Source organism: Pelodiscus sinensis, chromosome 1 (assembly GCF_052426305.1).
Source record: "Pelodiscus sinensis isolate ZL-2025 chromosome 1, ASM5242630v1, whole genome shotgun sequence".
NCBI lineage: Eukaryota > Metazoa > Chordata > Testudines > Trionychidae > Pelodiscus > Pelodiscus sinensis.
In genome coordinates this window covers 357,108,083-357,178,984 of record NC_143052.1, presented here as the reverse complement: position 1 = coordinate 357,178,984, position 70,902 = coordinate 357,108,083, and the positions used below count along the sequence as shown (strand labels likewise).

General features: G+C 48.4%; 4 protein-coding genes and 1 pseudogene across 4 annotated transcripts; 2 read left to right on the top strand and 3 right to left on the bottom strand.

Annotated features, from left to right (window-relative positions):
• Positions 1–2,681: 2,681 nt before the first annotated feature.
• Positions 2,682–3,689, bottom strand: LOC102457932 (olfactory receptor 52M1-like). Its single transcript, XM_006116202.4, has one exon. The coding sequence runs from the start codon at positions 3,687–3,689 to the stop codon at positions 2,682–2,684; it is 1,008 nt and encodes a 335-aa protein (XP_006116264.4).
• Positions 3,690–17,840: 14,151 nt separating this feature from the next.
• On the top strand, positions 17,841–18,775 carry LOC102454694 (olfactory receptor 52E2-like; annotated as a pseudogene).
• Positions 18,776–24,257: 5,482 nt separating this feature from the next.
• On the bottom strand, positions 24,258–25,205 carry LOC102457673 (olfactory receptor 52R1-like). The gene has a single exon (XM_014570061.3). The coding sequence runs from the start codon at positions 25,203–25,205 to the stop codon at positions 24,258–24,260; it is 948 nt and encodes a 315-aa protein (XP_014425547.3).
• A 20,448-nt stretch (positions 25,206–45,653) lies between these two features.
• LOC102457426 (olfactory receptor 52L1-like) lies at positions 45,654–46,601 on the bottom strand. Its single transcript, XM_006116200.3, has one exon. The coding sequence runs from the start codon at positions 46,599–46,601 to the stop codon at positions 45,654–45,656; it is 948 nt and encodes a 315-aa protein (XP_006116262.3).
• A 14,633-nt stretch (positions 46,602–61,234) lies between these two features.
• LOC149526113 (olfactory receptor 52E4-like) lies at positions 61,235–66,784 on the top strand. The gene is made up of 2 exons (XM_089773473.1): positions 61,235–62,179; positions 66,695–66,784. The coding sequence occupies exons 1-2, from the start codon at positions 61,235–61,237 to the stop codon at positions 66,782–66,784; spliced, it is 1,035 nt and encodes a 344-aa protein (XP_089629599.1).
• The last annotated feature ends 4,118 nt before the right edge of the window (positions 66,785–70,902 follow it).

Below are 70,902 nucleotides of genomic sequence, written 5' to 3'. Positions count from 1 at the left end.
TAAGTGAGGTGACAGCCCCCAGGCACCAGCAAACAGCCAGCGCCCTTTGATGTCAGAGGAGATGGCGATGGTCTCTGTGAATTCCCACATAGCCAGTCCCCAAGTCTTCATTCAGATCCTACTCCAAGGGTAGTGAGAACTCGGCAGGGCCCGAGGAACCTAAGGGCCGAGTCTTCAGAACGTGGCCTTGTGTGCTACATGGGCAAAAAACTTCCCCCTGAAGGGCCTACTCCGGCCCTGGGATGTAGGCCAATAGCCGAGGGGGGATGCAGAGACAATGGGAGACTTTGGCTAGTGACATTGGACAAACTTATCGTCTGTGGCGAGGGACATGGGATGTTGAACGGCCGTGTAGGGGAGAAGGGGCCCTGGACTTACCCGCTATCCCATCACGCCCATGGTTCCCTGGTTCCTCTCGAGCAGGAGAGCTCCTAGCAAATGAGAGGCAGCTGAAATGGACGTGTCTCCCGCCCATGGAGCCGTGTCCCACGTCGGTCTCACCCCGGCATCCGCAGCAGCACCTCACACTTAGAGCCGACACAGCGGTGTGCCCTGTATCTAATACAGCTCTGTGCAATCCCTGCGGCATCTGGACATAAACTGGCTGGAGAACAGCCTGTTCTGGGCTATTTATCCAGCCTTAGGAGTAAACAGCAATTAAAGGCCCTTCCCAAGGGGGAGGAGAACTCCTGGGCTTTGGGCTGAGTCCGACAAATTGACTGCTCTGGTCATTTGTTTAGAGCTTAAAATTTGATTAATTAGTGAGAAAACTTGGGCTAATGCCTGGGACTCTATGGGGCCTGGTCCCCTGGAAATGCCCAGGAGGGCTGGGTAGAGAGGAGACAGGCAGATCGAGAGACGGATGACTGAGGGGAGATCCGAACACTTTCTGCCTGCTCCTGCAGCTCTTGCTCAGCTTACACAGTGGAAAACTGCAGGGTGGGGTGGTGGGCAACCGTAATGTGGGGATTTGGCTCCCACCTCTGCCGTAGAATCCTAGAATCGGTAGGACCTCAAGGGGTCATCAGGGCCAGTCCCCTGCCCTGGCCTCTGTCATTTATTCTGTGCTGCCAACTCCGGAGAAGCTGTGTGCATGGTTACCAGCTCCAATGAGGGCCCCATTGGGCATGCAACCAGGAGCGCTTTCCCTACACTGGGCTGTGTCGTTAGTGGGACTGAGCGCAGCATCACCAGCTGCCTGTGGCCCATCTTGGACACTGTCATGATCATGAGAGATGGCCAGCAGCCTGGGGACTAAGGGGTTAACTGTACCCAACCCAGGTGGAGTGGGCCAGTAGGAATGTAGGTAGGAATTTCAAACTGGGACAAAGGAATGTTTGGTGTTTCCCTCCTTTGTCCTGGGCAGTTTCTCTCCAGCTGGTGAGGGGGGCAGACAGAATGTCTCCCTCCAAGAACAGACTCCTCACTCTCCTGTAAGTAGGGCAAAGTTTAGATAAATCCGTTTGGTTTTATTGTTTTCTGGGTTGGGAAATGGGATCTGATGTCTGTGCACTTAAAATGGGGTTTTCTCTCTTTTGCAACTAAGTTTGGGCCCATGGTGGAATTCCCCATCGGTATGTTACTTTGTGACTTTACCATCCAGTCTTATGCTTACAATAAGCATATTGTGGTGATAATAAAAGTTCTTTCTCTTTTCTGTTTATTAAGCTGATATTGGTTAATTTTGGTATCTTGGTTTGTACTTTAGGGGTGAGATTTCCCAAGTGATCTCCCCCCTGATGTTCTTATCCTGACTTGGGTGGTGGCAGTGGATTTTATCCCCAAAATCTAGGTTTTTCAGATTTTGGAGGGAAGTTTTATACCAAAGCCTGGAGAGATAAGGTTTTGGGGTACTCTTGCTGGCCCCCACTTCTGCATTCATCATGCCAGAGTGAGGAAGGAGACACATGACATGACAGACACATCTGAGCCCATTATCAAGCCTGGTCACCTGCTCCATGTAAACCTCTCGATGCTTCTCCGACAGAGCCTTAGAATTATTGGATCCTAGAATCCCAGGGCTGGAAGAGACCTCAGGAGTCAACGAGTCCAGCCCCCTGCCCAAAGTAGGACCCACCCCAACTCAATCACCCCAGCTAGGACTTTGTCAAGATGGCTCATTTTGTCATATACTCTGTATTACTGTGTAGCATGAGTGGAGGTGGTGTGTGCATGTGACAGCCAGCACAGATGCCCAGACGGTCAAGAAGAAGTGGACAGCTTAAAGAAACAGCTATCGTGGCTGAGGCTGAATTCGGTCCTGCAAGCCAAGCCTCAGAGGGACCCTTACTCAGTCAGCCGGGCCAATAAGATTGATTTGAGGCATGACGGACTGGTAACTATGCATCATCTGCAGAACGTGTGTGAATGCATATGCTCTCTTTCCAGTTTGTATTCCCAAAAGACATAGGGTGCTGCCTTTTCTTCAGAGAAAGATCCCATGTGCTTCTTACACCTGGTGGAAGACGTGGAGGCCTGGCCGAAGACCTGGGTCCAAGTCTGGAGGTTTTGGGGTCCAGTGCAAAGCATTGACCAGTTCCCTACTTGGTCATGCTAACGTGGAAGAGAGAAGTCAGAAAAGGGTTCTAAGCCACTGAACCTATCCAACCAGTATCTCAGCACCATGTCAGTAGCCAAATTTGTGCCGCTCAGTCTCACAGCCAGGACAGTATCAGAAAACTTCAGCCCCCTTTAGAAGGAAAGAATCTGAGCAGCGTCTCCCAGATCTGTTTGGTCCTCACTCCGTAGATGATGGGGTTCAGCATGGGGGGCAGCAAGAGATACACGGTGGCAACGAGAATGTGGAAATACAGGGGAACATTCTGGCCAAACCGGTGTGTGAGGAAGGAGAAAAGAGAAGGGATGTAAGAGCATGAAATGACACAGAGATGGGAGCCGCAGGTCCCAAAAGTCTTGAGCCGGGCTTCCTTTGTGGGGAGGCTGAAGATGACCCTGAGGATCTGGGTGTAGGACACAACAATAAAAGCCAAATCCACACTTGCAACAAACAGTGCCACAAAGAGGCCATAGTAATTGCTGAGGTGAGTATCAGAACAGGCCAGCTTCACCACAGCCATGTGCTCACAGTATGTGTGGGCGATAATATTGGTGAAGCAATATGGCCGCCACCTCACCAGGAAAGGAAGAGGCAGAATGAGAATGATGCCACGCAGCACCACAACCAGGCCAATCTTGGCCACCACTGCTTTTGTCAGGATTGTGGAATGTCTGAGAAGATGGCAAATGGCCATGTAGCGATCCAACGCCATGGCCACGAAGATCCCAGACTCCATTGCAGTGAAGCAGTGAATGAAGTACATCTGGACGAGGCAGGCATCGAAGTCGATCTCCCTGGAATTGAACCAGAAGATCACCAGCATTTTGGGCAGGATGGATGTGGACAGGACCAGGTCAGTGGCAGCCAGCATGCAGAGGAAATAGTACATGGGCTCATGGAGGCTCGGCTCCATCTTCACAATGAACAGGATGGTGAAGTTGCTCAAGATGGCCATGGCATATACGATGGAGTACGGAATGGAGAGCCAGGCATGGGCCGCCTCCAGTCCAGGGATGCCCAGTAGGATGAAGGTGGAGGGGTTGGTGAAGTCGGTGGTGTTGGAATCTGACATGGAGTGGGGGAGAAGGTTTCCAACTCTGAGGCAGAAACGTGTCCTGTGAATGTGCCCCATGTTCCATATGTGCCCAGGTTCTGGGTTGATCTTTGCAGTAGACACACCCTGGGGGGGAAGAAAAAGTTAATATGAGATACTCCGTGCACTGAAGGAGGCTGTTCTCATGTGTGAATAGAACTGATTGCCCACCACTTACCGAAAATGACATTTTTATTCTTTGGATAAACCAATGAGGAACAACTGCCAATTCCATATTTCATGGTCTCTATGAATCAGTAACTCCTCCACACTGAAGCATGGAAAATGAATGTCAGCCCTCATTGTTCTTTAAAGCAATGATACTCACAGTTCATGCCAAGTGCTGTATCTTAAGTGTAGTTGTATATACATGCAAATACTTATGCAAATATAGGCAAATGTCTTCTTTCACACTGACGGGCATGAATACAAAGATTAAGGCAAGACTACATAACATGCAGGCCCTATATAAGTCAGTTCTGCTGATACTGATAAAATGCAACATTTATCTAACTACCAGCCATATGACAGCACTTTGAATGAGCAATGACAGTCCATGAATTGATGTACTAAAATGCATATCAACAGAAGACCGTTATATTGGCTATTTTTTTGTGTTGGCTCCCACCCTCGGGCTGTGTGTTGAGTAGCCCTGAACTAGAGAGTCTGTGCTTTACGATGTTCCCCATCAACTCCACTGCTGAAAGCCTGAGAGTAGAGAAAAATCCCAAGTCTTTGCCAAGGAGGAAACATCTCGGCTACAGCACACATCTGGGGGAAGACCTCTGTGTCATTGAGAGCTGCTCCATGGAACCACCTGCTCATTTGCAGTAGTGGGGGAAATGAAGACAATGTTCAGAATCTTAAATAGGACAGAGAGAAACCAGCTCTGGGCCTGTTGAGAGTCTGTGGGTTAAGTTTAAAGGAGCAAACAACAGCAGTGATGTTGTGGTTGGTGTCTGCTACAGGCCACCAAATCAGGTAGATGAGGTAGATGAGGCTTTCTTCGGACAACTGAGAGAAGCTTCCAGATCGCAGGCCCTGGTTCTCGTGAGCTACTTTAATCACCCTGACATCTGTTGGGAAACGAATATTGCAGTACACTGGCAATCCAGGAAGTTTTTGGAGAATGTTGGGGATAACTTCTTGGTACAAGTGCTGAAGGATCCGACCAGGGGCCGTGCGCAACTTGTCCTTCTGCTCACAAACAGGGAGGAACTAATAGGGAAAGTAGAGGTGGGTGACAACCATGGGAAGCAGTGATCATGAGATGGTAGATTTCAGGATCCTGAGCAAAGGAAGAAAAGAGAGTAGTAAAATACACACCTTGGACTTCAGAAAGCAGATTTTGACTCCCTCAGAGACCTGATGGGCAGAATCCCTTGGATGCTAACATGAAGAGGAAAGGAGTCCAGGACAGCCGGCAGTATTTTAAAGAAGTCTCATTGAAGGCACAGAAAGAAACCATCCCGACACGTAGCAAGAGAGGCAAACATGGTAGGAGACCGGATTATCTTACAGGGGGAATCCTTGGTGAACTTAAGCACAAAACGGAAGCTTACAAAGAGTGGAAACTTGGACAAATGACCAGGGAGGAGTTTAAATGTATAGCTCGAGAATGCTGGGGAAGGCGAAAGCGCAAATGGAATTGCAACTGACTAAGGATGTGAAGGATAAGAAGAAAGGTTTCTACAGGTATGTTAACAAGAAGAAGGTGATCAGAGAGGGTGTGCGGCCCCTACTGGATGAAGGAGGTAACCTAGTGACAGATGATGTGGGGAAAGCTGAAGTACTCAATGCTTTCTTTGCCTCTGTATTCACGGAGAAGGTGGGCTCCCAGACTAATGCGCTAAGTGATGCAAGATGGGATGAAGATGGACAGTCCTCGGTGGGTAAAGAACAGGTTAGGAACCATTTAGAAAAGCTAAACGTACACAGATCCATGCATCTGGACTTAATGAATCCAAGGGCACTGAGAGAGTTGGCAAATGTCATTGAGGAGCCTTTGTCCATTATCCTCGAAAAGTTGGGGAGGTCGGGAGAAATCCCGGATGATTGGAAAAAGGCAAATGTAGTGCCCATCTTCAAATAAGAGAAGAAGAATGATCCAGGGAACTATAGGCCAGTCAGTCTTACCTCGGTTCCTGGAAAAATCATGGAAGGGATCCTTAAGGAATCCATTTTGAGGCACTTGGAAGATAGGAAAGTGATTAGGAATAGTCAGCATGGATTCACAAAGGGAAAGTCGTGCGTGACCATTCTGATTAGCTTCTATGATAAGGTAACTGCTTCTGTGGACGTGGGAAAGTCAGTGGATGTGATAGACCTTGACTTTAGCAAGGCTTTTGATCTGGTCTCCTATAATATTCTTTCCAGCAAGTTAAGGGAATTTGGATTGGATAAATGGACAGTAAGATGGCTAGAAAGATGGCTAGAAGGCCGGGCCCAGTGCATAGTGATCAATGGCTCGATGTCAGGATGGCGGTTGGTTTCTAGCAGAGTGCCCCAAGGTTCGGTTCTAGGTCCGGTTTTGTTCAATAACTTTATTCATGACCTGGATGAGGGGATGGATTGCACCCGCAGCAAGTTTGCGGATGACACTAAGCTAGGGGGAGAGGTAGATACACTTGAGGGCAGAGATAGGATCCAGAGTGACTTAGGCAAATTGGAGGATTGGGCCTCAAGAAATCTGATGAGGTTCAACAAGGACAAGTGCAGAGTCCTGCACTTGGGACAGAAGAATCCGAAGCATTGTTACAGGTTGGGGACCAACAAGCTAAGTAGTAGTTCTGCAGAAAAGGACCTGGGAGTTACAGTGGATGAGAAGCTGGATATGAGTCAACAGTGTGCTCTTGTAGCCAAGGAGGCTAATGGCATATTAGGTTGCATTAAGAGGAGCATTGCCAGCAGATCGAGAGATGTCATTATTCCCCTTTATTCGGCTCTGGTGAGGCCACATCTGGAGTATTGTGTCCAGTTCTGGGCCCCCCACTACAAAAAGGATGTGGACTCATTGGAGAGGGTCCAGCAGAGGGCAACCAAAACAAGGAGCAATGGTCTCAAGTTGTGGTGGGAGAGGTCTAGGTTGGATATTAGGAAAAACTATTTCACTAGGAAAGTGGTGAAGCACTGGAATGGGTTACCTAGGGAGGTAGTGGAGTCTCCATCCCTAGAGGTGTTTAAGTCTCGACTTGACAAAGCCCTGGCCGGGTTGATTGAGTTGGGATTGGTCCTGCCTAGAGCAGGGGGCTGGACTTCATGACCTTCTGAGGTCTCTTCCCGTTCTATGGTTCTATGATTCTATGATTCAACGTGCTCTGTCACAATCACCCAACGTGTATAACTGATAGAGCAGATAGAAAGTGGACTTGTGAGACAGGGTGTGGGCGCACTCAGGTGCATGAGCCCATTCCGTTTAGAGAATCAGAAAATCGTAAAACTGGACGGCACCTTGACAGGTCACCAAGTCCAGTGTTGAGCATCTCTCAGATGGGTTTGTCCAACCAGCTCTTACATATCTCCAGTGATGGAGATTCCACAGCATCCTTGGCAATTTATTCTGGTGTTTAACCACCCTGACATTGAGGCAGCTTCTCCTAAGGTCCAACCCTTGCTGCAAATTAAGCCCCTTTGCTTCTTGCCCTATCCTCAGATGTTAAGGAGAATACTTTTTCTCCCCCCGCCTTTGAACAGAATTTTAGATAGTTGAAAACAGTTATGTCCCCTCTCAGTCTTTTCTTTTCCATACTAAATAAACTCCGTTCTTCCAATCATCCCGCATAGGTCATTTGTTTTTCTAGACATGAAATCATTTCTGTTGCTCCCTGCTTGATCTTCTCCAATTTCTCTACCTCCCTCCTAGAATCATAGAATCATAGGACTGGAAGGGACCTGGAGAGGTCATCGAGTCCAGCCCCCTGCCCTCAAGGCAGGACCAAGCTCTGTCTACACCATGAAAGTGGTTCCCACACCTGGACACAATACCCAATACCCCATCTGAGGCTTCAGCAGTGTGGAGTAGAGTGGAAAAAGATCTACAGAAGAGGGCATATGACAGAAGAGAGGCAATCAATGAATGGAAATGAGTGAATTCAAATGGAGAATCACAGATCAATTCCCCACAGCTGTGTCTAGACTGGCAAGCTTTTCCGCAAAAGCAACTTGCCAGCTGTCTACACTGGCCGCTTGAATTTCCGCAAGAACACTGACAATCTCATGTAAGAAATCAGAGCTTCTTGCAGAAATACTATGTTGCTCCCGTTCGGGCAAAAGTCCTTTTGCGCAAAAGGGCCAGTGTAGTCAGCTCAGATTAGTTTTGCGCAAAAAAGCCCCGATCGCGAAAATGGTGATCGGGTCTTTTTGGCGCAAAAGCGCATCTAGATTTGCACGGACGCTTTTCCGCAAAAAGTAGTTTTGTGGAAAAGCATCCCTGCCACTCTAGACACTCTTTTCCACAAATGTTTTTAATGGGAAACTTCTCCGCTAAAAGCATTTGTGGAAAATCCTGCCTGTCTAGACATAGCCCACCAGTAATATCCGTACACTTAGAGCAGTCAAAGGGCAAATTCTCTAAAGCTGAGACAAATTATTATTAAAATGGGTGGAAGGAAAAATTTAGACTGAAGAAAGGAATTAAAATTGGTAGGTAATCAAAAAGACTTTATTTGATAGCTGGAAAGCTACATTACCTGAGTGAAGAAGATGTACAACTTTGGCTAAACACCCAGGTCAGTTGCAAAGTGAAACCAGCTCTTAGGTGGGGAAAACATCCATAAAAAAAAGAGAAAAAAAAAGGAAAAAAACTATAAGTAATATAAATCAGAAATTATGAATAACTGACAAAAACAATGAAGTCATCTGTGAAAAATATATGTTTTGCAGGAATTATGATAAAAATATATGATCAGAATTCTATTAAGTGCAAACAAAACATCCAAAAAAGTTTTACACCGGTTGAAATAAAGTGAAAGGAAAATTCTTCAAGTTGCAGGAGAGGCTGGTTTGTTCAAGAAATAGATTTTTTACATTATCTGTCAAGAAGAATATTAAAGAGCATCTATAGTCGAACCTTAGAGGTTGGAATAGCAGAATTAGTAAGTCAGCGATGACTCACACATCTCATTTGGAATCAGAAATATGCAATCAGGCAGAGCCAAAACAAACATGAGTATGGACCAGAAAATGGGTCAGACAGAAGGAGGCTTTAAAAGTTTCATTCATTTAATTTATGAAAAAGATGATGAAGGAAAAGTTTGGAAAATGTGAATAATTATTCAGGTGAGATAAGTGAGGTGACAGCTCCCAAGCACTGGTAACACCCATCGCCCTGAGATGCCAACGGAGGGGGTGAGGATCTCTGATGAAGGGCAATTATTTACATAATCCCTAGTTAGCCTGTGGAACTCCTTGCCACAGTCATTGGAGCAAAAAGCTCAGATGAAGGGGATTGACAATCGACTGGCCAATTTAGGTGGTGATGGCACCTTTAGTTACTGACCTCTCAAATCTTCCATTACAAGACTTCATCTTCAGATGCTAATAACTTTGCCAGACCAGAGGTGTACGGACTGGAGTTTCCCACAGATGGTGTCTGCTGGTGGCTGAATTGATGTTATTGAGAACATAAGAACATAAGAACGGCCGTACTGGGTCAGACCAAAGGTCCATCTAGCTCAGGACCCTGTCTGCCAAAAGTGGCTGGTGCCAAGTGTCCCAGAGGGAGTGAATCAAACAGGTAATGATCAAGAGATCTCTGTCCTGCCATCCATCTCCACCCTCTGACAAACAGAGGCTGGGGACACCATTCCTTACCCACACTAGCTAATAGCCATTTATGGACTTTACCTCCATGAATTTACCTAGTTCTGTTTTAAACCCTGTTATAGTCCTAGCCTTCACAGCCTCCTCAGGCAAGGAGTTCCACAGATTGACTATGGCAGTATATATTTTTTGAGATGAGGAGGCCACATCTGTACGCAGTATTCAAGATGTGGGTGTACCAGGGATTTATATAAGGGCAATGAGATGACATTTCAGGAAAAACAGTTCAGCCAGCTTTTCGCAGTCTGCCCATGTGGAAAAATGTGCATAATTATTCAGGTGAGGAACCCTGGCACCTCCCTACTTTTCAACAAAGATAAGTGAGGTCACAGCCCCCAGACACAGGTTAACAGCCAACACCCTGAGAACCCAGAGGAGGGAGTGACAATCTCTGTGCATTCCCACACAGCTGGCCCCTCAGTCTTCATTCAGATACCACTCCAAAGGCAGTGGGAACCCAGTGGGGTGTGAGGAACCTAAGGGCCGTGTACTCAGAACGTGGCCTTGTGCACTACAGAGACAAATTCCTTCCTCCTGAGGGGTCTGCTCTGGCCCTGGGCGGGAGTCCAATAGCCGAGGGGGGATGCAGAGAAAATGGGAGACTTTGGCTAGTGACACTGGACAAACTTATTGTCTGTGGTGAGGGACCCGGGATGTTTAATGTCCGTGCAGGGGAGAAAGGGCCCCAGACTTACCCGCTATCCCGTCACGCCCACCGAGCCCTAGTTCTTCTAAAGCAGGGGAGCTCCTCAGCAAACGAGGAGGCCCTGGGAGTTCTGGAATGGACGTGTCTCCCGCCCATGGAGCCGTGTCCCACGTTGGTCTCACCCCGGCATCCGCAGCAGCGCCCCACACTGAGAGCCGACACAGCGGTGTGCCCTGTATCTAATACAGCTCTGTGCAATCCCTGCGGCATCTGGACATAAACTGGCTGGAGAACAGCCTGTTCTGGGCTATTTATCCCCTGTTAGGAGTAAACAGCAATTAAAGCCCTTCCCAAGGGCGAGGAGAACTCCTGGGCTCTGGGCTGAGTCAGAAGAATTGGCTGTTCTGGGCATTTGTTTATAGTTTTAAGTTTGATTAATTCATCAGGAAATTTGGGATCATTCCGGGAACTCCATTGGGTCTGTTACCCTGGAAATGCCCAAAAGGGCTGAGTAGGGAGGAGACAGGCAGATCTGGGGACAGGTGACTGAGGGGAGATGTGAATACTCTGCAGGCACCTGGAGCTGTTGCTCAGCTTACACAGTGTAAATCTGCAACATGGGGTGGTGCAACCATAACGTGGGGATTCGGCTCCCACCTCTGCCGTAGAATCAGAGAATCCTAGAACCGGAAGGACCTCGAGGGGTTATCAGGGCCAGTCCCCTGCCCTATCCCCTGTCATTTATTCTGTCCTGATGTCTCCGGGGAAGCTGTGTGCACGGTTACCAGCTCCCATGAGAGCCCCGTTGGATGTGCAACCGTGAGCCCCTACCCTATATTGGGCTGTGTGCTGAGGGGGACTGAGCGCAACATCACCAGCTGCCTGTGGCCCATCTTGGACACATTTAAGCCAGTTATTGAATCTGGTCACCTGCTCCATGTCGTCTTGGTGTTGCTCTGCAAGAACCTTAGAATCAAGGATCCTAGATTCCCAGGGCTGGAAGAGCCCTCAGGAGTCAACGAGTCCAGCCTCCTGCCCAGAGCAAGGCCTTACCGCAGGGGCAAACTGCCGTCTGACATGGCCACTCATAGAATCATAGACTCCAGGATTGGAAGAGACTTCAGGAGTCATCAAGTCCAGCCCCCTGCCCAAAGCAGGACCAACCCAACTCCATCATCCCAGCCGGGGCTTGGTCAAGCCGGGACTTAAAAACCTCTAGGGATGGAGAATCCACCCCTTCCCTAGGGAACCCATTCCAGCGCTTCCCCACCCGCCTAGGGAAATAGTTTTTCCTAATATCCAACCGAGACCTCCCTCACAGCAACGTGAGACCATTGCTCCTTGTTCTGCCATCTGCCACCACTGAGAACAGCTTTTCTCCATCCTGTTTGGAACCTCCCTTCCAGAAGTTGCAGGCTGCTCTCAAATCCCCCCTCACTCTTCTCTTCTGCAGACTAAACAAGCCCAAATCCCTCAGCCTCTCCTCATAGGTCATGTGTTCCCGCCCCCTCATCATTCTGGTTGCCCTCCGCTGGACCCTCTCCAATGCATCCACATCCTTTCTGCAGTGGTGCCCAGAACTACACACAATACTCCTCATTAATGCTGGATAAAGGGGGATAATCACTTCCCTAGATCTCCTGACAATGCTCCTCCTAATGTTCCCCAATATGCCATTAGCCTTCTTGGCTACAAGAACACCCTGTTGACTCATTTCCAGCTTCTCATGCACTGTCATCCCTAGGGCTATATCTAAACTGACAGCTTTTTGTGCAAGAACTCTTTTGCGGAAGAGTTCTTGTGCAAAAACTCTTCCACAAGAGTGCGTCTACACTGGCATGTGCTTTTGCACAAGAGCATCCATGCCAGTGTAGACGCTCTCTTCTGCAAGAAAGCTCTGATGGCCATTTTAACCATAGGGGCTTCTTGCACAAGAAATTCATGTTGCCTATCTACACTGGCTTCTTCTGGAAAAGCTCTTGCACAAGAGGGATTTTTCCTTGTGAGGAGAGGAATAACTCTTTTGGAAGAGTGATAGAAATGTAGCCGTCTTGGTCTGGGTTAGCTGAAGCAAAATGCAGGACAATGGAGCACTTTAAAGACTAACAAGATGGTTTATTAGATGATGAGCTTTCGTGGGCCAGACCCACTTCCTCAGATCAAATAGTGGAAGAAAATAGTCACAACCATATATACCAAAGGATACAATTTAAAAAAATGAACAAATATGAAAAGGACAAATCACATTTCAGAACAGGAGGGGCATGCGGGGGGGGGGGGAAGGAAGGTAAGTGTCTGTGAATTGATGATATTAGAGGTGGGGAGAGTGGGATGTTTGTGAGTTAATGGTATTAGAGGTGATAATTGGGGAAACTGTCTTGGTAATGGGTAAGATAGTTTGAGTGTTTGTTCATTCCTTCTCGGAGAGTGTCGAATTTTAACATGAATGACAGTTCAGAGGATTCCCTTTCAAGTGCAGATGTAAAAGGTCTTTGTAGCAGAATGCAGGTGGTTAAGTCATTGAGAGAGTGTCCTTTCTGGTTAAAATGGGAAGAAACTGTTTTTTCTTTGTGATCTTGTCTGATATCTGTTTTGTGGGCATTAATCTTTTGGCGAAGTGTCTGAGATGTTTGTCCAATGTACATAGCAGACGGACACTTTCGGCACATGATAGCATAAATTATATTTCTGGATGCGCAGGAATATGTGTTCTTGATCTTATAACTCTCTTGGTTAGGTCCAATAATGATAGCAGCAGAATGAATATGTGGACAAAGCTGGCAACGGGGTTTGTTGCAAGGGAAGGTACCAGGGTTGGTATTAGTGTGGTATGTCCTGTGGTTGTTGGTAAGAATCATCTTGGGGTTAGGTGGTTGTCTATAGGAAGCCTAGTTCGAACTACCTAGTTCGTGCCCCGTGTAGCCGCGCTGCACGGGGTTCGAACGAGCGGGGTTTTAAAAATGGCGGCGCCCCGCTTATGCAAATGAAGCCCGGGAAATTCAAATCCCGGGCTTCATTTGCAAGTGCGGTATGTCTACATTACCCCGCTAGTTTGAACATGCGGGGTAGTGTAGACATACCCTAGGAGACTATGGGTCTGTCTCCCAGAGCCTCTTGGAGTATGGTATCCTGTTCCAGTATAGGTTGTAGTTTATTGATGATGTGTTGGACAGGTTTAAGTTGGGGGTTGTAGGTGATGACGAGTGGTGTTCTATTGTTGGTTTTCTTGGGTCTGTCTTGAAGTAGATGGTTTCTAGGTATTCGTCTGGCTCTTTCAATTTGCTTTTTTATTTCTCTGGGTGGGTAGTTGAGGTTTATAAATGCTTGGTAGAGATCCTGAAGCTTCTGGTCTCTGTCAGTGGGATTAGAGCAGATGGTTTGCTTTTTCACAAGTACTGCTTGTAGTCTAGATGCTCTTTTTCAAAAGAGGCTTTTTCAAAAATATCTTTCGAAAAAGCGTCTTTCGAAAGAGGCTTGCAGTATAGACATAGCCTGAATGAATGCTCTCTTGCATGCAAGCTGTGATTGCTATAGATGGAATAGACACGAAGGCACGGGTGCTTTTTCCTCTTTCCTCTTTCGCAAAAAGGCTTCTTCCTCATAGAAAGAGGTTATTTTTTCCTAACTGGTATAATTGTTAAAAACACACAAATGCACAGAGCCACTAATCACTCCATGAGACAGCCCAGAGCCCAAGAGATCTCCTCTCCCTTGGGAAGGTCCCTTAATTACTCGTTATCCCTACAGCTGGGTAAATAGCCCAGGGGCACAGACAGGCTGGTCTCCAGCCGGTTTACAATCGGGTCCCACTTCTCCCCAGCATCTGAGCAAACCCCACAGGGCTGCCCAGAGCCGTGTTATAACCAGCGCCCATCCTGCCTCGGCTCTCAGCAGAGGAAGCTCTTGCAGATGCCGGGCTGAGGGGTGGGGCACACGCCTGCCTGAGGAAGACGCGTCCATCTCAGGACTCCCAGGTAAGAAACTCGTGCTGAGGAGCTCCCCTCTCTCCTCTGCAGCCCGGCCCACCCCCGGTGACACCTCCAACCCTGAGGTGGCTGCATGTCAGGGACACCGGGGACCCTTTGGTGTGACAGGTGTTCCTGGATGAGCCGTACAAGGTGCCATTCTGAGCCCCCAACCCATAGTTAGCTCAGGTCACCCTGAGAGAGAACAGCCCTGGAGCATGAGGCAGCCTGAACTCCCGGGGGTGCGACCAGCCCTTGGAGTGAGATGTGAGCACAGAGCGGAGGAGCCGGCTGTGTGAATGCTCAGAGACTGCCCCTCCCCCTCCGGCATGTCAGGGCTCTGGTGTTAGGTAGCAGAGGATGGGTGGCTGTTTCCTGACTTGTAGAAACTAACAGTTTTATCTTTCATGGGTAAAAGCCTCTTCATGAGAAGAAACAGAGTGGAAATTACCGAGGCAGTGAGCTATAGAATCACACGTCTTCCATTTCTCCCCACCCACAAGACTTGTTACCCTGTCAAATAAAATCTTTTAGGCTGGTTTGACAACATTCGCTCTTGATCAATCTGTGCTGACCGCAACTTCTACACTTAGTAATTTCTCAGTGTTTGCAAATGGATTCCTTAGATATTTCCTCCATTATCTTTCCTGGTGCTGAAGTTCAGCTAATTCGTCTGCAAATCCCTGAGTTGTCTTTAATCCCCTTTTTATAGATGGGCACTTCAACAGGACCTGTTCCAGTTTTCTGGAATCTCTAACATCTGCCATAATTTTCAACGATAATACCTAGCGACTTAGATATCTCCTCAGTCAGTTCCTTGAATGTTCTCAGATGCATTTCATCAGGCTCCAGTGACTTGAAGACATCCAAGTTGTCTACATAGTGTTAACTTTGTTAAGAATATAAGAACAGCCAACAGTCCATGTAGCTCAGTGTCCTGTCTGCTCACAGTGGGTTTCTGTCAAGGGCACTCCTCGGCAGCCTCTTGGCCAACAATTGACATATCTCTGTTTACAGCCATTCACGGTCACAGCAGCAGCTCGGGCCTTCTATTCAAGGCTTACTGCTCTGTGTGCCCTGTATGCTCCAGGCAAGCAAAGATGGATGTTACAGGGGCGTTCCTATCTGGCTACAGAACCCAAAATCCTATTCAGGGTCCCTGCGTTCCATAACAAAGTGCCCTAATCTGCGGGTTTGTCCTTCATTCCCTGTTCAGCACCTCAATCACTGTACTTGTTCTAGTGTCCTCATTACACCACTCAGCCATGCTTTGGGTTGCCCACAAGAAAAAAAGAAAGATTTTAAATTGTTGAAGGAGTCAATTGTATTAATCAGTTTCAAAGATCTTGGTGCAGGCTTGTAACAGGGATGGAGTAAACTGCTGGCTTAAGTCCTGTTCCCGGAGCAGCTTGGATGGGTGAACAGTCCTTTGTTAAGAGCTTCAGTGCAGATCCTCCAGAGGTGAGAAGCAGGATAGAGACAAAATGGAGGGATTTCCACAGCTCAGTATACATCCTCGGGAACGTGGAAGGAACCTCACTGTTCTCACGGTGTGAAAGTTTGTCCCAAGATGTAGTTTGCAGTCACATAGCTAAGTCACTTGTCCATACATGGCTCAGTTCTGTGCAGGTGCATACATTGGCCCACACTTGCAGGAAAGGGGTCCACATAGTTGGCTGCCTCCCATTCGCCATTGCGCATTGACAAACACATTGGCTATCATTTCTTCTCATCTCTTCTTGTCTCTCTCTTTTCTCTTTTCTCTTGTCTTCTACTCTCTTCTCTGGGGCTGTGTCCAGACTCAGGGGTTTTTTCGGGAAAAGTAGCCTTTTCCCGAAAAAACTTCCCCTGCGTCCAGACTCAAGCCGCGTTCTTTCGAAATTATTTCGAAAGAACGCGGCTTTTCTTTTGATGGCGGTAAACCTCGTTTCACGAGGAAGAACGCCTTCTTTCGAAAGTTCCTCTTTCGAAAGAAGGCGTTCCTCAATGTAAATAGGGCTTCCTCGAAAGAGAGCATCAAGACTCGCTGGGTGCTCTCTTTCGAAAAAGCGAATTGCTCTTTCGAAAGATCCGCCTGCAGTCTAGACGCGATCTTTCGAAAGAGGCTCTTTTGAAAGATGCTTTCGAAAGAGCCTCTTTCGAAAGAAGCCTGCAGTCTAGACATAGCCTGGGTGTTACTCCAGGAACTAACATTTGAAACAATGTCACACAGCTATTGTTCATATTGTCAAGGACAAAAATATGCACACACACAAATAATACAACCATGACTATCAAATCATAAGCTCCTAAGAGACGTCTCATTTGGTCCAAGATTTGTATTGTATTACAATCCAATATCATTGTATGGGTATCTGAAGATTGTCCTTGCTTTGGACACTATTTCAGTGGAGTTGCTATCAGTGGTGTCCAGGACTTATCCCTGAAGTGTGTTCTAGTTGGGGGGTTTCTCCTGGCCCTTGTCTTGTCAAAGATTTTTTTTTCATTCTCTCTGCGGTGCTCCCCCATGATTTATGTAATGGACGTATGAGCACAAATGTGCATAACTCAAAGATGTTTGGGACAAATTGCTTCATGTAGCCTATCAGTCACCATGCCCTAATTCACAGGGTCTATTTAACTTATTTGCTGTATCTATCATTCTTCTGTATAAAATTAGACATATGGGCTGCGTCTAGACTGGCATGATTTAGCGCAAATACTTTTAATGGAAAAGTTTTTCCGTTAAAAGTATTTGCGCAGAAGAGCGTCTAGACTGGCACGGATGCATTTGCGCAAATGACATATTTTCCGCAAAAGCATCCGTGCCCAGAATAGACGCACTTTTGCGCAAGAGAGCTCCGATGGCCATTTTAGCCATTGGGCTTTCTTGCGCAAGAAATTAAGGTGCCTGTCTACACTGGCCCTCTTGCGCAAGTGGGTTTATCCCTGAGTGGGAGCATCAGAATATATGCGCAAGAAGCACTGATTTCTTAAAGTAGAACGTCAGTGCTCTTGCGCAAATTCAAGCGGACAGTGTAGACAGGCAGCAAGTTTTTGTGCAAAATTTGCGCAAAATCTTGCCAGACAAGACGCACCCACAGAGTGTGGAATGCTTTGTGGTTTTAATGAAACAAAAGACACGACTGTGCAGCACTTTAAAGACTAACAAGATGGTTTATTAGGTGATGAGCTTTCGTGGACCAGACCCACTTCCTCAGATCAAATTGTAGTTTTACATGTGTGAATGAAACCCTCAGTGCTTTGATGACGAACTGTCAAACAATCTCTTTTGACCTTTATGTTTTAGGTCTGGGAAAATCACATGTCCACCCCCAACAGGCCTGGTGACCTCCCGTGCAAGTAGGGAATCTTGGAAAACAAGAGGAAAGCAGGAATCAGGGTCTTTTGGCTGGCTGGTGTGGCACACCCAAGAGAGGGAACCGGAGCTCCCAAGGAAAAGGAGACTGCCCTGCTTTGACCCAGAAAGAAACAGTTTTAGGGTGAGTTTGTACAAACTGAAATAAATTTGCACTGAAGTTTTGGTGTAGAAGTAGCGAAGCATTTTCTATTATTTTGGGTTTGTAGTCTACTTGGCTCTGCCTGTTCTCAGCTATTACCACTTCAGTCCTACCGCTTGCACCTAACACGTTCACTTTTATTTTCTATCAAACACAAGGGCTACGTCTACACTGGCCCCTTTTCCGGAAGGGGCATGTTAATTTCAGAAGCCGTAATAGGGAAATCCGCGGGGGATTTGGACACCATCTCCCCTACTCCATGTCAGATTCCAACGCAACCGACTTCATCAACCCCTCTACCTTCATCCTGTTGGGCATTTCTGGCCTGGAGGAGGTCCATGTCTGGATCGCCATTCCCTTCTGTATCATGTACGTCATCGCCATCGTGGGGAACTTCGCCATCCTGTTCATTGTGAAAACAGAGCCCAGCCTCCATGAGCCCATGTTCTATTTCCTCTGCATGCTGGCTGTCACCGACCTGGTCCTGTCTATGTCCACCCTGCCCAAAATGCTGGCGATCTTCTGGTTCAATTCCAGGGAGATCGATTTCAATGCCTGCCTCACCCAGATGTTCTTCATTCACCTCTTCACAGCGATCGAGTCTGGGATTTTGGCAGCAATGGCTTTTGATCGCTACGTGGCCATCTGCCATCCCCTGAGACATTCCTGACAAACCCTTTGGTGGCCAAGATTGGCCTGGCCGTGGTGCTGCGCAGTGGCATAGAGTCACTGGCCTATCCCTTCCTGACGAGGCGATGGCCATATTGCAGCTCCGTCAGCATCAATGCACCGTACTGTGTGCACATCGCTGTGGTGAAGCTGGCCTGTGCCGACACCAGCATCAGTAGTTACTATGGGCTCTTCGGGCTGTTCTGTGTGATGGGTCTGGATGTGGTGTTTATTGCCATCTCCTACATGCAGATCCTCAGGGCCATCTTCAGACTCCCCACAAAGGAGGCCCGACTCAAGACTTTTTGGACTTGTGGCTCCCACCTCTGTGTGATCATAATCTTTTATATGCCCAGTGTCTTCTCCTCCCTCATGTACCGTTTTGGGCAGAATTTTCCGCAGCACGTCCATGTTCTCCTTGGCAGCATGTACGTCCTGCTGCCCCCTGTGCTGAACCCTATCATCTACGGGGTGAAAACCAAACAAATACGGGGCCAGCTGCTCGGGCTCATTACCCAGAAATAGTCTAACGTTTTCTCCTGGTGCTCTGACTTTCTCACCAAGCTCCTTGCTTCCCTGGTTGATAAGTTGATGCTGGGCCCTCATCCCTAACTCACATCCCTTGCTGGATCTTCCCCACTTCCATTCCTGCTTCACCTGGGCTCCCTCTTTTCCAGGGCTGGGACAGGAACTTCTGACACCTGACCAGGAACCTTCCTGCTTCGATGGCCCCAGCTGAATGGGACAGTCAGGATTAATGACCCTACTCCTCTCCCCTGCCTTCAGAGACCCTGACAAAGTCAGGCCTCCTTTTCACTGAGACTTCCCAGTCAAAAGCCAACTAGCTGACGACCGTCCCTAGCATCCAGACAAATACACCAAACAATGGAGAGTCTGGATTCACCAAACAAAATAAGTGTTCCCTCCAATTTTTTCCCATCTGTGTATAGAAGAATTTTGTTTTGTGCACCAATATAGAGGTAATCTGATGGATTGCCAGTAGAACCAAAAACCCTATCTATCTATCTATCTATCTATCTATAGAATCATAGAGCTGGAAGAGACCTCAGAAAGTCATCAAGTCCAGCCCCCTGCTCTAGGCAGGACCAATCCCAACGAAATCAACCCAGCCAGGGCCTTGTCAAGCCGAGACTTAAACACCTCTAGGGATGGAGACTCCACTACTTCCCTAGGTAACCCATTCCAGTGCTTCACCACCCTCCTATCTATCTATCTATCTATCTGTCTGTCTGTCTGTCTATCTGTGTTAGGTTGTGTCTCCAATACAAAGAAAAGTCAGAAAAAGATATGCAAATTGCTAACTACAATTTGCATATCTTTTTCTGCTTTTCTTCCAAATGAGGCTTTTCCAACATTTGGCCTATCTACACAGGACCAAATGTCAGAAAAAAACCCTCTTTTGGAATATCCCTTCTTCCTCATAAAATGAGGTTTACAGGGATGCCAAAAAAATGCATCTGCTTTTCTGATTTTTTTTCAGAAAAGCAGACGCATTCCTTGGATGTGGCCGAGCTTTTCCAGGATTCCTTCGATATCCCAGCAAAGCTCCGTAGTCCAGACATACCCTTAGTCTGTAACTTTAAAGAACCAATGAGTAGTACTGTAGGGCGTGTGCACTCTCTCACACACATACACATATATGAGGGTATGTCTACATTATAGTGTTAATTCGAGATATCTTAATTCGAAATAGTTAACTCAAATTTAAATAATCTGAATTAATGCATCTACACACAAAATGAATTTCGAATTAGCATTTTCCTAATTTGAAATGCCGTGTCCACACTGAGTGGACCCTGATTAGGATTTAAGGCTGGCCGGAACCAGATCAGGGATAGGGCATCAGATCAGGAGTGTCTTTGTGTGGCTCTTGCCGGAGGCTAGCTGAGGCTTGTGCTTAAAGGGACACACATACACACACACACACCCCAGCCAGCCGGTTCTTGCCAGCCTCGCTGCAGGACAGCAAAGCATTTGTGTCTCAGAGTGCTCTGGTTGCCCTCACTTGAGTCAACACAACACTCTGCAACATGGAGCCAGAGCTGCCCCTGGCACTCCGGTGCGTCTTGTGGATGCGATGCTGTCAGCCTGGCTGCACCTGCTGCAGGCTGCTATCTGGGACGTCCATTGGGGGGCTGTCACTATCCAGGAGGCCCTGCGGGAGAGCTTCCACCCTGAGGAGCACTAAGAGCCTCCCTCATCTGCCCCACCGGGGGCTTGTGCCTCATTCCTCCCTCACATCCTTCCACTTACCCCTCCCTAACCCCCCTTCCTGATGTCGAATAAAATACATGTATTTTCAGAAACACAAACTCTGTTTATTTCACAAAACTGGGTGGGGAGATGAAACCCTGGTGAGACTTGGGAAAGGAGGTGGGAGAGGAGAGAAGAGAAGGTGGGAGAGGAGAGGGAAACACCTGGGAGGAGGGAGCTGGAAGGGGGAGGCAAGAGGAAGAAGGGGGAGGAGAAACTCAGGGTTGGGGGTCTTGCTGGCCCTCTTGTCGTGCAGAATCCCCGGGGGAGGGAGGAGGAGGAATGGGTGGGATGAGGGGGGCGGAGGTAGTGGAAGAAGTGGGAGGGGGAGCAGGATTGGGAGAAGGAGCAATAGCTGGGGGAGCAGGCACAGGGGCTAGAGCGGGAGCAGGCACCAGTCTCTGAACCGGGGTCTGCAGGTGATCTCTTATGGCACATCCCTGGTCCAGCAGCTCCTGCAAGCCCTCCTGCTGCAGCTGCAGGTCTTCTTCCACCCAGTACTCCTGGCAGCGGACCTGCCTAGCATATAATGCCAGGTGCTGCTGGTGGTACTCCTCCAGGTGGTGGGTCATCCTGCTGGCCCAGGTGTGGGAATCTGTCCTGGGCGGTGTGGTGTGCCCTGTGCTTGTGTCTGGTGTGGCTGTGGAAAAACCAGAGATGTGCTCAGTTATCTCTGGGGACACAGTGGGGGAAACCCAGCCCCCTCTGCAAGGCAAGGATGGCAGGTCTCTGCACCATCATGTCCTGTTATCCCCAGGAGCGTGAGCTGGCCCGGCTGGCTACTTCAAAGTAGGAATAAGAGATCCTCCGGAAAAGGGCTTTTTTCCGGAGGATCTGAGCCAGTGTAGACGCTCTTTTCCGGCTTTTCTAAAAGCCGGAAAAAAGCGGCGGACATTTTTATTTAAATGCCGCGGGGGATATTTAAATAGCCCCCGCGGATTTCCCTATTACGATCTCAAAAATTACCATGCCCCTTCCGGAAAAGGGGCCAGTGTAGACGAGCCCTCCTCATTCGAACTAGGAGGGTAGTGTAGACATACCCTATTAGATTAGTAAGACATGATTTCCCTTTACAGAAACCATGCTGACTTTTGTCCAACAAATTATGTTCTTCTACATGCCTCACAATTTTATTCTTTACTATTGTTTCAACTAATTTGCCCGGTACTGCAGTTAGACTTACCAGTCTATAATTGCCAGGATCGCCTCTAGAGCCCTTTTTAAATATTGGTGTCATGTTGGCTACCTTCCAGTCATTAGGTACGGAAGCCGATTTAAAGGATAGGTTACAAACCGCAGATAATAGTTCAGCAATTTCCCATTTGAGTTCTTTTAGAACCCTTGGATGAATGCCATCCTGTCCCGGAGATTTGGTAACATTAAGTTTTTCTATTTGTTCAAAAACCTCCCGTCACCTCCCCATCCCCCCATGGATTCTCCTCCTAGACTTCCCCCAGGGACCCAGAACATAGGATGGTGAGACCTCTCGGGCAGCCAAAGCCTCCCGAACAACCCGAGGCAGGCACCAATTCCAGCCCTGTTCCTGAGACCCACTCCTTGACCCTTCCCCATTCCAGGTTCCTTACCTGGTCCCTCCCCTGTTTAATACTCCCCTCTCCCCCCACCACAATAAATACTCCTGTGTTTTCACAAAAGAAAATTTTATTATTTGCTCTGCAGGGGAGAGGGGAAGGGAGGAAGAAAGGGACAGGTAAGAGAGGAAAGGCACACAAGGGAATTTCAGGGGTCCCTTGTGGAGAGGCCAAGGGGAAAGTCTCACATCTGGCCTTAGATGAAATTGTCCCTCAAGGCCTCCTGGATGAGCACAGCCCCTTGATGTGCTCTCCTGACAGCGCTGGTGTCGAGCTGCTTGAATGCCTTGGACAGCCATTAACTCTCTGCCTCCCAACCTGGCAGAAAAGTCTCCCTCCTGCTCTCACACCGGTTGTGGAGCACACAACAGGCTGACACCACAAAGGGGATGTTGCACTCACTCAGGTCCAGACGGGCAGGGAGACTCCTGGACCTCCCCTTTGAACAACCAAACACACACTCCACCGCCATGCGTCACTTGCTCAGCCTGGTGTTGAAATGCTCTTTGCTGGTGTCCAGGCTGCCCATGAAGGGCTTCATGAGCCAGGGGAGCAAGAGACGGGCTGTGTCACCCAGGTTGACGATGGGCATGTCCACCTCCCCAAATTTGATGGTGCGGTTGGGGGGGAAAGTGCTGGTGCGCATCCTTTGGAGCAGGCAGGAGTTCTGGAAGATGTGGGTGTCGTGCGCCTTCCCCGACCATCTGACACTGATGTTGGTGATGTGTCCCTTGCAATCTATGGGGAGCACCATGGAGAAGTCCTCCTTCCGGTTCATGTAGTCCAAGGCCAGGTTGTCGGGGGCTAGGATGGGGATGTGCATGCTGTCTATTTCCCCCCTCCCACAGTGAGGGAAGCCATGGCAGAAAAATCATTGACAATGGTCTCCACATTCCCCAGAGTGGTGACCCTCCATAGCAGCACCTGGTTCATGGCCTTGGCTACCTGCAGGATCACGGCCCTGACAGTTGACCTCCCCAGGCTGGCCTGGTTCCCAACAGAGCAGTAGCTGTCTGGTGTGGCGACCTTACGCAGGGTGATGGTGACACACTTCTGCGTGGGGATGGAGGGTCTCATCGAGGGCAGGAGGGAGCCGCTTCCAGAGCCCCAGTAGGTGGCCTTCTGCACGAGGAAGCTACACAGCCTCTGCTGGTCCCCCCATCGCTGCAGGATGATGCGGTCCCACCAGTTGGAACTGGTCTCCTGCCACCAGAAGTGGTGTTCTGCAGTGACCAGGGGTTTGAGGGACATGTGCCGGTGGTCCAGGCTAGTCCTTGACCTGCTGGATCAGCATGTGGGCAGTTTGGAAATATTGCACCATAAGGCGGAGCATGAAGCTGGTGAGCCTCACATCTCTTTGCAGGAGCTCTGGCTCCAGGGTTTGAGTGTTGTGGCCTCCGCAAGTGCAACCAGAGCACCGAGTGTGAGTTTGGTGTCTCTTGAGGTAGGAGGCAGTGGAGGAGCAGTGTGTGAGAGACAGCTGTAGAGAGGAACCCCTCAGAACTCACGTCACAATTCGCTTCACCAAGCAGCCATAGGAAGTGTCCGTCATCCTGGTTCCCTCCCCACAGTGCTTCTGGGGGCTCTAAGTTCAAGGCAAGCTCCAATAAGTGTGAACGCTTTATTCTGAAATAATTCTGACTAATTTCAATGCTTTCTTGTAGTGGGAACCTGCTATTTTGATTTTGTTATTTTGGGAGTAATTTAGTAATTTTGAAATAATTTCCTAGTGTAGACATGCCCGGAGTCCATGTATGAGGAATTAGGAAGGGGGCAAAGTGCTGAGTTCTACATAGATCAATTCCCCAGTTTCTCAGCACAGTAGCATCAGGAAACGGTTTAATGTCTCCCTGCCAATCAGATCATCACAGAGCTCAGTCAGATTACGTCTATACTGCCACAATTATGAGCACCCCCGTAATTTTGAAATATAAAGGGCTTCCTATTCTGATGTCCCTGTAAACCTCATTTCATGAGGAGAAAGCGATGTTTCAGAATAGCACCAAATTTCAATATCAACGATTTTGAAATTGACTTGAAATGTGCTACACAATTTGTGTAGCTCAGATTGAGTACTATATTTTGAGCTATGGGTGTACTGTAGACCCAGCCTCAGAGAGCCAAAGCACCATGAGAAAACTTTAGGTTCTTCTATGAGGAACAAGCCGGAGCAGCCTGTCCTGGATCTGTCTGGTCCTCACCCCGTAGATGACGGGGTTCAGCATGGGAGGCACCAGGAGGTACACAATCGCAAAGAGAATGTGGAAATACAAGGGCACATTCTGGCCAAATCGGTGTGTGAAAAAGGAGAAGAGACCTGGGATGTAAAAGGCTAAAATGACGCAGAGATGAGAGGTGCAAGTCCCAAAAGTCTTGAGCCGGGCGTTCTTGGTGGGGAGGCTAAAGACAGCCTTGAGGATCTGGGTGTAGGACACAACAATGAAAAACACATCTAGACCAGTGACAAATAATGCCACAGAGAGGCTGTAGTAACTACTGACGCGGATGTCGGCGCAGGCCAGCTTCACCACAGCCATGTTCTCGCAGTATGAATGGCTGATAATGTTGGTTCTGCAATATGGCCACTGCCTCGCCAGGAAGGGATAAGGCAGCATGAGCATGATGCCGCGCAGCACCACAACCAGGCCGATCTTGGCCACCACAGGGTTTGTGAGGATGGTGGAATGTCTCAGGGGATGGCAGATGGCCACGTAGCGATCAAACGCCATGGCCACGAAGATCCCAGACTCTATTGCTGTGAAGCAGTGAATGAAGTACAGCTGGATGAGGCAGGCATTGAAGTCGATCTCCCTGGTATTGAACCAGAAGATTGCCAACACTTTTGGCAGGATGGACGTGGACACAACCAGGTCAGTGAGGGCCAGCATGGAGAGGAAATAGAACATGGGCACATGGAGGCTCAGCTCCATCTTCACAATGAACAGGATGATGAAGTTCCCCAAGATGGCTATGGCGTACATGATGCAGAAGGGGATGGAGAGCCAGACGTGGGCCATCTCCAGGCCAGGAATGCCCAGCAGGATGAAGATGGAGGGGTTGGTGAACTCGGTTGTGTTGTAATATGACATGGAATAGGAGAGAAGATTCCTGACTCCGAAGCAGAAATGTCTCCTGTGAATCTACCTTACGTTCCATATGGGGCCAGAGTCTCAGTTGATGTTTGCAGTAAAGATTTCTGGGTGGAGAAAAAAGGTTAATATGAAACACTCAATGCACCACAGGAAGCTGTTCTCATGGATGAAGCAGATTAGTTACACTTCACAAGCTGAAGATGACATTTTCATTACTGAGATGAACAATTGCCCCTACTAACACCAATTCCACATTTGATGGTGCACTGAGCGTCAGGAACTCCTACACCTCGGGAATGGAAAATCAGTGCGGATGCTGGTTATCCCTCCATGTTCCTTCAGGCAATTAAATTCAGACTAAAAAGTCTGGGCTGTAAGGTGTCCCCATTATACTAGCTGCTCAAATTCTAAGTTTGGAATAAAACAACAAATATTTTCCAAGGACACATCCCAGCTAGTGCACACTCCAGGGGAAAGACCTCATTCTGATCCAGTCTGGCCATTCTCACGTTCTCTTTAATGTTACTAAATGCAATGTAATGCACACTGGAAAAAACAATCCCAACTATACATTCAATATGATGGGGACTAATTTAGCTACAACTACTCAAGACAGAGATCTTGGAGTCATTGTGGATAGTTCTCTGAAAACATCCACTCAGCGGCAGTCAAAATAGCAAACAGAATGTGAGCAACCTTAAAAAAAAAGGATAGAGAAGACATCAAAGATTGTCTTATTGCCTCTATATAAATCCATAGTGCACCCACATCTTGAATTCTGCGTACAGATGTGGCCACCTCATCTCAAAAAATGTATCTTGGCATTGGAAAAGATTCACAGAAGGGCAACAAAAATGATTAGGTGTTCGGAACAGGTGCCATATGAAAAGAGATTAAAAACAATGAGACTTTTCATCTTAGAAAAGAGAAGACTAAGGGGGGATATGATAGAGCTCAGAAAAATCATGACAGGTATGGAAAAAGTGAATGAGTAAAAGTTAGTTACGTGTTTCCACTACATGAGAACTAGACGTCAGGAAATGAAATTAATAGTTAGGAGGTTGAAATAAAACAAAAGGAAGTATTTCTTCACCTTTGAAGTCACAGTCAACCTGTGGAACTCCTTGCCAGAGGAGGTTGTGAAGACCAGGACTTTAACAGGGTTCAAGGAGGAACTAGATACATTCATTGAAGTTCAGTCCATCATTGTCTATGAGCTAGGGTGGGTAGGAATGGTGTCCCTAGCCTCTATTTATCAGAGGCTAGAAATGGGTGATACGAGATGATTCCCTGTTCTGTTCACTCCCTCTGGGGCACCTGGTATTGGCCACTCTCAGAAGACAGATACGGGGCTAGATGGACCTTTGGTCTGACCCAGGATGGCCGTTCTTATGTTCTTAGGGACAATGTTCAAACCCCTAATGAATAAAACCCTGCTATGGGTATGTGCTCTGTTGTGGTTACCCAATCGATTCCAGTCCTCTGCACCATCTAGACCGTCTCCGAGAGATATTTATCTCACAGGCTCTTAAATATCTCCAAGGATGGAGATTCCACAATCTCCCTAGGCAATTTATTCCAGTTTATACCTAGGGGCTGTGTCTAGACTGCATCCCTTTCCCGTAAAAGGGATGCAAATTAGACACATCGCAATTGCAAATGAAGTGGGGATTTAAATCCCCCCCGCTTCATTTGCATAAACATGGCTGCCGCTTTTTTCCGGCTCGGAGCTTTGCTGGAAAAAAGCACCAGTCTAGACGGGGATCTTTCGGAAAATAAAGCCTTTTCCAAAAGATCCCTTCTACCTCTTAAAAAAAGGAATAAGGGATCTTTTGGAAAAGGCTTTATTTTCCGAAAGATCCCCGTCTAGACTGGCGCTTTTTTCCAGCAAAACTCCGAACCGGAAAAAAGCGGGAGCCATGTTTATGCAAATGAAGCGGAGGGAATTTAAATCCCCACTTCATTTGCAATTGCGATGTTTCTAATTTGCATCCCTTTTACGGAAAAGGGATGCAGTCTAGACACAGCCAGGAAGTTTTTCCTAATATCCAACCCCTTGCTGCAATTTAAGCCCATTGCTTCTTTCCCTATTCTCAGAGGTGAAGGAGAATATTTTTCTCCCTCCTCTTTGTAACCACATTTTAGACACTTGACAGCTGTTATTGTATCCCCTCTCAGTCTTTCCTTTTCCATACTAAATCAACCCAGTTGTGTTAATCTTCCCTCATAACTCTCTTTTTTTTCTAGATCGAAAATTACTTTTGTTGCGCTCTACTTGATCGTCTCCAATTTCTCCACCTCCTTCCTGAATGTGACTCCCAGACCAGGACACACTCCCCTGTCTGAGGCTTAAGTAGTGGAAGAAGAGACACTGAAGAGGGCATATGACAGAGGAGAGGCAAACAATGAATGGTAATGAGTTCATTCAAATGGAGAATCAGAGATCCATTGCCCACCGGTAATATGTATACACTTTGAGCATCCAAAGGGCCAATTTTCCAAAGCTGAGACAAATTATTACCAAAATTGATGGAAGGAAAAATTTAGACCGAAAAAAGGAATCAAAATAGGTAGTTAATTAAGAAGACTTTATTTAATAGCTGGAAAGCCACATTACCTGAGCAAAGAGAATGAGCAACTTTGGCTAAATACCCAGTTCAGTTGCAAAGAGAAGGTAGCTATTAGGTGGCAAAAACATCTATAAAAAAAGGAAGAAAAAAGGAAAAAAACAGATAAGTAATATAAATCAGAAGTTATGAATAATTGACAATGAATGCAGAAGTCATCTGGGAAAATTTTATGTTTCTCAGAGATAATTATAAAAATATATGTTAGTAAGTCTATTAAGAACCAAAAAGAATCCAAAAAAAGTTTTACACCAGTTGAAATAAGGTGAAAGGAAAAGTCTTCAAGTTGCAGAAGAGGTAGGTTAGTTCAAGAAATAGATTTTTTACATTAACTGTCAAGAAGGATATTAAAGAGCATCTATAATATAACCTTAGAGGTTTGAACAGCAGGATTAGTAACTCAACAATGACTCACACATCTCATTCAGAATCAGAAATATGCAATCAGGCAGCGCCAAATAAAAGAAAATCAAGATAAAGAAATACAGGACAGTACTGTGTTGTATGTAACACATTAAAATCAAGGGAAAGATTTCAAAAGAGATTTAACAATGATAGCTAACAAAGGAAAAACATAAAAAACAACAAATAGTCTAGTAGCACCTTAGGGTATGTCTACACTGCCACCCTAGTTCGAACTAGGGTGGCTAATGTAGGCATTCGAAGTTGCAAATGATATTTAAATATCCTGGGCTTCATTTGCATCTTGCCGGGCATCGCCATTTTTAAATCCCCGTTAGTGCGTACTCCGTGCCGGCGGCTACATGCGGCACGGAGTAGGTAGCTCGAATTAGGCTCTCTAATCCGAACTACCGGTACACCTTGTTCCACGAGGAGTAACGGTAGTTCGAATTAGAGAGCCTAATTCGAACTACCTACTCTGTGCAGCGTGTAGCCGCGGGCATGGAGTCCGCACTAACGGGGATTTAAAAATGGCGGTGCCCGGCAAGATGCAAATGAAGCCCGGGATATTTAAATCCCGGGCTTCATTTGCAACTTCGAATGCCTACATTAGCCATCCTAGTTCGAACTAGGGTGGCAGTGTAGACATACCCTTATAGACTAACAAAACAAGTAGATGGTATCATGAGCTTTCATGGACACAACCCACTTCTTCAGAAGACAGGAGTGTTAGAAGTCCAGATCCAAGAATAAATAAGGGAAGGAGAGAGGGGAGGGGAGAGGAGAAAGAAAAAAAGAAGAAAAGAAATGGGGGAGGGAAAAAAAGAGAGAAAAGTGAGTACATAAGCTTCAACGGGGTAGCCAAGCCTATAACAGGAAAAACTAAAAAAACAACAAATGATCTAGTAGCACCTTAAAGACTAAATAGTTACAAGAGGCTGATAAGAACCATTAGCAACTTCATTGTTTGGTTAGTTAAGTCATTAACATGTGAAAGATAATGTGCAAGCCATCCAATATCCCGGTTCATACCATTTGCATAAGAATTAAACTTGTGAATAAAGTTAAGGTCCAACCCTTCTCTGTGTATTTGGCTTGTGGAATTGGTCTGAAAAAACCCAGCAACTCGAAGATCCATTAATGAATGCCCAGAAAGATTAAAGTGTTCTCCAACAGGTTTCGGTGTATTCCCCTTTCATAGAATCATAGAATAGTAGGACTGGAAGGGACCACAAGAGGTCATCGAGTCCAGTCCCTTGCCCTCATGGCAGGACCCAGTACTGTCTAGACCACCCCGATAGACATTTATCTAACCTACTCTGAAATACCTCCAGAGATGGGGATTCCACAACCTCCCTGGGCAATTTATTCCAGTGTTTGACCACCCTGACAGTTAGGAACTTTTTCCTAATGTGCAACCTAAACCTCCCTTGCTGCAGTTTAAGCCCCTTGCTTCTTGTTCTATCCCCAGAGGCCAAGATGAACAAGTTTTCTCCCTTTCTGCCGGACTCCTTCCTAGACTGTCGCTTCCCATTCTGTATGTGTGAAAAAGGAGTAGTCTACAGTATCGGTAGAGTACATATCAAATGGATTAAAGACTGAGCGGAAGAGCTCAGAAAACAGTTGCCAAGGGGCCGTTATGCCCGGATGGGGCTGTTACTAGTGGTGTGTTCAGTTCAAGGCCGGATTCTATTTATTACTTTCAGCCGTGATCTGAAACAGAGGCATAGCGAGGGTGTTGTACGCCTGGAGGTAAAGGCAAAAGTTGTGACCCTTCCTGCCCTGCCATTGCATGGTGGCACCCTGAGCATGGTTGAGCCTGACCCTGGGGGCGGGGGTGGAGCTTGTATTGCATCTTCCCCCCCCCCAGTTTGGGGCTGGACCCCCACAGGCACTAATCCACCGGCGGAGATAGAGGAGGGTCGGGCTGGGGGAGGAGTCTCCCCCCGGTAGCGGTGAGCAGAGGAGGAGCAGGCGAGCTGACCGATCACAGAGAGAGCAGAGGGGGACTAAATTGGTCCCCCCCTAGCGTGGTGCCCGGGGGCAACTGCCCCCTCCCTCCTCGTTACACCACTGATCTGGAAGCACCTAGAAATTCACTACAGACACAATTCGTGGACAATCCAAAGCCAGGCAGACTGGTTGTCATGAGGATGCCAGGGCAGAGCTAATGATTGACCTGCTGAGATTGTTGGTGAGCTGGGTCCAGGTAAAAAACATTTTTATGCATTCGAATGCCAAGTTCTCCTCTTGGAACAAGAAATGCAGGCCCGAGCCACAGTCTAGACAAGCACATCATGGAACACGGGGACCCTTGTCGGGATTTAGGGCTTATTGTTGACATAAGTGGGATTCCGCAGGGGTCTGTTTTGGGACCGGTTCTGTTCAGTATCTTCATCAGTGATTTAGATGATGGCATGGAGACGACACTTACTAGGTTTGCAGATGATACGAAGCTGGGAGAGGTTGCAACTACTTTGGAGGACAGGGTCATAATTCAAAATGATCTGGACAAACTGGAGAAATGGTCTGAGGTCAATAGGAAGGAGTTTAATGAGGAAAAATGCAAACTACTCCACATAGGAAGAAACAAATCCGTGTCTGACACACAGAGGCTACATCTACACTGGCATGAATTTCCGAAAATGCTTTTAACAGAAAAGTTTTCCATTAAAAGCTTTTTTGGAAAAGCACCTCTAGATTGGCAGGATGCTTTCCCACAAAAGCACTTTTTGCAGAAAAGCGTCCGTGGCCAATCTAGACGCGGTTTTCCGCAAAAAAAGCCCCGATCGCCATTTTCGCGATCGGGGCTTTTTTGCAGAAAACAGTACTGTGCTGTCTACACTGGCCCTTTCGGGCAAAAGTCTTTTGGAAAAAGACTTTTGCCCGAATGGGAGCAGCATAGTTTTTCCGGAAAAGCACTGATGATTTTACATTAGATCATCAGTGCTTTTCCGGAAATTCAAGCGGCCAGTGTAGACAGCTGGCAAGTTTTCTCGGAAAAGCATCTGATTTTCCGGGAAAACTTGCCAGTGTAGACACAGCCAGAATGTCTGACTGTGACTGTCTAGGAAGGAATACTGCAGAAAGGAATCTGGGGTCATAGTAGACCACAAGCTAAATATGAAGCAACAGTGTGATGCTGTTGCAAAACAAAAAACAAAGAAACTCCAGGATTCTGGGATTCATTAACAGGAGTGTTGTGAGCAAGACACGAGAAGTCATTCTTCCGTTCTACTCTGCACTGATTAGGCCTCAGTCAGAGAATTGTGTCCAGTTCTGGGTACCACATTTCAAGAAAGATGTGGAGAAATTGGAGAAGGTGCAGAGAAGAGCAACAAGAATGATGAAAGGTCTAGAGAACATGACCTATGAAGGAAGAATGAAAGAATTGGGCTTGTTTAGTTTGGAAAGGAGACGACTGAGAGGGGACGAGATAGCGGAGAAAGGAGCCATGAAAATGATTTGAGGCCAGAGAGAGAGTCAGACAGAAGGACACATAAAAAGCTTCATTGATTTAATTTATCAAAAAGTTGATGAAGGGAAACTTTGTAAAATGTGTGTAAATATTCTGGTGAAGAGCTCCAGCACATGCCTGCTTCCCCACAGATATAAGTGAGGTAACAGCCCTCAGGCATCGGTGAGCAGCCTGCACCCTGAGATGCCAGCGGTGGGGGTGACGGTCTCTGTGTGTTCACACACAGCTGGCCCTGGAGTCTTCATTCAATTCTTACTCCAAAGGCAGTGGGACTCAGTGGGGCCTGAGGAACCTATGGGGCGAGAACTGGAAGGACCTCGAGAGGCCAGTCTCTTCCCCTCTCCGCTGTCCTTTATTCTGTCCCGACTTCTCTGGGGTATATAGTTACCAGCTCTGATGAGAGCACCATTGGACATGCGATCATGAGCCCTTTCCCTACATTGGGCTGTGCTGTTAGAGGTAGGGAGAGCAACATCACCAGCTGGCTTTGGCCCGTCTTGGACACATTTGAGCCAGTTATTGACTCTGGTAATCTTCTCCATGTAAACTTCTTGATGCTTCTCTGACAAAACCTTCATTTACCCACCCGGGCTAGCCTCATTCCTTCCAGCACAACATGAACTGCGACTGCCCGTCTCCCACCCCATCTTCCCTGAGGAAAGGTAACGAATCTTCCCTGCTCCCTCCCTGTCACCCTCAGCTCATTTCCATTCTCTTCACATGTGACCTTCCCCTGAGGAACCGTCTCCTCAGGCCACGGCCCTTCTGCCGTTCTGTGTGGGGGGTGGAACTCCACAGCCTTCGCACCTGAGGTTAGAAGATTCACTGGCCCTCTGCCTTGGATGACATACGTCAGCGTATTGAGTGGCTGGAGTCCGTTAGTTTGGCCTGCCTCACTTGTAGGCTCAACGAGCACTTAAGTTCCACAGGTAACCTTCTGGAAAAGCGAGAGCCTATAGAGGAAGGATGGGCCTCATCTAAACCCGAATGGAACCACGTTGCTGGCACTTATCATCCAATATGTCAAAGAGCAGTTTTGAAGCCATAATGGCAGACTGCTAGTAAGTGACTGGTTTTTTAAGTCCTTATATACAGTCAAAATAATAAAATGGCTGAACGAGAGTGCCTCATATTGGAGGAGGATATTGATATCATGGTCAACACAGAAAAGTTGTGGGACGAGATTAACCAATGGGAGAGAGATACCAGGGTACAACATGCATCGGAACCACACGGCCGGTGTGAGAAACCCAGCGAGAGGGTTTGCTGTCGCTGCCAACCTTGATGTCCAGGCGAAGTGGCAAGGGTCATTCTGAGTTATAAACAGGCAAGGCCAGTGCATTTGATGAAATCCTCCCCCCAGGGAAGAGAAAGAAGATGGGGGTTCTGCCACCTGAAAAGACCAAGAGGGCCTCCTCGTCGTGTCTCCTCCACCAGCATGGGCTGCCAGTGCCTGGAATCCCTAGCTCTGGACTGGAGAGAATTGGCCAATACCATGCACTGAAGACCTCCCCTTGGTATTGGTACCATCACCGGAACATTCCAACAGAGACCACCGTCGCACGCGTACCAATATGGGGACAAAGGCCCTTGGGAATCTATGACTACAGCCCCACATGAAATATGGGCCACAAACTATGCAATCTGTCCTACCCCAAGAAATCTGATTCCTCCGCAGGCTGCAAGGAACCTGGGGATCCCAGATGCTAGTCTGCCGGGCTGGAGATGGACAGCAGTTGTCCTTCCCCTCCACAGACACTCTTGGTGGGAAGATCAGACCCTCCTTTAAAAGCAGTGCAGAAATGAGGGAGGTGCACTCACACATCTGCATTGGAGACTCCTGAGGGCTGGTTTCCCTGGGTATGTCTACACTACAAAGTTAGTTCGAAGTAACGGACGTTAGTTCGAACTAACTTTCATAGGCACAACACTAGCGCTCCGTTAGTTCGAACTTAATTCGAACTAGCGGAGCGTTTGGTTCGAACTAGGAAAACCTCATTCCACGAGGATTAAGCCTAGTTCGAACTTACTAGTTAGAATTAAGGGCTGTGTAGACCCTTAATTCGAACTAGTGGGAGGCTAGCCCTCCCCAGCTTGCCCTGGTGGCCACTCTGGCCAACACCAGGGAAACTCTATTGCCCCCCTCCCGGCCCCGGACCCCTTAAATGGGCACAGGATGGCTACAGTACCCATGCCAGGTGAAAGCCTGCCAGCAGCCAGCCAGCAGACCCTGCACCTGGCACGGATCAAGCCACCCACCTGATGCCCCCCAGCCCTCCCCCTCTTCCCGGGACCAGGCTGGCGGCTCCCGGGAGCTTGCCCGGGACCGCAAGAGGCGGGCACCCGCATGGGCTAGTGCAGACATCGTGGACCTCGTCCACGATCTCCGCACTAGGCACAGGAAAGTGGCCGTCTAGGGCACGAGAGCTGCCAGCCTGGCCACCCAGGAGCAGGTGTGCATGAAAATCAAGGGGGTCCACTGAGACCCCCGACCCTGAGCCCTGAGCTTACAATGGCCGTCCTGGGTCAGACCAAAGGTCCATCTAGCCCAGTAGCCTGTCTGCCGACAGCGGCCAACTGTAGGGACCCTGGAGGGGATGGACCGAAGACAGTGACCAAGCCATTTGTCTCGTGCCATCCCTCTCCAGCCTTCCACAAACCTTGGGCAGGGACACCACTCCTACCCCCTGGCTAATAGCACTCCATGGACCCAACCTCCATGACTTGATCTCATGTCCCTTTAAACTCTGTTCTAGTTGTAGCCTTCACAGACCCCTGCAGCAAGGAGTTCCACAGGTTGACTCTTTGCTTTGTGAAGAACAACTTTCTGTTACTAGTTTGAAGCCTGCTACCCATTCCTTTCCTTTGGTGTCCTCTAGTCCTTCTTTATGGGAACTAATGAAGAACTTTTCTGTATGCACCCTCTCCACTCAACTCCTGCTTTTATAGACCTCTATCCTGTCCCCCTCCGTCTCCTCTTTTCTAAGCTGAAAAGTCCCAGTCTCTTTAGCCTCTCTTCATATGGGACCTGTTCCCAACCCCTGATCATTGTAGTTGCCCTCCCCTCTCCCACCCTCTCTCTTCCCCTCTCCCACCTCCTTTTCCCAGTCTCCCCCAGTTTTGTTCAATAAAGACAGATTCCATTTTTGAACACAATTGTCCTTTATTTTGTACAGCAAGAAAAGGGGCTAGGGAAGGGTAAGTGGAAGGAGGTGAGGGAGGAATGGGGTACGAGCCCCTGATGGGGAGGACTGGGCTGGCTCTGCGGGCTTCTGTGTGTGGAAGCTCTCCTGCAGCCCCCCAATTGCCCCTTCTCTCCAGATGGCAGCCTGCGGCAAGTGCAGCCGTGCTGATGGCCGAGTGGTGTGATGTGCCCAGTGTGGGTAGTTCGGGCACTCCAAGCCAGGACTGCTTTGCAAGCGGGGCACCCGTGAGAACTGTCTGTCCGGGGTGGGGGTCGGGACCCTTTAAGCACAGCCCTCGGCTAGCCTGAGACAGCATCTCCACGCTCTAAGTCCTCCTCTGATGCCCTGCCGGCACTGCTTCCGGCCATCCTTAACCCCGCTTCAGGGTCCACTTAATGTGGACATGCTAGTTCGAATTAGCAAAACTCTAATTTGAACTAGTTTTTAGTTTTAGACGCGTTAGCTCGAATTATCTTAGTTCGAATTAACTAATTCAAACTAAGTTCGTTCGAATTAGCGCTGTAATGTAGACGGACCCCCAGGTTTTGCACACACGCCCTTCCACGGGGTAGCTTCCACCACTCAGGGCATGGAGCTTGGGGTTTCCTCTCATCAGTGGCTGTAGCTGCGGCTGGGGGCCACTGTTCCTGGCATCTGCAGCTGGCATAGCCTGGGATCTGGGATTCTGCCCACCCCTGCCGCTCCTGAGTGGCTCCAGAAGAACAGCATGGAGCTTCCTCCCTCTTCCAGCTGAAGTGAGGGCTTCCTCTCCTGCAGCTGCAGCCAAGGAAGCTTGGGCTCTGGGCTACACCCCACAGCTCATGTGGGGCTCTGGGAGGAGATCTTAGGGCTTCTTCCCACAGCCACTTCATCCAGGCTTGGGGTCCCACTCCCTGTTGCTCCATCTGAGGCTCAGGTCTATCCGCCCTGGCTCCTATCAGGACTCCGGGGCTATGTCGACACTGCTGGCTTCTTGCCCCAGAGATATGCAAATGAGGCTAAGAGAAGACTATCGCTGAGCCTCATTTGCATACCGAATGAGCCGCCATTTTTGCAGAAAAGGCTCTTGCGCAAGAAGGAGCTGTCTACACTGCACCTTCTTGCACAAGAAAAACCCTCTTGCGCAATGCCGTTATTCCTGAAAATAATCAGCGTAGCGGCATTGTGGAAGAGGGTTTTTCTTGTGCAAGAAGGGGCCATGTAGACACTCCTTCTGGTGCAAGAGCCTCTTCTGCAAAAATGGCGGCTCGTTAGGTATGCAAATTAGGCTCAGTGATATTCCATGCTTAGCCTCATTTGCATATTTCTGGTGCAAGAAGCGCCAGTGTAGACATAGCCCAGGTGACCAGATAGTTGGGGCTACAGCCTCTGGGTTTCAACACAGGGCCAAAGTGCTTGTTTTCCCCAGCAGCTCATAAATTGGCCATCCTTACCCTTAGGAACCTGTTCTAGGGGGTTGCAAGGCTAGCGTAGGGGACCATGAATAGGGTAACTGCCAGTTCAGGTTTTCACAGACATGACCTCTTTTTTTGGTCCTCCAATCTTGCTTTGGACAGACTTTGGAAATATTAAAACAAGGTCTGTGATTCCTCCTGGCCTTCTCAGCTGGGTGGCAGGAGGTCAGAAGCTATTGTCTGGGCCGTGAGATGAGAACTCTGCTATGGAAAAAGCTTAGGTCTCCACAGGTTCTGGTGCCCTGTGAATGACCAGGATAATAGAATCATAGAATCACAGAATCATAGAATACTAGAACTGGAAGGGAGCTCGAGAGGTCATCGAGTCCAGCCCCCCGCCCTCAAGGCAGGACCAAGCTCCACCTACACCATCCCTGACAGATGTCTATCTAACCTGTTCTTAAATATCTCCAGAGAGGGAGATTCCACCACCTCCCTTGGCAATTTATTCCGATATTTGACCACCCTGACAGTTAGGAATTTTTTCCTAATGTCCAATCTAAACCTCCCCTGCTGCACTTTAAGTCCATTGCAAATGAAGCCGGGATTTGAATATGAAGTGAACAAGCGTGAGGGCCGACCATTTTGCCTGACATTCTTTGAACCATTAAAATTAAATGCAAATTAACTATTTTATGCAAAGTTTATTGCAAATGGCATACTTTCCTTTCATATCTGAAGGCCAGATGAAAAAAAAATCCAGGAAGCTGAAATATATGTCAGGAACATTGTAAAGTACATTACATATTATTGGTAATAAAGGTTCAAAAAATATGAACAGGAACATAACACCAAGTATACATGTTGTGTCCAAATATATTTATAACTGATTTAGACCAACTGACATTAACTGAGATTTTACATCTCAATACATATGGATTCGTTGGGGGCCATAAAAGATAGATATTGCCAAATTACCTGTGGGGCCGTATTAAACCGGAACACTGGCCGCAATTGGCCCGCGGGCCGGACTTTGGACATGCCTGGCTTAGATACAAAGAATGGGGGAGGGGCACATGGCCTTAGCCCAGAGAAGTTTAACCAAACAACAAAACAAAGAATATAACTAGCTCCTAGCTTAAAACACACGGAAAGAAAATAGCAGGCAGGTCTATCTTTCAAATCAAATTGCAGCACCATTGGCCCTCCTGGCTCCCAGGACCAATGGGAAAAGATGTTGAAATTGAAATTGGAAAGTCCGCCTGCTGCTGTTTTCTGTGTGTGAGTTCTAAGAAAGGAGCTTCGAGAAACAAAATGAATTGAACCAGGTGGAACTATCCTGCCTACAAGGGATGCTGGACATGGAACCTTGAAGCACAGACTGTGAGTAAATAGGGACATGTCTATGTAGTCACCATCAGGTTATTTTCTTTGTTTTCATGTTAAGGCTGGTCCCCGCTTTCACACTCCAAGTACAGAAGGGCGGGGCCCACATGATTCTTTAAATATCTTGCCTCTATAGGCTTCTGTTAAAAAAAAAAAAGCTCTCTAAGGTCACAGATTCCCTGGGCTTGGGAGATAGGCTGCCACTATGAAGTGTAAACACGAGCTCGGCATTGGGGTAACCGACTGCATGCAGTTCTGAGGCCCACACTTACAAAAGGAACAAAAAACAGGACTATGTAGCACTTTAAAGACTAACAAGATGGTTTATTAGGTGATGAGCATTCGTGGGCCAGACCCACTTCCTCGTCATTCCACGAGGAGTAACGGTAGTTCGGACTAGGAAGCCTAGTTCGAACTACCTAGTTTGTGCCGCGTGTAGCCGCGCGGCACAGGGTTCGAACCAGCGGGGATTTAAAAATGGCGGAGCCCTGCTTATGCAAATGAAGCCCGGGAAATTCAAATCCCGGGCTTCATTTGCAAGTGCGGTATGCCTACATTACCCTCCTAGTTCGAACTAGGAGGGTAGTGTAGACATACCCTAAGATAGCTGCATTCTTGTTCCTGCTGTGATGAGGAACAGCTTGTCTTGAGAACTGATAAGGTAACTCTCTGTGGGTATGTCTACACTACACCGTTAATTCGAACTAACGGATCCAGACTAAAAAACAAGTTCGAATTAGCATTTTGCCAATTCGAACTAGCATGTCCACATTAAGTGGACCCTGAACCAGGCTTAAGGATGGCCGGAAGCAGTGCCGGCAGGGCATCAGAGGAGGACTTAGAGCGTGGAGATGCTGTCTCAGGCTAGCCGAGGGCTGCGCTTAAAGGGTCCCGACCGCCACCCCGGACAGACAGTTCTCACGGGTGCCCCGCTTGCAAAGAAGTTCTGGCTTGGATTGCCCGGAGTACCCACACTGGGCACATCACACCACTTGGCCATCAGCACGGCTGCACTTGCTGCAGGCTGCCATCTGGGGAGAGGGAGCAATTGGGGGGCTGCAGGAGAGCTTCCACCCCCAGAAGCCCGCAGAGCCAGCCCAGTCCTCCCCATCGGGGGCTCGTGCCTCACCTCCTCCCTCACCTCCTTCCACTTGCCCTTCCCTAGCCCCTCTTCTTGATGTACAAAATAAAGGACAATTGTGTTCAAAAATGGAATCTGTCTTTATTGAACAAAACTGGGGGAGACTGGGAAAAGGAGGTGGGAGAGGGGAAGAGAGAGGGTGGGAGAGGGGAGGGCAACTAAAATGATCAGGGGTTGGGAACAGGTCCCATATGAAGAGAGGCTAAAGAGACTGGGACTTTTCAGCTTAGAAAAGAGGAGATGGAGGGAGGACAGGATAGAGGTCTCTAAAAGCAGGGGTTGGGTGGAGAGGGTGCATACAGAAAAGTTCTTCATTAGTTCCCATAAAGAAGGACTAGAGGACACCAAAGGAAAGGAATGGGTAGCAGGCTTCAAACTAGTAACAGAAAGATGTTCTTCACAAAGCAAAGAGTCAAGCTGTGGAACTCCTTGCTGCAGGAGGCTGTGAAGGCTACAACTAGAACAGAGTTTAAAGGGAAGTGAGATCAAGTCATGGAGGTTGTGTCCATGGAGTGGTATTAGCCAGGGGGTAGGAGTGGTGTCCCTGCCCAAAGTTTGTGGAAGGCTGGAGAGGGATGGCACGAGACAAATGGCTTGGTCACTGTCTTCGGTCCATCCCCTCCAGGGTCCCTAGGATTGGCCGCTGTCGGCAGACAGGCTACTGGGCTAGATGGACCTTTGGTCTGACCCAGGACGGCCATTGTAAGCTCAGTCTCAGGGTCGGGGGTCTCAGTGGACCCCCATGATTCTCTTGCACACCTGCTCCTGGGTGGCCAGGCTGGCAGCTCTCCTGCCCTAGCCGGCCGCTTTCCTGTGCCTAGTGCGGAGGTCGTGGACAAGGTCCACGATGTCTGCACTAGCCCAAGCGGGTGCCCGCCTCTTGCGGTCCCGGGCAAGCTCCCGGGAGCCGCCATCCTGGTCCCGGGAAGAGGGGGAGGGCTGGGGGGCATTGGGTGGGTGGCTCGATCCGTGCCAGGTGCAGGGTCTGCTGGCTGGGTGCTGGCAGGCTTGCACCTGGCACGGGCACCTTAGCCAGCCCGTGCCCCTTTAAGGGGTCCAGGGCCGGGAGGGGGGCAGACGAGTTTCCCTGGTGTTGGCCAGAGCGGCCGCCAGGGAAACCTGGGGAGGGCTAGCCTCCCACTAGTTCGAATTAAGGGGCTACACACCCCTTAATTCGAACTAGCTAGTTCGAACTAGGCTTAATCCTTGTGGAATGAGGTTTACCTAGTTCGAACTAAGCGCTCCGTTAGTTCGAATTAAATTCGAACTAACGGAGCACTAGTGTAGCGCCTATGAAAGTCTTTTGATTGGACCTTGCTGGTGTTGCCTGTCTCTTTGCGGTCAGACAATGAACTGAAGCCATCTGGGTTCGAGTCCCTGACAGAAGGTTCACTAGCCCTCTGCCTTGGATGACAATTGTCAGCATATTGAGTGGCTGGAGCCTGTTAGTTTGGCCTGTCTACTTGTAGGCTCAACAAGCACGCAAGATCCACAGGTAAACTTCTGGAAAAGGGGGAGCCTGTACAGGAAGGGTGGGCCCCACCTAAACCAGAATGGAACCACATTGCTGGCACTTACAATTAAGAAGGTCATAGAGCAGTTGTTAAACTAATGCCCAGGGAAAACTGACAGGTCAGAGGAGCACGTGGATCGGACAGTGATATCCATTAAGGCAGGATGTATTAACGGAGATTCTGTATTTACTAGTAAGGAGGTGAGGATGGAAGATGATAAAAGGAGGGTAAGATCTGATGAGAAACAGTCACGTGAAAAGAGACCCATAATAGCAGACATCTGATAAGTGACTGGTTTTTGAAGAAATGTGAGAAGTCTAACTATTAAGATGAGTGAACGAGTGTGCCTCATATTAGATGAGGATATTGTTATCATGGGCATCACAGACATCTTGTGGAATGAGATTAACCAATGGGACACAGTGATACCAGGGTACAAAATGTATTGGACACACAGATCAAGTGGTGCCGGTGGGGGAGTTGCACGGTATGTGAAAGATAGGGTAGAATCAAATGACATAAAAATTTTAAATGGCTCAAAATGTGCATGAATCTCTATAGATAGTAATTCCAAGCTCTAATACTAAGAATACAGCAGTCAGGATATATCACCAACCACCTGACCCGGGTGGTGATAGAGACTGTGAAATCCTCAAGGACATTCGAGAGGTTACAACAATTTTTAAAAAATGGAACAATGAGGAGGAGCTTCAACTCCTTGCATGTTGACTGGGAGCCTGTCACCTCAGGGTGAGATACAGAGGGAAAAAAATGTTTCTTGAGACCTGAAATGGCTGCTTCTTGGAGCCGCTGTGAGTTCGAACCTCCAAAAGGAGAAACCATTCTTGATTCAGTCGTAGCTGGAACGCAGGATCTGGGCCCACACGTGAATACGGCTGGAGTGTTTGGTCACAGAGACCCTGACATAATTCCATTTAACATTTCATCAGCCTAGCGTGAGAGCTCAGACAGAGGGACTCTACCGATAACGAGGAAGTCAGTCAAAGAGACATGACAAGACACAGCGTCAATGAGAGATACCCGCCAGCTGCATGGAATCCACCCCACAGAAACCCTTGTGCATACCTCAGGAGCGGGAGGGTGGGGGCAGCCTTATTGCCCACCTCTCGGGTTATCCTTGAATGGCTCCTGCAAGACGGTGCTGCTACCCTGCCCCTTTGGACATTTTCATCAGGTCCCATTCTCCCTCCCTTCTAGAAGCTGAGCCTGGGGTCAGTTCACTTTCAAACCACACCGAGAGAGTTCTCCATGCTCGTGTGCCACCTGTTTCAATTGCACTCTCTCGTTTCCCCCCAATACCAAGCTGTAGGGCCTACTACCCCCTGCAAAGGGTGAGGAGCCCTGGTGTTCCAGCTTGTAGACCCCTCTGGCCCCACAGACCACCTAAGATATCTGTTAGTGGCTCCTTCATAGAGTGATGAAAACAGGAGAGTTCCGGGCACAGCTCACTCCTACTCACTGTGCCTGCCTTTTTTTCAGCAGGAGGGAGACCCTCGCACAAGCCAAGCTAAAATGTGCCCATTTCCAGCCCCCATTCTGACTCATACAGAGCCTCCTGGTGAGATCCTCCCGGCACCTTTCCTCACACCTCTTCATGAATGGACACGGTCTACATCTAAAAAACAACAAAAAACCCACAGAAATATGATGTTAGAACTGGAAGGGACCTCGAAAGATCAAGTCCAGGCCCCTGTTCTCATGGCAAGACCCAGTACTGTCTACACCATCCCAGATTGATGTCTGTCCAACCTGGTGTTTCCTCATGTCCAACTTAATCCTCCCTTCCTGCAATTTAAGACCATTGCTTCTCATTCAAACATCAGAGGCCAAGGAGAGCAAATTTTCTCCCTCCTTTGTATTACACCCTTTTAGGTACTTGAAAGCTGCTATCCTGTTCCTCTCAGTCTTCTATTTTCCAAACTAAACAAACCCAATACTTTCAGTCTTCTCTCTTACATCAGGTTTTCTAGACCTTTAATTTTTTTTAGTTCTTCTCCAATTTCTCCACAACTTTCTTGAAATGTGGAGCCCAGAACTGGACACAATACCCCAAGGCTGTTTCTAGACTGCATCCCTTTTCCGTAAAAGCGATGCAAATTAGACATATCGCAATTGCAAATGAAGTGGGGATTTAAATCTCCCCCGATTCATTAGCATAAAAATGGCTGCCGCTTTTTTCCGGCTCGGAGCTTTGCCGGAAAAAAGCGCCAGTCTAGACATGGATCTTGCGGAAAATAAAGCCTTTTCCAAAAGATCCCTTATTCCTCTTAAAATAAGGTATAAGGGATCTTTCGGAAAAGGCTTTATTTTCCTTTTTTTGCAACTGTTGACTTGTATATGTGCACACTACACAGGTTTGTTGGAAAAATGGCCATTTATCCAACAAAACTTGTGGAACATTCACACTGTTATTGCATTCTTCTGAAAGTAAATTGAAAGAGCGGAGGGGTTTTTCCGACACTGATGCTCCTCTTTCTATGAGGAAGAAGACTTTTTCCAAAAGAGCTCTTTTGGAAAAAGGTGTGCATGGACGGGGAACAGGGCGTTCTTACAGAAGAGACCTTCAGGAAATAACAAAGGTGCCCTTGTGGCCACTCCGACCAAAGTAATCACAACTCTGTGGTTCCCTTCTCCTGGTTCCTCTTGAAGCTGCAGGCACCCTGGACAAGCCTCCTGGCACGAAGTCCACTTTGGAGCAACAACCTGACCATGCCACAGGCATCTGGAGCTATGTCTGAGCCACAAGCCCCCCACAACCATTTTGGCCCTTTCAGGGAGCAGCCCCCGGGTCTCAGGACCCACCCGGGGGACCAAGAGGTGGGCAACATCCTGGCTGTGTCCAGACTCAGGGGTTTTTTCGAAAAAAGTAGCCTTTTTTCGAAAAAACTTCCCCTGCATCCAGACTCAAGCCGCGTTCTTTCGAAATTAATTCGAAAGAACGCGGCTTTTCTTTCGATGGTGGTAAACCTCATTTCACGAGGAAGAACGCCTTCTTTCAAAAGTTCCTCTTTCGAAAGAAGGCGTTCTTCAATGTAAATAGGGCTTCTTCGAAAGAGAGCATCCAGACTCACTGGATGCTTTCTTTCGAAAAAGCAAGCCACTTTTTCGAAATTTCTCCGTGCAGTCTAGATGCTCTCTTTCGAAAGAGGCTCTTTCGAAAGAAGCCTGCAGTCTAGACATAGCCCCTGGTCTGTACCTGAGATCTTGTCCCTTCTAGAGCTGTGGGGCAAGGTGGAGACATTGCAGGATCTCCATGCTAAGCACCACAACTCTGACATATAGGAGCCCATGGCTGAGTACTTGGCGGAGTGCAGACACCTACCCCTGACCTTGCAACAGGTCCAGAGTAAGGTTAAGGAGCTCCACCAGGAATATGTCTAGGCCAGAGAGCGCAACTTGTACTCAGGGACAGATCCCCGCACCTGCCCCTATTACCAAGACAGACCCCCATCGCCGCCCGGCTGGAGGTCACGGTGGAGGAGAAGGAGGACTAGGGCCAGCTGGAGTAGGAGGCAGAGACCATGACCCTGTCCCCGGAGCCGGTGCCTGTGAGCTAGGACAGCTCTCAGGCCTCCTTGGAGAGTGGTCTCACTTTGTCACACACACAGGGCAGGGGGGGTGGGTGCACAGGGGGCGAGTGTCGCTCAGGCTGCTCAGGCTGTGGGCCATTCCCCCTCCTTCCCTGCCCTCCCCTCCCTCAAGCACCCCAAGAGCCACCCCCTATGGGGCCACCCCCCAGCAGCAATGCTGTGTGAGGGCAGGATGGCACAACCCCCTAGGGATGGGGCCTTGCCCCCAACCTCCCTTTTTCCACACACCCCCTGAGGGACTGCAGCCTGAGAGTACCTTACCTCCCCACACCAAACTGGTTGCCCACTGACCGGTAGCTGTTGGGGGTGGTGAAACTCCCAGTTGGTGATGGCGACCAGCTTCTCCAGATGGATGGTGGGCTGCAGGTGGGTGTTGCGTCTCTGGAGGGCAGGGGCGAGCCAGGAACACAGCTCCAAAAAGGTGGCCTTCTGCACGGGCAAGTTTTGGAGCTACTGCTGGTCGTCCCACCGCTCCACAACCAGATGGCCCCACCTCTCTGAACTGGTGCTCAGGCTCCAGAAACAACTATCCACAGTAGGGTGTGGTCACCAGAGAGTAGCTTCCTCACCCAGGGAGAGGGTCCTCAGAATGAACTCGGGGTCAAGCTTGTGCAGGACAAGGAAGGCAGCTGGCACAATGTGCTCCAAAAACTGCAGCATGGCTGTGTGGTGTCCAAAAAAACAGGATTACCACAGCAGGCACTGAGAGAGCTTTATTGAGCCTCGGAGAGGTGGGCAAGCATGCAGCAGAAGCAGAGAAATGGCTGTCCGGGCAGCGGGGAGGGGGAGGGAGAAGGAGGCTTTAAGTGAGTGTTTCTGCAAGGCTCCGGCACCAGCACTCGAAGCAACTGGTGACGGAAAGCCCTGGCTGAAGTGGTTCTGGGTGGCCTGTTATGCAAGAGACCATCCAATCAGTCTGGACCTTCTCTTTCGAAAAAGCCTGTCGATATGCTTTTGTGTGTGGATGCTCTCTTTCAGAAGAATTTTTTTGTAAGATCTCTTCTGAAAAAAGCTTCTTCCGAAAGAAGCCTGCAGTGTAGACATAGCTATATTTAGCTTGTGGTCCACTGTGATCCCTAGATCCTTTGCTGCAGGACTCCTTCCTTGACAGTCGCTTCCCATTCTGTGTGTGTGTGAAGAACTGTGGCAGAAGAGGTGGGGCAAGGGGCATGGACTCAGGGTCCAGGTACAAGGAATTGGGAAGGGGGCAACCCAATCATAGAATCATAGAGCTGGAAGAGACCTCAGAAGGTCATCAAGTCCAGCCCCCTGCTCTAGGCAGGACCAATCCCAACTAAATCAACCCAGCCAGGGCTTTGTCAAGCCGAGACTTAAACACCTCTAGGAATGGAGACTCTACTACTCCCTAGGTAACCCATTCCAGTGCTTCACCACTCTCCTAGTGAAATAGTTTTTTCCTACTATCCAACCTGGACCTCTCCCACCACAACTTGAGACCATTGCTCCTTGTTCTGCCATCTGTCACTACTGAGAACAGCCTCTCTCCATCCTCTTTGGAACCTCCCTTCAGGAAGTTGAAGGCTGCTATCAAATCCCCCCCTCACTCTTCTCTTCTGCAGACTAAACAGACCCAACTCCCTCAGCCGCTCCTCATAGGTCATATGCTCCACCCAATGAGTTCTACATGGACTGATTCCCAGATTTCTCATGCACTTAGTCAAAAAGTTAGAGCACCAGGGGAAAACGTTACATTCTTTTATGAGTAACGATCCATAGCAGCCTCTCCTGGATTTGTCTGGTCCTCACCCCATAGATGATGGGGTGTAGCATGGGGGGAACCAGGAGGTACACACTGGCAAAGATTATGTGGAACTGTGGGGGTACATTGTGGCCAACCCGGTGTGTGAGGAAGGAGAAAAGACCTGGAATGTAGAAGGTTAAGATGACACACAGGTGGGAGCTGCAGGTCCCAAAAGTCTTGAGCTGGGCATCTTTTGTGGGGAGTCTGAAGATGTCCCTGAGGATCTGGGTATAGGACACAGCAATGAAAAACACGTCCAGACCAGTGACAGAAAATGCCACAGAAAGGCTGTAATAACTACTGACACGGATGTCAGTGCAGGCCAGCTTCACCACGGCGAAGTGCTCACAGTATGAATGGCTGATGATGTTAGTTCTGCAATATGGCCACTGCCTCACCAGTAAGGGAAAGGGCAGCATGAGCATGACGCCACGCAGTGCAACAGCCAGGCCAATCGTGGCCACAACCGGGTTTGTCAGGATGGTGGAATGTCGCAGGGGATGGCAGATGGCCACGTAGCGATCCAACGCCATGGCCACGAAGATCCCAGACTCGATAGCTGAGAAGGAGTGAACGAAGTACATCTGGGTGAGGCAGGCACCAAAATCGATCTCCCTGGATTTGAACCAGAAAATGCTCAACATTTTAGGCAGGATGGATGTAGACAGGACCAGGTCACTGAAAGCCAGCATGCAGAGGAAATAGTACATGGGTCCATGGAGGCTCGGCTCTGTCTTCACAACGAACAGGATGGTGAAATTCCCCAAGAGGGCTATGATGTACATGACAGAGAATGGGATGGAGATCCAGCCATGCGAGGCCTCCAGGCCAGGAATGCCCAGCAGGATGAAGGTGGAGGGGTTGGTGATGTCGGTTGTGTTGAAATCTAACATGGAGTAGGAGAGACACTGTCCAACTCCGTGGCAGAACGATGATTCTATGATGTCTCCTGTAAGTTCCTCTGACTTTCTTTTTTTGCCAAGGGTCTAGAGCAATGGTCGCAGTGCAAATGCCTAGATGGAGAGACCATGTACATTTCAGACACTGGGAGCACTTGTGGAAGCTGTTCTGTTGGGTGAAGGAAATTGTTTGTTCTTCACAGCCTGAAAAATGGCATTTTCACTGTTGAGAGAAATGATTGCTGAGCATGTGACGCTACTAATGCCAATCCCTCCTATAATGGGGCTACATCTGAAAACTCTGAGGCTACGTCTAGGCTGGCATGATTTTCCGCAAATGCTTTTAACGGAAAAGTTTTCCGGAAAAGAGCGTCTAGTTAAAAGCATTTGCGGAAAAGAGCATCTAGATTGGCACGGAGCGTCCGTGGCCAATCTAGAGGCGCTTTTCCACAAAAGAACCCCGATCGCCATTTTCGCGATCGGGGCTTTTTTGCAGAAAACAAATCTGAGCTGTCTACACTGGCCCTTTTGTGCAAAAGCTTTGCGCAAAAGGGACTTTTGCCTTACTGGGAGCAGAATAGTATTTCCGCAAGAAGCACTGATTTCTTACAGTAGGAAGTCAGTGCTTTTGCGGAAATTCAAGCAGCCAGTGTAGACAGCTGGCAAGTTATTCCGGAAAAGCGGCTGATTTTCCGGAAAAACTGGCCAGTCTAGAGACAGCCTGAGAAGGTATCAGCGGGAAACATGAGTGTTGGTCCTGGCCATTCCTCAGTGGTTCTTCATGCAGTGAAAGCCAGGCCTAGGAGCCTGTTCTGCAGGGAATTCCCCATTCACCTGGAGCCTCAAGCTCTGAGAAGAAAACAAACAAACAAACATTTATCTGAACATAAATATCTCAAGTAGAACAAATCTCAGGGACAATGCCTCGAAATCACTGCTAGCAACTCCATGGGAGTACCTACTTACCACAGCAGTGGCCAAAACAAACATGGTATGAGAGCGAGCTGCCAGAAAAGGGCAGACTGTTATTTTAGGGAAGAGACAAATAAGGGAGCATATGACAGAAGAGAGGAAAATAAAGAATGGAACATATTAAAATTCCAATGGAAAACAAAGAAGAGAGCTCAAGAAGTAGTAGTTAGAGACACTTAGGGCTGCTCTACACCAGAGTGGAAGGCTGACCAAAGATACACTACTCCAGCTACATTAATTGCGTACCTGGAGTCAATGTATCTTAAATCACCATTCACACAGCGGGAGGTCAGTAGGAACAAGTGCTCCCATTGGCTTTCCTTTCTCCTTTTGAGGAACAGGAATTTTGGCACCAACTTTGGTGCCCTTTGAGATCGATTTAGCATGTCTTCACTAGATCTGCTAAATCGAACCCCAGAAGATTGATTATGGCAGCGTCAATCTTCCTTATAGTGTAGACACGGACTACGTGTTTCAACTTGTGTAATTCCCCAAAGCTGAGGAAAATGATTAGTACAACCGATGAGAAGGAAAAATATAGATGTAAAAAATGAGAATTAGATTTTGGCCTTTTTTAAAGAAGAATTTATTTGATAGTTAATAGTCCCACAGTGGGTGAAGGTGAACCACTTTGGTTAAAAACCCAGTTGAGTAGCAAATTGAAGGCATTAATTAGAGAGGAAGATTATATAAAATAATGAGAAAAAAAGGGAAAATAGATAGCAAGGAATACATTTAGAAAGTTGTAAATGTTAATAAGGAGCATTTAAGACATCAGGGAAAAAATGATTATTAAATATAGTTAGGCCAGTTCCTAGAGGGAGGAAAGAAACTCATTAATGTGGCAGAAAAAGTAGATGTGTTCAAGAAATAGTTTTGTTCTACAATTGGAAAGAAGCAGCGCAAGGTATTCTTATGACATGAATTGATGGAACACTTTCAAGTCCACTACTTGTCATGGAGGATATTAAACAAAATCTACAGTTGAATCCTTAGCCTATGTCTAGACTACAAGCCTTTTCGAAAGAGTCTTTTTCGAAAGAACCTTTCAAAAAAGCCTCTTTTGAAAGAGAGCGTCTAGACTGCAACCACTTCTTTCGAAAAAGCGAGCCAATTTTTTCGAAAGAGACCACCCAGGCGGTCTTGAGCTCTCTTTTGAAAAGCCCTGTTTGCATTCAAGAATGCCTTTTTTCGAAGGAGCACTTTCAAAAAAAGGCGTTCTTCCCCATAAAACGAAGTTTTCTGCGATCATAAAAAATGCCGTGTTCTTTTGATTTAATTTAGAAAAAAACACGGCAGCAGTCTAGACACAGGGGAAGTTTTTTCGAAAAAACACTGCAGTCTAGACACACTCTTAAAGTTACCAACCCCAGAGTTAAGAAGCGAGCAATGAACCTCATATTTCATTTAGATTTAGTAGAGCGCAATCAAGCAACAGCAGAGCACAGAAAAGGGGGATATTTTGCTACTGCCTTGCACTACTAGATCAAACACATTCCCTGTGGCAAGGACCCTGGGATGTTCCATGGCCATGCAGAGTGGAAAAGGTCACACACTTACGGTCTCTCCCATCACACCCACATTGCCCTGGGTTTGTGGAGCAGGGGAGCTCCTCAGCAGGAGAGGGTATCTGTGAATTCTGAGAGGGACGTGTCTTCCCTGGGAATCCCCCTCAGGCAGCCGCATCCCGTACCTCTCTCAGCCCAGCGTCTGCAGCAGCCTCCGACGCTGAGGTCCGACAAAGGGAAGCTTTGGGTGCACCAGTTATTAAATATCCTGGGCAATACTTGTGGGGTTCATTAAGCCTCAAGGGAAGAATTAGCATGTGGATGTGAAGAGGATGGAGACCAGCCTCTTGTGTTTGTAGGCTATTTATCCACCATTAGACACAAACAGTAATTAAGGGGCCTTCCCACAGGGAGATGGGACCTCTTGGTCTCCGGGCTGAGTCAGAGCAGAATTGGCTGCTCTGTGTATTAGTGTCTAGGTAATAACCATAGTTGATTAGTAAGAAAACTAGGGATAATGCTTCGGTGTCTCTTGGGTCTGATATTTGTAAATACCCCAGATGGCTAGGTAGATGGTAGACAGCCAGATCTGGAGAATCATTACTGAAAACTTGCTGCAGACACTCAGGGCTGCTGCTAAGGGATCAGAGATCAATAAATCCCATTATTATCTATCACCATACTGGGCAACATCTTTCCATGAAGGAACTTCAGAAGAGAGGTGACAAAAGAAAAACCCTGTAAACATGTCCCCATTATCCAGAGATGTAAACTCATAGACTCATAGGGTACGTCTAGACTACAGGGTTTTGTCGACAGAAGTTTTGTCGACAAAGCTTCTGTTGACAAAGAGCATCTAGAATACATCCAGTTCTGTCGACAAAGCAAGCCACTTTGTCGACATAACAGTGTGGACGCAAAGAACAGTGTAGATGCAATAATGCCTTCTATTGACAGAACTCTGTCGACAAAAGGCGTTATTCCTCGTAGAATGAGTTTTACATACGTTGACAAAACTGCTGAGTTTTGTCGACATTATGTCGACATAACTCAAAGGCAGTGTGGACACAGGTATAGTTTTGTTGACAAAAGTCCACTTTTGTCGACAAAGCCCTGTAGTCTAGACACACCCATAGACTTTAAGATCAGAAGGGATCATTATAGTCCTCTAGTCTGACCCCCTGCACAATACAGGCCACAGAATCTCACCCACCCTCTCCTAGAATAATCCTTTCACCTAGATCTCAGATACTGAAGCCCTCAAATGGTTTAAGGACCCCAAGACGCAGAGAATCATCCAGCAAGTAATCCGTGCCCCATGCTACAGGGGATGGCAAAAAACCTCTAGGGCCTCTACCAATCTATCTTGGAGGAAAATTCCTTCCCGACCCCAAACATGGCGATCAGCTGAAGCCTGAGCATGTGGGCAAGACTCACCAGCCAGACACTCAGGAAAAAGTTCTCTATAGTAACTCCTATCATCCCACCATTGGCCTATTTACCACTGATAGTGAAAGGTCAATTAGTCGCCAAGGGTATGTCTACACTACCCCGCTAGTTCGAACTAGCGGGGGTAATGTAGTCATCCGCACTTGCAAATGAAGCCCGGGATTTGAATTTCCCGGGCTTCATTTGCATGAAGCCGGCCGGCGCCATTTTTAAATGCCGGCTAGTTCGGACTCCGTACCACGCGGCTACTCGTGGCACGGACTAGCTAGTTCGGATTAGGCTTCCTAATCCGAACTAGCTGTACACCTCGTTCCATGAGGCATACAGCTAGTTTGGATTAGAAGCCTAATCCGAACTAGGTAGTCCGTGCCACGTGTAGCCGCGCGGCACGGAGTCCGAACTAGCCGCCATTTAAAAATTGCGCCGTCCGGCTTCATGCAAATGAAGCCTGGGAAATTCAAATCCCGGGCTTCATTTGCAAGTGCAGATGACTACATTACCCCCGCTAATTCGAACTAGGGGGGTAGTCTAGACATACCCCAAGATTAGGTTATCCCATGAAGGTCATCAAGTCCAGCTCCCTGCTGTAGGCAGGACCAATCCCAACTAAATCAACCCAGCCAGGGCTTTGTCAAGCCAAGACTTAAACACCGCTAGAGATGGAGGCATGGGGAGACATGAATTGGTCTGGGTCAGACATAGATTGAGTAGCAGGATGACAGACAGAACCCTGGGGTATGTCTACAGTACAAGGGTATTTCATAGAATCATGAACTCATAGAACACTAGCACTGGAAGGGACATTGAGAGGTCATCAAGTCCAGTCCCCTGTCCTCACGGTGGACCTAGTATCATCTAGACCATCCCTGACAGGTGTCTCTCCACCCTGCTCTTAAATATCTCCAGTGATGGAGATTCCACAACCTCCTTAGGCAATTTATTCCAGTGTTTCACCACCCTGACAGGCAGGAACGTTTTCCTAATGTCCAACCTAAACCTCCCTTCCTGCAGTTTAAGCCCTTTGCTTCTTACTTTGAAAGTTATTTCAGAATAATAACTCCCAAAATAACAATTTTGGGAATAGCACATCCACACTACCGGGAAGCCTCGCAATGAGTCTGAGGCAGGCTCCCCTAATGTGGGTGCTCTACCTCGATGTAGAGTCCCAGGGAGCACTGGGGAGTCATTCCTCTGACTAGCCCTGGGGGGAGCCATTTGAAATAACGGCAGTGGAGCATCCACATGGCCGCTCTTTCGAAATAAGGTATTCCATATGAAATGAGGCTTTATTATTCTGGAATAAGAAGCCTGTGACTTCGAAATAATTTTTGAAATACTGGGCTTGCTGTGCGGACACTCGCCTTGTTATTTTGAAATAACGCGGTAGTGTAGACGTGCCCCTGGAGTTCTGACTTTCTGGCTAGAGCCATAGTCTCTCCATCATGCCAAGAGGGAAAAGGACTCCTGCTCTGGCAGGGACTGTTCCTTGGGTAGGATGCAGAGGAAAGGCGGGGAGAGGGAGCCTTCACCATCCTGAGGGTTTCAGAACTAGCTGTAGTGTGGGAGCTCCCTGTTCCTGCGTGGGTGAACTCTGGGACTCCACGTCTGTTCCTGCTCGGAGATCTGCCCACCCAGCACAGTCCCTGGGAGTCTGGTTCATTTGATCCAAGTGGCATTTACTTGGAAGGATTTCCTAGCTTTGAATTCCCTCTATTTCTTTCAATCTACCCAGAGCAGAAATGTAGCCCCCCAGATCCTGAATGAGACAGATTATTTGGCCAGCAGACACCCTGCTGTGACCTCCAGCATCCCACAGGCCATAGGACCAGCCCTGGATTAATTAAAAGCATTTTCGGAAAAGAGCGTCTAAATTGGCACGGACGCTTTTCCACAAAAGCACTTTTTGCAGAAAAGCGTCCATGCCAATCTAGATGCGCTTTTGCGCAAAAAAGCCCCTGTGACGGGGCAAGCTGCCTCCTCCCCACCGACACCGGCCCGCCCCACACCGAAGCCGTGGTCGCCCTGACTCTCCTGGGAACCACCCGGAGAGCGGGGACGAACTGCGGTGCCTGCTCCGCCGCCGCGGCCCAGCTGACGAGCGGTGCGGCGGGGGTGTGGCTGGCGGAAGAGCGTGGATGCACAGAGGGGGAGGGGCCAATGGGCGCGGCGCCTGACGTCATCAGGGCCAGATGCCGGCGCGGTCTTTTTGAAAAGCCCCGTGGAGCTGGAGAGTGGGGGAGAGCAGAGGGGAGCGGAGAGGAGCGGAGAGTGAGAGGGAAAGGGAGAGGTAGAGAGAGCAAGAACGAGCAGAGGAGGGTGGAGAGAGCTTGGTACAGCACAGGAAGGGGGGGTGGAGGTAGCACGGACCTGTGGAGGCCACGGGGGTAGTGGATTGGGGGTAGGAAGAAGCCCAGGGCGGGTGAACCCGGCGAGCTGGTGTGCTTCGAGCAAGCGCCCCACCAGCGAGACAGGTCTCCGCTCACCTGTCCTTAGGGCCCTGGGTTGGGGTCCGGGAGAGAGGGTGAGCCTGGACCCCCCTACCCCGCCTCGGGGTGCTATCACCAAGGGGCTGACCGGAGAACCTGAGACAACAGGGAGAGAGACTGGACTCGCCTGTTACAGCCCCACTTGCCATTTTCGCGATCGGGGCTTTTTGGCGCAAAACAAATCTGAGCTGTCTTCACTGGCCCTTTTGCGCAAAAGTTTTGCGCAAAAGGGACTTTGGCCCGAACGGGAGCAGCATAGTATTTCTGCAAAAAGCACTGATTTCTTACAGTAGGAAGTCAGTGCTTTTGCGGAAATTCAAGCGGCCAGTGTAGACAGCTGGCAAGTTTTTCCGGAAAAGTGGCTAATTTTCTGGAAAAACTGGCCAGTCTCAACACAGCCAATTTGTTTACTGACCCACCATGGACTGGGGCCAGGCCTTGCAGACTGTGGAACTGAGTTTGGTTTGCTGCCGTGCCCTAAACTAGCTCCAGGGCCTTACTAACTGAGGGTATGTCTACACTACCCCGCTAGTTCGAACTAGGAGGGTAATGTAGGCATACCGCACTTGCAAATGAAGCCAGGGATTTGAATTTCCCGGGCTTCATTTGCATAAGCGGGGAGCCGCCATTTTTAAAATCCCACTGGTTCGAACCCCGTGCAGCGCGGCTACACGGGGCACAAACTAGGTAGTTCGAACTAGGCTTCCTAGTTCGAACTACCGTTACTCCTCATTTCACGAGGAGGAAGCCTAGTTCGAACTACCTAGTTCGTGCCCCGTGTAGCCGCGCTGCACGGGGTTCGAACGAGTGGGGTTTTAAAAATGGCGGCTCCCCGCTTATGCAAATTAAGCCCGGGAAATTCAAATCCCGGGCTTCATTTGCAAGTGCGGTATGCATACATTACCCTCCTAGTTCGAACTAGCGGGGTAGTGTAGACATACTCTCAGGGACTGTGTTTGCCTGGCTGCCCCACCCTGCACCAGGGTCCAGTGCCTTACTGCCTGGGGTACTGGGTTTGCATTGCTGCCTGCCCTGCCCTCAGGCCCCATGGTTTGAAAGGGGCTACTGGACCTTTACTTACAGGCCTGAGAACAGGTCAGGGGCCCAGGACTAAGCCAGCCAGCTTACACCATGACTTAAAAACAATGGGTCACCAAACAAAATGAATAGGTAGCAGGTTTAAAACAAACAAAAGGAAGTATTTTTTCATGTAGTGGAGAGTTAACCTGTGGAACTCCTTGCCAGAGCATGTTGTGAATCCCAGGGTTGTAACAGGGTTCAAAAAGAACTAGTTAAATTTATGGAGGATAGGCCCATCCATACTTGTTAGCCAGGATGAGTAGGAATGGTGACCCTCTGTTTGTCAGAGGCTGGAAATAGGAGACAGGAGGAGGGTCCTGTGATGATTCCTTGTGCTGTTCATTACCTCTGGGGCATCTGGCATCGTCTCCTTGTTAAGAGCTGAGCTCATTGAGTTCCTGGTGCAGCTTTATACTGATCGGCCAAGAAAGTCCCTCTCCTGCGCAAACAAACCTTCCCCTTTGTGTCAAGAGCCCCAGAGAAGTGCAGTTACTGGAAGTCTAGAGTCATAGTCAACAGTCCACGGCCTACCTTGAAGATGAGAAGCAAGGCCTGGAACTTGACTTGAGGACAGGTCTGGTGGGCTCACAGCAGCTGGTGTTAGCAGCTGGAATAGAAGCCACATGTGCAGCATTTCGCAAAGAACAACAGTTAAAAAAGAAAGGGAACTGAGTTTTCCAAAATGGATATCAGGACTCCTGGGTTTCATCACAAGCCAATCATTTTCTGTGGGTAGGTCGACACTACAGAGGAAGATTGAAGCGGCCACTGTATATTTCCAGGGTTCAAATTATTGGGTCTAGTTAAGAGAGCTATTTTGAACTGAAGGGACACACTGGTCCACGCTGGTAGTCTTGCTTCCACAAGGAGTGAGGGAAGACTAAGGCAGTGTTTTCCTTTCGACTTCTTGAATGGTAGACAGCGCCAAAAACTGAGTTAAATTACTGCGACTTCAGCTGTGCAAATAATGTAACTGTAGTTGTGTAGCTTAATTTGACTTGGTCCCGTAGGGTGTGTCTAGACTACATGGCTCCGTCGATGGAGCCATGTAAAGAAGTTTACTCGACATAGTCAATGAAGTGGGGATTTAAATAATCCCTGCTTCATTAAAAGAAAAATGGCCTCTGTGTTGTGCCGACAATCAGCTGATCCAGCACAGCGTGGTAGTCTAGATGCGGCGCGGTCAGCAAGGGAAGCCTTTGTCGACCGCTCCAGCAAATCTTGTTTCACGAGGCATACCGGAGTGGTCGACAAAGGTTTCCGTTGTCGACCATGCCATGTCTAGACTGCCGCACTGTGCCAGTTCAGCTGATTGTCGGCACAGCATGGTAGCCATTTTTATTTTAATGAAGCGGGGAGTATTTAAATCCCCGCTTCATTGACTATGTCAAGTAAAGTACTTTACATGGCTCCGTTGATGGAGCCATGTAGTCTAGACACATCCATAGTGTAGACGTACCCTTTGAGCTTGGCCAAGTCATGTTTCCCCAGGCCTCAGACTATTTGTACACTGAGGATATGCCCAAAGTAACTTTCCTTCATAGTGTGATGACAGTTACTGCTCATCTATGAAACCTTGGAGACAGCTCCATGTGCCTGAACAAAGGGTTAATATCTCCCCTTAGACATCTGCCTCCATCTACTCTGGGCACTTGCAGGTTATCAGACATTATACAAACCTGGGCATTATTCCTAGTTTTCTTCCTAATCCATTACAATAGTTAAATACACACAAATACACAGAGCATCCAATTCCTCCCTGACTCAGCCCAGAGCCCAGGAATTCCCCTCTCCCTGTGGGAAGGGCTCTTAATTGCTGTTTATTCCTAAAGCTGGATTAATAGCCCAGAAGTCCAAATAGCCCAGATGTCCTGCCTAGTTACATCCAGACGCTACTTCTTCCCTCGAGGCTGAGACAACCCCACTGGGACTGCGAGAGTTGTATTATAAACCATGCATGGTCCTCAGTTGGCTCTCAGCGTGGGACGCTGCTGCGGACGCTGGGCGGAGAGAGGTGCGGGACGCAGCTGCCTGAGGGGGATCCCAGGGAAGACACGTCCCTCTCAGCACTGACAGGTACCAGCTCTGGCTGAGGGGCTCCCTTGCCCCACAGACCCAGTGCAACATGGGTATTGTAGGATAGTCAGTCCGGGGTCCTTTCTGCTCTGCACGGCCATTAAACATCCCAGAGCCCTTGTCATGGGGATGAGTTTCCTCGACTCTCACAAAGGAAAAGGCCACTTTTCCCACACAACTAAGAACTTTTCTCTCAGATTTAACCTACAGCTGCTGAGATTCAGTTTGGCCGCAGCGCCTCTTGTCCTGCACTCTGAGGCCAGAGAGGGACATTTTTCTCCATCTGTTTTGGTCACCCTCTGCTGGACTCTCCCCAATATGTCCACATCCTTGCTGTAGTGGGGGCCCCAGAACTGGTTACAATACTCCAGGGCTGTGTCTAGACTGGCCAGTTTTCTGGAAAATCAGCCATTTTTCTGGAAAAACTTGCCAGGTGTCTGCACTGGCCGCTTGAATTTCCACAAAAGCACTGACGATCTCATGTAAGATTGTCAGTGTTCTTGCAGAAATACTATGCTGCTCCCGTTCGGGCAAAAGGGCCAGCGTAGACAGCTCAGATTTGTTTTCTGCAAAAAAAGCCTCGATTGCGAAAATGGCGACCAGGGCTTTTTTGCGGAAAAGCGCGTCTAGATTGTCAGGGACGCTTTTCCACAAAAAGTGCTTTTGCGGAAAAGCGTCCGTGCCAATCTAGACGCTCTGTTCCGAAAATGCTTTTAACGGAAAACTTTTCCATTAAAAGCATTTCCGGAAAATCATGCCAGTCTAGACGTAGCGCAGATGTGGCCTCACCAGAGCTGAATAAAGGGGAATAATCACTTCTCTAGATCTACTGGCAGTTCTCCTCCTAATGCAGCCTAATATGCCATTAGCCTTCTTGGCTACAAGGGCACACTGCTAACTCAGATCCAGCTTTTCATCCACTGTAACCCCCAGGTCCTTTTCTGCAGAACTGCTACTTAGCCAGTCCGTTCCTAGCCTGTACCAATGCTTGGGATTCTTCCATCTCAAGGGCAGGTCTCTACACTTGTCCTTGTTGAACCTCATCAGATTTATTTTGGCCCAATCCTGGACTCTATATCTGCTCTCCAGGGTTACTCTGGACCCTATATCTGCTCTCCGGGGTATCTACCACTCCCCCAAGCTTAGTGTCATCTGCAAACTTGCCGAGGGTGCAATTCATCCACTCATCAAGATCATTAATAAACATGTTGACGTAAATTCCTAGGCTCTGTGTTCCCTCCCTTGGATCTTTAGCTTTGGACTTGGGGTCATTTCCAGATTCTCTATAATCTGCCCATAAAGCGGTGACCCAAACCGGACACAGCACTCCAGCAGAGATCTGACCAGCACCGAGTAGAGGAATGCCAGCACCCTCTGTGACTTATGTGTTTGCTTCTGAGAATGTACCCCCAATGGGATATTCAAATATGTGCTCTCATTACAGCAGGAGGTTTCAAACTGAGAGTCGGAGGGTTGGAAGATTACTGAGGCGGGGCGGAGGGGGGAGAGGGAAAGCGTAAACTGTCCGTCTCCATCCAAATCCCGCTTTGCCTCCAGCATTTCTAATGGTGTTAAATGTATAAATGTGCTGTAATTTATAAGGAGGATCATGCCCTGGTACTTGCTGTGGGACAGGGATCCCCAGTATAAAGGCTGGAGAACTGCTGATGCCATCGAGTTTATTTGGACATGACTCATCTTCCATAAGCCATGGCGTTGACTGGCTTGAACTCTATTCCTAGCCCTTTGTAATGAATCCCATTCCATTTTTTCAATTTGTTGTTAACATTTTTATTAATTTTTCTCTTTTTTGTTGGTAATTTCTGTGTAACAGAGAGCTGCCCTATATTTGCCTTGCTTCTTGATTGTGCATTTCTGGTTCTGACTGAGATGTTAGGTTCTTCCATCAGTTTATAACTCAGGTGTTCAGAATTCTAAGGTTCTATTGTAAATGCTGCTTAACCCGCTCCTTGACAGGAAATGGGGTGGAAAGTGTTTCACTACCTTCGGTGACATGAACAACAAGTAGTCCTGGGTTACCTTGGAGACTAACCAAAACACATAGACTCGTGAGCTTTTGTGCGCAAACGTCACTTCATCAGATGAGTTAGAGTGGAACTAACAGGAACCGAGAGAAATGTATAACAGCAGAAGTTCCTGGTAATTGTAGGACCTGTGTTACTGAGGATAAGGAAGTGGGGCTGGATGTGTCCCATACATGGCTTTCCATGTGGAAATGCAGATGTTAAAGGCAGGAGAAAGCGGCTTTAGTATGTGCTAACCAGTTAATGTCTTTATTCAAGCCCAGGGTAACAGTCACATCTGAAGGATACATCTACACTGCACAGCTATTTCGGGATACCAGAAATGGCTACCCTCTGTGGACAGAAGCCACCCCATATCTTTAGAAAGAACAGGTGCACTATTTCACCATCCCAGTAAACCTTGTAGTACGAGCGTTAAGGGATGGCTCGAATAAGTGTGCTTTCGTGGGCCAGACCCACTTCCTCAGATCAAATAGTGGAAGAAAGTAGTCACAACCATATATACCAAAGGATACAATTAAAAAAATGAACACATATGAAAAGGACAAATCACATTTCAGAACAGGAGGGGGATGCGGGGGGGGGGGGAGGAAGGAAGGTAAGTGTCTGTGAATTGATGATATTAAAGGTAGGGAGAGTGGGATGTTTGTGAGTTAATGGTATTAGAGGTGATAATTGGGGAAGCTATCTTGGTAATGGGTAAGATAGTTCAAGTGTTTGTTGAGTCCTTTTTGGAAAGTGTCGAATTTTAACCTGAATGACAGTTCAGAGGATTCCCTTTCAAGTGCAGATGTAAAAGGTCTTTGTAGCAGAATGCAGGTGGTTAAGTCATTGAGGGTGTGTCTACACTACCCTCCTAGTTCGAACTAGGAGGGTAATGTATGCATACCGCACTTGCTAATGAAGCCCGGGATTTGAATTTCCCGGGCTTCATTAGCATAAGCGGGGAGCCGCCATTTTTAAATCCCCGCTGCTTCGAACCCCGTGTAGCGCGGCTACACGGGGCTCGAACTAGGTAGTTCGGACTAGGGTCCTATTCCGAACTACCGTTACCGGTAGTTCGGAATAGGCACCCTAGTCCGAACTACCTAGTTCGAGCCCCGTGTAGCCGCGCTACACGGGGTTCGAAGCAGCGGGGATTTAAAAATGGCGGCTCCCCGCTTATGCTAATGAAGCCCGGGAAATTCAAATCCCGGGCTTCATTAGCAAGTGCGGTATGCATACATTACCCCGCTAGTTCGAACTAGCGGGGTAGTGTAGACATACCCTTAGAGAGTGTCCTTTCTGGTTAAAATGGCAAGAAACTGTTTTCTCTTTGTGATCTTGTCTGATATCTGTTTTGTGGGCATTAATCCTTTGGCGAATCCATTTTAACCAGAAAGGACACTCTCTCAATGACTTAACCACCTGCATTCTGCTACAAAGACCTTTTACATCTGCACTTGAAAGGGAATCCTCTGAACTGTCATTCAGGTTAAAATTCGACACTTTCCAAAAAGGACTCAACAAACACTTGAACTATCTCACCCATTACCAAGATAGCTTCCCCAATTATCACCTCTAATACCATTAACTCACAAACATCCCACTCTCCCTACCTCTAATATCATCAATTCACAGACACTTACCTTCCTTCCTCCCCCCCCCCCCCCTGCATCCCCCTCCTGTTCGGCAATGTGATTTGTCCTTTTCATATTTGTTCATTTTTTTAATTGTATCCTTTGGTATATATGGTTGTGACTACTTTCTTCCACTATTTGATCTGAGGAAGTGGGTCTGGCCCACGAAAGCTCATCATCTAATAAACCATCTTGTTAGTCTTTAAAGTGCTACATTGTCCTGCATTTTGCTTCAGCTACCCCAGACTAACACGGCTACATTTCTATCACTATTCGAATAAGTGTGTTATTTCAAAATTAAGCGCTGACTAGATGTGCCAAATTTCAAAATAAGCTATTTTAAACTAAATTCGAGATATCTTATTCTGAGTTTACGGTGCTAGATAGACGCACCATCGGAGAATTCCTCTTCTGCCCCCCTCTCTGTAATTGGTTCCTGAAATTCCTATAGAAAAATGGCTACTTTTAAATAAATGTCAGAGTGATCGGGCAGGTTAAAATGTTCCCCTCCATATTTCTGTGTGTTTCTGTGATGTCTGGTTTGTGTCCATTAATCCTTTGTCAAAGACAATGTCCAGTTTGTCCAATATACCTAGCACAGGGACATGGGTAGTCCATGATGGCACCTACCACATTAGACAATGCGCAGTTGTACGCTTCTTTCCAAAGGCAAAGCAAATATATGTTTCCTTTTCCCCTCTCGACATTGTCCGGTCTCTTTCCTAGGATTTCTGTTGTTCTATGCTGAAGAGCCGCTTTTCTGTGTTCCTTTGCCCGGCCAAACATGGATTTATTCTTTGATATTTTTTAGTGTCTTCTCAATTTTTATAACTTTCCATTTCCATTGTAATTCCCTTTCCCACATTTCCAAATTGCTTCCCCCATCCAGCAGTGACATCGTAGAGACTAACTAATACACAAGATCATGAGCTTGCATGAGCAACACCCACTTCATCAGATGATTTGAAATGGAAATAACAGTATCTATAACAGCAAAGTTATTACCAGCCAATTGTAGGACCTGTATTAATAACACCTACTGAGTCATGGTGAATGTTTCCCATTTATAGTGTTGGATGTGAAATTGTCAATGTCAATGTCAATGTCAGGGAAAATTGGCTTTGTAATTTCCCCTGCCTTGAATATTCACATCGAAGGCTATGAATAATGAAAATATCATGTGTTAGTGGCTGACGAGCAACCGATTTACTTCACTTACAAGAACAACCTCCAGCAGTGCACATGGTCTCTCAAATTAACTTTATCTCTCCATCCAGGCTTTTATACTACAACCATCACCGTAGACCCGGGGAGCATACAAGAAGACAGAGGAGCGTATACTACATGTAGGAGACGTCGTTCTATCTCAGAATTGGACACCTGCCCTACTCCATGTCTGATTCTAACACAACCCACTTTACGAGCAATCCCTCCACTTTCATCTTGCTGGGCATTCCTGGCCTGGAGGTTGCCTATATCTGGATCTCCATCCCCTATTGCACCATGTACGTCGTAGCAATCTTGGGGAACTTCACCATCCTGTTCATTGTGAAGAGGGAGCCGAGCCTCCATGAGCCCATGTACTATTTCCTCTGCATGCTGGCCGTCGCCGACCTGGTCCTGTCCACGTCCGTCCTGCCCAAAATGTTGGCAATCTTCTGGTTCAACTCCAGGGAGATTAATTTCAGTGCCTGCCTCACCCAGATGTACTTTATTCACTTTGTCCAATTGATGGAATCTGGGATCTTTGTGGCCATGGCATTGGATCGGTACGTGGCCATCTGCCATCCCCTGAGACATTCCACTATCCTGACAAATACCAGAGTCACCAAGATTGGCCTGGCCGTGGTGCTGCGCAGCTGTGTGCTTGTACTACCGTATCCTTTCCTTGCAAGTCGGTGGCCATATTGCAGAACTACTGTCATCCCTCACACGTACTGTGGGCATACAGCTGTGGTGAACCTGGCCTGCGCCAACACGCACATCAGTAGTTACTACGGCCTATTTGTGGTCTTATTTCTGCTTGTTGTGGATATATTTTTCATTGCCATATCCTACGTCCAGATCCTCAGGGCCATCTTCAGACTCCCCACAAAGGACGCCCGGCTGAAGACTTTTGGAACCTGTAGCTCCCACCTCTGTGCCATCATGGCCTTTTACGTCCCCATGATTTTCTCTGCTCTCATGCATCGGTTTGGCCACAACATGGCCCTGCATTTCCACATTCTTATGGCCAATGTGCATGTGCTAGTGCCCCCCGTGCTAAACCCCATCATCTATGGGATGAGGATCAAATATATACGGGGCCGGATACTCCGGCTCTTTACTCAGACAGGAGCCAACTTTTTTCCCCGTGTCTGTGGCTGTCAGACAGAGCTGACGGAGAAGTGGTAGGTAACGTGGTACAGGGCCTGCTTCCTTGTATTGCGCACTGGGCCTTCATAGAGAAAGTCAACACTTCCATGGCCTTACTGCGCTGTGCCCGTGTAACTCACTGGGGAACCGATCTGTGGGGAGACCTTTAACTGCAAACGGAAGGTTTAATAAAAAAGAGGTATGAAGAGGAACTGTTAATGGCTCATGGATCAGGCACATCCAAGTGATTTTTCCCAGTCAATGGTCATCGTTCAGGCCCGGTGCCTGTCACTCAGGTCACATGGGTCCCTAGTCCCAGCCAGCTAGTGCCGATACTAGATGCCTCACCCCTCCCCTTCCCCGAGGTGGGCTTTCCTATAGCTACTTCACCGCACAAGTACTAATCACAGCTGTGTGTGGTACAAGTCAGGGACAGGTCTTGAGCTAGATTAACTAGATTCTTTGTGAGGCTCATTGAGGCACCGGGTAACTAAGAGGCAGTGCCTGGGAACAAATCCATGGCTACAAGGCCATCTGACCATGTTTGACACAAACGAGACAATACAAAAGTGTACTCACTTCCAGCTAGGGCATACTCAGGCTCACGCACTTGCAAACGTCTGTAAGAACATAAGAACGGCAGACTGGACCAGACCAAAGGTCCATCTAACCCGGTGTCCTATCTGCCAACAGTGGCCAATGCCAGGTACCCTAGATGGAGGGAACCTAACAAGGAATCCTCATGTGATCCCTCCCCTGTCACCCACCTCCAGAGAAACAGGGACTAGGGACACCGTTCCTACACATCCTGGCTAATAGCCATTGATGGACCTAACCTCAGTGAATCTATCTATTTTTTGAACCCTTTTAAATTTCTTTTCTTCATGACATCCTCTGGCAAGGAGTTCCACAGATTGACTGTGCGCTGCATAAAAAAAATTCCTTTTGTTTGTTTTAAACTTGCCACCCATTATTTTAATTGGATGACCCCTAGTTGTAATATCATGGGAACAAGTAATTCACTTTTCCTTATTCACTTTCTCCAAACCAGTCGTGATTTTATAGACCTCTGTCATAGCAGTTCTCAACCTTTTCTAGCATACGAACCCCTTTTCAATCTGTTTAAACATTACAGCCCCCCCCCCCAAAGGGGAGCTTTGGGAAGCGGCAGGAAGCAGCAGCCAACATGTCCCTTGGCCTCCACTGCTTCCTCAGTTCCTGCCCTCTCCATCCTCTGCTCATCCATGGAAGTTACGGTGAGGAGGTGCTTATGGCAAAAGGCATCTTCTGTCCCTCACTCCACTCCTGGCCGGCCATGGATAAGAAGGAAAAGGAAAGTAAGGATTGAGACCACCATGGGATTGGGGGAGAGGGCTGTCACAGAGCAGGCAGTGCAGATGGCAGTGAAGGAGGGATGGTGCCTCCTGGGGTATCCTATCCCGAGGGTGGGAGGCAGCATGCAAATGTCTGGTCGCCAATGGCCAGCCCAGGGCGAGACTCGTCTCATGGCAAGTCCCAGTCCCAGGTGGGGCTGTTCCTTACTTTTCTTTTCCTTTCCTACACTTTCCACAGACCCCCGACAGTACCATCACGGATCACCAGGGGTCCACAGACCACGGTTTGGGAACCTCTGGTCTCTCATATCTCCCACTTGGTCTCCTCTTTTTCACAGAGGGTTGGTAGAACTCTACAAACCCTTTCAGATTCTTCAGGCCGTTTTGGGTGGGTAACTGCTCACGTCCAGTGACCGGCCGCACGCCTGCGGGGGAGCATGACAGAGAGCAGGGTGGGGCGACCCAGTGCGCCACTCCAGAGAGAAAGGGGCCACAGCAGCTGGGGGGGAACCCCAGCATGTAGGGGTATGGGGCTTGCTCTCAGGGACTTACATTTCTGACAGGTACTATCGTATCGCAGCCCGGCCCAGGTAGTGGAGGCTCAAGGTTGAGGGGGCGCAATATGACAGTAGCTCTCAGAAGTCGGTGGAATGCAGGGGGCTGAGATATGGGAGGTAGGGGGTAGGGTGGGCAGGGGGTTGAAGTGTGTGAGAGACCCCATGCAGGGGACTGAGGTGTGTGGGGGAGGAGGGCTCATGGTAAGGAGTGTGTGTGTGTGTGTCTTGGGAAGCTCCCAGTTGGGGGGCTCAGGAGCACTCCTGGTAGGTGGTTACGTGGTGGCCCCCATCCCACACTGTCTTTGCCAAGCAAGCTGTGGTTTTCTGGGGGCAACCACAGCATGCAGGGAAATAGGGGGTGGCAGCACATAGACCCCCCCTGGCCGTCTGCTCCCTTCTCCTCCCCCTGAGTAGTGTCCACCTACACATACACACATCCCACCCATAAGCTGCCTATCCAATGGCCTGGGAGCCTTAGAGTTCAGCCCATGCACATTGGCCTACGTTCCCTGCTGAGTCCTGAGGCGTCTCCCCGGCCTCCTCTCTGCAGGCCCATTGGAGCCTCTTGTCACTGGCTGATCTGTGAGCCCAGGAAAGTTAGGAGAGACATCAATTATATCTAGGCTGGGTATGTTCTCTTTATTCTCACTAGCATCGACACAGAGCCAAGCTACACGTGTCTGAGACACATGGGCCTGTATGGGATTTTTAAGATCTAATATTAATACTTTGGGGTAAAATTGTGCAATATTGTCACTTAGTGCCTCTTTTTTGTAATCTTAAGGCATCGGGACGTATTCTAGTCACACATGTCATCACGTCCTGTCTCCAGTGCCTAAAATAGCTTGACTGAAATTGTGCAGGCCTTAACCCCCACGTTCTTGAGTTTCAGCATCTGTGACTCATATCTCCAGCATAGTTCATAGTTAGGATGACTTGCCTTGTACTTCCTTAATACTACAAATTAACTCTAATTGCTATACAGGGTGTTTCTAGACTACATGCCTCTGGCAACAGAGCCATGTAGATTAGGCTTCCCGGCATGGGAAAATGAAGTGGCAATTTAAATAATCACTGCTTCATTTAAATTAAAATGGCTGCCGTGCTGTGCCGATCAGCTGTTTGTCAGCTTAGCACGGTAGTCTAGACACTCCGCAGTCAACATAAAAGGCATTTGTCCACCTCCCCAGTAAACCTCATCCCACGAGGCATAACGGGGAGGTCGACAAATGCCTTTGATGTCGACTGTGGAGCATCCAGACTACAAGCGCTGAGCCGAAAAACAGCTGATCAGCTCAGCACGGCAGCCATTTTAATTTAAATGAAGCGGTGATTATTTAAATCTCCGCTTCATTTTCCTATGCTGGGTAGCCTAATCTACATGCCTCTGGTGCCAGAGGTATATAGTCTAGACACACCCACGTGAACATTTATGCTATAGCACATTCATAATACCACACAGTAAATGAACGATTAAATAAAACAAATTCCGACAGGACTAGAATGAGTCACAAGTTAACACAGTTGTTTGTGGCCTTGGCAGAGAGGTTGGAACTCCTACTCAGAGGGGTTCATCTGGGTTCATACCCTGCATTGTCTCTGTTAGTAGGATGATCTGGCTAAAGATCCTCCACCAGCCACGGTAAACGTGCACTCATGAGGGAGCAGGCCTTCCTGTTGGTTCATGCGCCAACTCACAATGTCTGAGGGTCTCTAGCTGTCACCAATCTACATCTCTATGTCTCGTTACCCATTTCCCCAGCATGCCCAAGATGATGCTGGCTTAGGGAGAACAGTTCTGCGCCCGGCACGATCATGAACTCTCAGCCCATCTTTGGGAATACAGGCAGTCCCCGGGTTACGCACAAGATAGGGACTATAGGTTTGTTCTTAAGTTGAATTTGTATGCAAGTCGGAACTGGCTCCAGATTCAGCCGCTGCTGCTGAAACTGATCAGGGGCTGACTACAGGAAGCTGGAGGCAGAATTGCTCTGCCCCCAGCTTACTGGAATCAGCCACTGATCAGTTTCAACAGCGGCTGAATCCCGAGCCTGGGTCAGAACAGCTGGGCTGCCAGGTAGGTTCCTGCAGGACCAACCCGGCAGCACCCCAGCTGCTTTACCCCAGGATCCACAACAAAAGCCTGGTCTGCTGGGGGGGGAGGGGCGCACTAGCTGCGCCCCCCCCCCCCCCAGCAGACCAGGGACACGGGGAGCAAAGCCTCAGCGGCGGCGGGGTCCCACGCCTCTGAGGCTTTGCTCTGGCAAAGCCGGGGAGGCGCGGGACTCCGCCGCCGCTGCCCCTTTGCTCCCGGTGTCCCTGGTCTGCTGGAGACAGTCCCCAGCAGACCAGGGACACCCGGAACAAAGCCGGGAAGGCGGAGGGGTCCTGCGCCTCTGAGGCTTTGCTGTGGCAAAGCCTCAGAGGCGTGGGACCCCGCCACCGCTACCACTTTGCTCCCGGTGCCTCTGGTCTGCTGGGGACCGTCTCCAGCAGACCAGGGACACAGGGAGCAAAGCCGCAGCGGCGGCGGAGTCCCGCGCCTCCCCGGCTTTGGGCGGTCCCGCTGCCTGTGAGCTCCGGGGCGAGAAAGCCCCGTTCGTAAGTGCGGAAGTCGGATCCGCGTAAGTCGGGGACTGCCTGTACCACTCACAAGTCAGCTGTGCTGGAACTGGCATGAGGACACACTTGAATAAGAAAAACAAACCAGTAACCTACACATTGTATTGGTTGTATTTTGTGTTGTTTGGGTTGCTCATGCCCATTCTCTTACCACCCTCTTTCCATCTGTTGGAGTTGCCGGCAAGAAACAACTGGGAGGCCGTAGGGCCGGTGGCGTGTAATACACCAACAGATGGGCAGAGCAGTCCAGAGGGTGCCACAGCTAAACTTACAGACACGACCCAGGCAAACGTCTCTGGGATGCTGTACGTTGGGGTGAACAGAGCTGGGATAGCTCCGGCGTGTGCAACACTTCTCAACACTCGTGAAAGAAAGGGAGCCGAGTTTTCTAGCAGGGACGTCAGGACTCTGGGTTCCGTCACGTGCCAATCGTTCTCTGTGTGACTTTGGCCAAGTCGTGTTTCCCTGGGCCTCAGTTAGATTATCTGTGCAATGGGGACATGTCTATAGTGACTTTCCTGAACAGCGTGATGACAGTTACTGCTGATCTCTGACCCCTTGGTGACAGCTCCGTGGCCTTGCACAAAGGGTTCATCTCTCCCCTTGACTTCTGCCTCCAGATCTGTGAGTCTAACATCCACCCATCCATCCTGAGCACTGACAGCCTATCAGACATTGCGCAGACCTAGGTATTAGCCCTAATTTTCTTCCTAAACTATTACAATAGTTAAATACACACAAATACACCGAGCAGCCAATTCCTCCCTGACTCAGGCCAGGGCCCAGGAGTTCTCTCCCTCTGGAAATGACCATTACTGGCTGTTTACTCCAATAGCAGGATAAATAGCCCAGAAGCCCAGACAGGCTGGTCTCCAGCCTGGTTACATCTAGATGCTGTTTCTCCCCTACAGGCTGAACCAATCCCATTGGGACTGGGCAGAGTTGTATTATAAACCATGCACACCATTGTACTGGCTCTCGGTGGGACGCTGCTGCATACGCTGGGCTGAGAGAGGTGTGAGATGCTGCTGCCTGAGGGGGATTCCCAGGGAAGACACGTCCCTCTCAGCACTCACAGGTAACAGCTCTTGCTGAGGGGCTCCCCTGCTCCACACCCCCATGGCTACGTGGGCATTGTAGGATAGAGTCAGTCCGGGGTCCTTTCTGCTCTGCACGGCCATTAAACATCCCAGAGCCCTTGTCACGGGGGTGAGTTTGCTCCACTCTCACAAAGGAAAAGGCCACTTTTCCCACACAACTAAGAACTTTCCCTCAGATTTCACCTACAGCTGCTGAGACTCAGTTCGGCCCCAAGTATCAGAGGGGTAGTCGTGTTAGTCTGAATCTGCAAAAGCAGCGAGGAGTCCTGTGACACCTTATAGACCAACTGAAGTGTAGGAGCATAAGCTTTTGTGGGCAAAGACCCACTTCGTCAGATGCATGGAGTGGAAATTTCCAGAGGCAGGTATAAATATGCAGGCCAGAATCAGGCTGGAGATGACGAGGTGGATCCAATCAAGGAGGATGAGGCCCACTTCTAGTAGCTGATCTCGAGGTGTGAATTCCAAGAGAGCAGAAGCTGCTTTTGTAGTTAGCGAGCCATTCACAGTCTTTGTTTAATCCAGAGTTGATTGCATCAAACTTGAAGATGAACTGTAGCTCAGCAGTTTCTCTTTGAAGTCTGGTCCTGAAGTTTTTTTGCTGCAGGATGGCTACCTTTAGATCTGCAATTGTGTGTCCAGGAAGATTGAAGTGTTCCCCTACAGGTTTTTGTATGTTGCCATTCCTAATATCTGATTTGTGTCCATTGATTCTTTTACGTAGGGACTGTCCAGTTTGGCTGATGTATATAGCAGTGGGGCATTGTTGGCACATGATGGCATATATTAGTAGATGTGCAGGAGAATGAACCAGTGACAGTATGGCTGATCTGGTTAGGTCCTGTGATGGTGTTGCTGGTGTAGATATGTGGCCAGAGTTGGCACCGAGGTTTGTTGCATGGATTGGTTCCTGAGTTCGAGTTATTATGGTGCGTTGTGTAGTTGCTGGTGAGAATATGCTTCAGGTTGGTGGGTTGTCTGTGGGCGAGGACTGGCCTGCCTCCCAAGGTCTGTGAGAATGAGGGATCATTGTCCAGGATGGACAAAGTTCGGCCACAGTTACTCATGTCCTGCTCTCTGAGGCTAGGGAGGGCCACTTTTCTCCATCTGTTTTACGGCAGCTTTTCAAATATCTGTGCACTGTCTTCATGCCCCATCCCCAGTCTCCTCTTTTCCCAACGGCACATCCCTAGTTCCTTCAGCCTCTGTTCCTATGCTCCGTGTTCCCTCTCTTGGATCTTCTTTGGCTTTGGGCTCAGGGTCATTTCCAGATGCTCTATAATCAGCCGATAAATTGGTGACCCAAACCGGACACAGCACTCCAGCAGAGGCCTGCCCAGCACTGAGTAGGGGGATACCCGCACCCTCTGTGACTTCTGTGTTTGCATCTGGGAATGCACCCGCAATGGTATTATTGCTCTCTCATTAAAGTAGGACGTTTCAAACTGAGGGTCTAAGGGCTGGGGGCGGGGGCCTCGAGTTGTCCACCTCCATCCAAATCCCGCTTTGCCTCCAGCCTTTCTAATGGTGTTAAATGTATAAACGCGTTGTAATGTATAAGAAAGGGATCCCCAGTACAAAAGCTGGAGAACCAGTGATGAAATTGCATTTATTGGATATGACTCATCTTCTATAAGCCAGGGCATTGACTGGCTTTATCTCTGTTTCTAGACCTTTGTAACAAATCGCAGACCAGTTTTTTTTCTACCCTTGTTAATATTTTCATTAAATTTTCCCTTTATGGTTATTAGTTTCTGTTTCACAGAAAGCTGCCCTGTATTTGCCTTGTTTTCTCTAGTGCTTCCTGATTGTGCACTTCTGGTTCTGACTTATAACTCGGATGTTCAGCACTATAAGGTCCTATTGTAAATCCTGTTTAACATGATGTATATCATGTTCCAAAAAAAGCAAACATGATTCTGGGATGCATTAACAGGTGTGTTGTGAGCAGGACACAAGAAGTCATTCTTCCGCTCTACTCTGCACTGGTTAGGCCTCAGTTGGAGTATTGTTTCCAGTTCTGGGCACCGCATTTCAAGAATGATGTGGAGAAATTGGAGAGGGTCCAGAGAAGAAGAACAAGAATGATGAAAGGTCTAGAGAACATGAGCTATGAAGGAAGGCTGAAAGAATTGGGTTTGTTTAGTTTAGAAAAGAGAAGACTGAGGGGGGGCATGATAATTTTTAGGTATCTAAAAGGGTGTCATAAGGAAGAGGGAGAAAACTTGTTCATCTTGGCCTCTGAGGATAGGACAAGAAGCAATGGGCTTAAACTGAAGCAAGGGAGGTTTAGGTTGGACATTAGGAAAAAGTTCCTAACTGTCAGGGTGGTCAAACAGTGGAATAAATTGCCCAGGGAGGTTATGGAATCTCCAACTGTGGAGATATTTAAGAGTAGGTTAGATAAATGTCTATCAGGGATGGTCTAGACAGTATTTGGTCCTTCCATGAGGGCAGGGGACTGGACTCGATGACCTCTCGAGATCCCTTCCATTCCTAATATTCTATGTTTCTTTGATTAACCTGCTCCTTGACAGTTAATGGGGTGAAAAGAATTTCGCTACCTTCGGTGACATGAACAACAACGAGTAGTCCTGGGTTACCTTGGAGACTAACCAAAACACATAGACTCGTGAGCTTTTGTGCACAAACCCTACTTCATCAGATGAGTTGGAGTGGAACTAACAGGAACTGAGAGAAATGTATAACAGCAGAAGTTCCTGGTAATTGTAGGACCTGTGTTACTGAGAATAAGGAAGTGGGGCTGGATGTGTCCCATACATGGCTTTCCATGTGGAAATGCAGATGTTAAAGGCAGGAGAAAGTGGCTTTAGTACGTGCTAACCAGTTAATGTCTTTATTCAAGCCCAGGGTAACAGTCACATCTGAAGGGATACATCTACACTGCACAGCTATTTCGGGATACCAGAGGTATCTCGAATTAGCTACCCCACGTCTACACAAGCCACCCGTTATTTCAAAATATTTTTTAAAATAATGGCTGTGCTATTTTTCCATCCCAGTAGACCTCATTGCACATGTGTAAAAGGATTTTGAAACTTGGCACCGTGTAGACACGCCAAATTTCAAAA

Bases quoted from the DNA above. Each gene is read 5' to 3' on its own strand.
- LOC102457673 (XM_014570061.3), bottom strand. From the start codon at position 25,205: ATGTCATATTACAACACAACCGAGTTCACCAACCCCTCCATCTTCATC.
- LOC102457426 (XM_006116200.3), bottom strand. From the start codon at position 46,601: ATGTTAGATTTCAACACAACCGACATCACCAACCCCTCCACCTTCATC.
- LOC149526113 (XM_089773473.1), top strand. From the start codon at position 61,235: ATGTCTGATTCTAACACAACCCACTTTACGAGCAATCCCTCCACTTTC. The intron at 62,180-66,694 runs GCCAACTTTTTT...CCCGTTCGTAAG, and splicing joins GGCTCTTTACTCAGACAGGA to TGCGGAAGTCGGATCCGCGT.
- LOC102457932 (XM_006116202.4), bottom strand. From the start codon at position 3,689: ATGGGGCACATTCACAGGACACGTTTCTGCCTCAGAGTTGGAAACCTT.